Genomic DNA, 70381 nt, shown 5'->3' on the forward strand with positions numbered 1-70381 from the left:
TCCAGCCCATTCCCCTCCTCCCATGAAGAAGTGGATGGCTAATTAGCCAAGAGGACTGCCCACTGGGTCCTGGGGCATTTGTCAGATCCTCTAGAAAGGCTCTGCTCACGGATCCAAATCCCGCCCTCCTGTCACATCTGAATTTTGCAGATGGCTCCTTCTCCACGGGATCCAAACTCTGCAGCTTGAGCCATCTTTGCCTGAGGCAGAGGCTTAATGGCCTGCACACCTAGCTAGCCTGCCCATCTAGCTAGCACGGCTTACAATAGCCATGTAGACACGGTGGCATGGGCTAGCAACCCGTGTATAAGTCTGCCAGGGAGCCTGGCTATGTACTTGGATTGCTCGCCCATGGTGCCAAACGACATTACTTTTTACTACTTGCTCCAATCATGCTTTCCTCTGCAGTGTGGTCTGGGCAATGGGAACAGTAAGGGCTATGCTGCCCTGCCTTGATAGACCTCAAAGCAATTTACAAAGGTTAGTAAGTACCATCATCCCCACTGCAGAGATGGGGGAACTGAGGCACAAAAAAAAGTCCAGCGACTCGCCCAAGTTGACAGCAAGTGAGCAGCAGAACTGGGGATAGGATCCCAGGTCTCCTGAGTCCCTGTCACTTTGCTGTGACCACTAGATCTTGCTGTCTGAGCTCTCCGACATGAAGGACTGGAGTCATCCATAGACAGTCTAGAAGAGGTCGCCGAGAGCCCCAATCACTCCAGGTCATCGAATGAGTCATCGTCCTCCTCCTCCTCCTCTTCTCCAGAGAGAGGAGCATTGCCCCTGGCTGACTGCTCCATGATCTTCATCCAGCGCTGCTTCAGCTCCTCCGTCTCCGCCACAAATGTGTAGGTCTGCTTGGATTGGACCAGCTGGAAGAGGTGACGGGGGTCACTCTGGGGCGGCTCCTTCACCTGGTAGCCCAGCAGGGGGATGGAGGTGTGAGCCTTGACATCCTGGAGGGAGGGAAGGACAGACAGGGGCTCAGGCTTGTTAGTGTCAGCGTTTGCTCCCTCCCTCCAGTGGAGACAGCCAGCACCAGCTTTACGCTGCACAACTCAGACGAATTGCCAGGCTGCTGCGGCTCGAGCAGGGTCTCAATACAAATGCAATAGGAGAACCAAGCCCTCGCCTACCTGGGGTGCCGCATACATGTACAGCACTAGGGGGTCGTCCTGTGGGATCACGAACCAGCCCCGCGTTCCCCCTTTCCCGTTCTTATCCAGCAGCTGCAGGAAACTGCACATCAGGCTCTGCCCCGAGATTTCCGCTGATTCTTTCTGCCAAGAAACCAACAACCCCCCTTTATAATCCTTCCATACGCTCATGGATTCAGGCTTACCCTGAGGCTTCCTAGTGAGCTAATACAAAGGCAGAGGGCAGGTTTGACCTGTGGAACTCACTGCCACATGATATCACAGAGGCAAAAAGCTTAATAGGTTTCCAAAGAGAGCTAGGCATTTGTGTCTACCCACAGTACAGAGGGTAATGTTTTAGAAGGATTATAAACCCTCCTGCTTCAGGGCACAAGCCAGCCATTGCCTCAGGTCAGGAAGAAGCATCCCTCATAGGCACTTTAGTGCATAAGCAAAATTGTCCACTATAAATTTTTTTCCATCTTTCTCTGAAACATCTGGTTCTGGCCATTGTCAGAGATGGGACAGAGGGTCTGATCCAGTCTGGCAAATCCTATGTTCTCACAGTTTGTCTTTATAAAGCACCTTTTATCCTCTAGGGTCCTAAAGCACCTGGCAAACCGATGTACAGACTCCATAGGGACTGTTTAACCCACGGCTGAAATGCACCCATCTCTGGGGTGGAAAGCAGCAGCTGTTTAACATGGCATGGCAACGTTGGAGCTTTGTACAAGTTGTGAAAAATCCCATTTTCGGTTGGAACAGGGAGGGGATCGAAAGGCTGGTGGAATGTAACAGTCCCTGCTGGAATATGGCCTGGATGCTGGGTCTAACATCCCACCTGTTAAACACTGCCTGAGAGTTTTAATGACCATGATCAAGCAGCACCTTGGATTGATGTTTTTCATCCAAATTCTGGAACCTGGACATCTCAGCGCCCCCTAGTGCCACACTGGTGCACTACATTCAGTACTGACTAGGAGAGTAGAGTGCCACCTAGTGAAGCAGCAGCCCATTACTGGACACTCCCATCCAAGCACCCGGCCAGCTTGACGCATTTTAGCTCCTGGGACGCACAGTACACAGGGGGACCGTGGACGATCATGACCCCGGGGTTCCAGGGAGGTTGCTGCACCGGAGAGTGGCTGAAATCACTGCCCTTGCTTCTCAGCCATGCTGTGTCCCCCAAGCTTCAGATCCAAATTCGGCGGGTGGGTGGGTGGGTTTGTATCTGTTACCATGTCAAAGAGGGCTCTGAATGAATCAAGAAGAGCAAACCCAGGCTGTTTTGAGGAACATGGAGAGGGCAAGTGCCCAGATCTGACCACCTCGCTGGGAGCTAGTCTGGAATGGATCCTAAGGTGAAAGGCGCCTTATTCTGTTGGAGCGGGTCTGAGCCTATCCCATTAGCCGTGGGACAACCGCTGCATCCACATTTGTGTGTTCATGTGCGCACACACGTCTATGTATCTGTGTTTGCCTATGCGTGGATATCCACGGATGGGTGCAGTCGTGTGTCTGCAGGTGCACATGTGTGTATATTTCTGTGTTCAAATGCACGCATGCGTACACGTGTCTGTGGGTACATACCTTGAAATACGTGGTCACTACTTATGCTAAACAAGCCGTTCCCTCTTGTCTCGAGCTGTGACACTCTGAGCCAGTTTCCCAGACCAGAAGCAGAGCTCTGTGTGGTTCGAAAGTGTGTCTCCCTCACCAACAGAAGCTGGTCCAATAAGATATCGCCTTCCCCACCTTGTCTCTGCACACATGGGTCCGTCAATGGGTGTGAACAGTCCTTTGTGGCCATGTCAATGCAGGCGCACATGGGGGTGAGGGTCTGCGTGTGAGCAGTGGTGTCTCTGTGTGTGTCAGTGTCTCTGCGTGGGTCTGTTTGCGTGGAGATTTGTGGGGGTAGAGGTGGATTTTTCTGTGCCAGCCTCAGTTCAGCACCATGGACAGAGCACTCTCCTTTCCCCTGGGAAGTCACAGCCAAGGTATGGCAGCCAGGAGAGGCTTGTGGAGTTCGCGACCCACCCCGGGAGCGGAAGCCTTTAACATCCAGGGCTAAGACAGCTCCAAAATGTGAAACACTGGGTCACACCACCCGCCACGCAACCTTAACTCCAGCCCAAGCAGCCGCAGGAGGGAGTGTGCCACACCATGGGCCAGCGAAACCCAGTCTTCCAGGAGGGACAGAACCAGCTGCCCCTTCTCCCCATCAGGAGCTCGCAAGCCTCACAAACCCCGATGTGCAGTAGGTCGATATTCCTGCCCTCCCCTTATAACTGGGGAATCTGGGGCACCCAGAGGTGAATGGCTGAATGTATAGAGATGCGGAAACTGAGGCACGGAGAGGCGCTTGGCCTGATTTCTAGAGGTGCTGAGCACCCCAGACTCCCACTGACTTAAATGTGGCTGGCGATGAGCACCAGCAGCTCACAGGTGATGTGCCCAAGGCCAGTGGCAGAGGCAGGAAGAAAGCCCAGAACTCCCGCCTGCCAGGTCCCTGCTCTAATGATTAACCCATGCTGCACAGTGGGTGGGACAAGCAAGCACGATCCCTGCGTTTGTAATTCAGGGAACACAAAGGCAAAACGCCCGCCCCCCGCAGATTGGTGGGCAGACGGGCCCAATGAAATCCTCTGCTCAGGGCTTCCCAGAGGCAAGGGGCAGCTCACCAAAGCACCCCACTTGGTGACTGCCACAGCAGTGTGGGAGTGCTATGCCTGACATGAACCCAGCTGGGCTGACGTAGCCGCGGATTCCCCTGCAGGAGGGAAGGAGCAGGCCAGAGACCCCGGGGCAGGAAGCGGGCGGGGCTGGAAAGGGGCAGCCGTGGAAGAAACCAGAGACAGACTGCGGAGCAAGAGGCCTCCCCGGCTGCAGCCTCACCTCGAGGATCCCCTTGTGCTTCCCCTCTCGTTCCTCGGGCAGCAGATGCCCCGTCAGGAAGACGTAACACTCCAGGCAGACGCGGTTGGGCCGGTTCCTGTCGTACTGCAGCGGAGCTCTGTAATCGGAGCACCGGGCGCACACCACCTGCCCCCCGAGAGAGACCCTGATCAGGGGCAGGGAGGGGGCTGAGCCGGGCACCGTGGGGCCCTGAGGGACAGCACCCACCTCTTTCCCCACGCCACCAGTAAACAGGCGATCCCCCGGCCCCTGGCGGGGGATCCCTGTCGGGAAGGGTTTTTCCTTCTCCTGGTGACCCTTAGCCGCCCCCACCCCACACCGAGGGGCTTTATTCTCCCTCCTCTGCCCCCTCCAAAGGGAAGTGTGTGACCCCTTCCTGTGCGGGGGGCGGGGAGTCGGACCCCTCGCTGGCCCCTCCAAAGGGCTGGGCCTACAAGGAGGCAGTGGGGTCACTCACGTAGCCACAGGCCCGGCAGTGGTGCCTCCTGCGCGTGATGGCGTTGAAAGGCTCCTTGCAGCGCATGCACATGGTCACCAGCTTGTCCCGCACCCACTGCGGGGCCCGTCGGCCCAGCTCCTCCGACTTGAACTGCGCGGGGGAAAGGAGAGAGCACGGCTCGGTCACCTCGGCGGAGCAGAGCCGGGATGCGCTGCGGGGGCTATGAAGGGGACTCTCTATTCAGGCGGCTGGACACAGGCAGATCCTGTGGGTTTTTCTAGCTCCCAGCCTGTGCTGCCTAGTGTCACCGCACGGGGTCTCCCGAAATCCTGGCCCAGATTCAGCCATCATGAAAGGAACTGATGACCATAATGCAACTTCTCTCCCCACTAGCCCACCCTTCCTCTGCCTCCAGCCGTTCTCTGCTACTACCCCGCGGGGCAGGGGGAAGCTTGCCCGTCCCCACAGGACTCTCCCCAGCTCTTCAGGGCTTCATGAGGGTAAAAGGATGCTTCGAGAGCCTTAGCCCAGAGCAGCTAGTAGCCACAGGACCGGGGTGGGGGGGGAGCTTACAGCAAATTCCTGGACCTCCCCATCAGGCCCGTGAACTGCTGTCTTGAAGCTCTCGCTCTGCTTCTCTTTCTTGGCAATGGCGTCCTGGAAGGCCTGAGGAACAAAGGGGGGTTAGGGCTGTCACAGCCCATCCCAACGGCAGCCCAATTCCGTGAGCAGCTGGTCTCAGGCCAGTTCCCCATGGGAGTGCAAATACCACCTCCACTTTTGGCACCAACTGGCCCCCTTGGAGGCTGCCACAGCAAAGACCACGGATTGCAGGGGCCACGGGCACTACACCTGATTAAGTGGGGCTTGGCCAGGGAACCAACGCAGGAATGGCGGGGGGTGGACTCCTCCCCCAGAGAGCAACACACCAGCGCAGAAAGCCACCACACCCCCCCAAACCCACCCCTTTGCACTGCCACGGAGGAGACCAGCCTGGAGCACGGCCCCACAGCACTCCACAGATGCAGATCCCCGCACAGCCCCTCCGCCGCCTGCCTGCCCATTGCAAGCTGGAGCCTGCGCGCAAGGAACTCTTCCCACCTGCAGAGGCAGAGCACGGATTGGGACCCACAGGAGGCGAGTCTGTATCTCCATATTTAAAATCACATGACTCCCCCCCCACCAGGGACCAGGGGCTGCGGCGCGCAGTCGTACCTTTATCCAGGCGTTCATCTCCTCCTGTGACCTGTGCCAAAGGGGAGACAGTGGTTAGAGCATGGCCCTGGGCTCCTCAGCTGGGGCTGGAGAAGGAGGGCCCCTCGCTCCCTTACCTGGCTTGTAGTTCCAGCGACCGCTGCTTCCCCGAGACCAGGAAGGAGTGAGGGAATTCCACATCCTTCAGTACCCGCACCTGGAATCCCGGGGGGGGACAGGGACATTAGAACTAGAGCCAGAGCCCGCTGGCCCCGTGGAAGGTCCAGTCTGGGTCTCCCTCTCAGCTGTACAGACACCCAGTGGCTGCGAGGGCTCTAAGTGCGTATGGTCTATGCCATGGCTCTAAGTCCATGGATTCAGGGCCCAAGCACAGGTTGAACATGATCCTATGGACACTGCTGACTGTGGCTCCTAAGAACTCTCTTTGCCTGCTCTCTGGACGTAGCTCCAGGAACGCCTACTCCGAGGGCTTGGCTACACTTACGAGTTACAGCGCAATAAAGGAGCCCCGGGCGCACTAGCTCACTCCCAGTCCACACTGGCAAGGCACGTAGAGCGCTCTGACTCCGCGGCTACAGCGCTGCTGGTACTCCACCTCGGCGAGAGGAATAACGTTTGCTGTGCCCCTTCTGGAGCGCCGCGGTGCCAGTGTGAACGAGGTGTTGCATTACTGCGCTCTGATCGGCCTCCGGAAACGTCCCATAATCCCCTTAAGTCAAGTGGCCACTCTTGTCATTGTTTTGAACTCGCTGTAGGAATGCGGATATGCTGTTTGAAAGCTCCGTTTCTGACAGCCGGCTGCTTATCTGCTCTGAGACAAAGCAACCATTAGTGTGGAATGCTGTGTGTGAGAGAGAGAGGCGGGGGGGCAGGGGGGTCTGCTGCTGTCTGAACTTACAAGACAGCATGCTGACATGCTCTCAGCCCGCCAAAACCCACTCTCTCTCCCCCCACATACACACCACACACTCCCTGTCACACTCCACCCCCCTCCCCATTTGCAGTCACTTGCATGCTGGGATAGCTGCCCATAATGCACCGCTCCCAATGCCGCTGCAAGTGCCGCAAATGTGGCCACACCAGTGTGCTTGAAGCTGTCAGTGTGGACAGACTGCAGCGCTTTCCCTACTGCGCTCTACGAAGGCTGGTTTAACTCAAAGTGCTCTACATCTGCAAGTATAGCCATGCCCTGAGTCTGCAGGGAGCTGCTGTATGCCATAACAGCGCAGGCTTTGATCTTAGATACCGGGAGCTAAGCAGGGTCACACCTGGCAGTATTTGCACGAGGGACGTGAAAGGGAGAAGAAAAACACCCCAAGTGCTCTAGAAAGTAGAGTGGACAATGCAGCAGGAGGCGCTCTTCCCTCTGTGTCAGCAGTGCATGTCGTGCTACTGGGGAGGTGCTCGTTCAGGTGAGGTGGAAATTCAAGGCCCTGGTCGTTTGGGAATGTTTTCCCAAGCGTTGGACCAGCTGCCCTGGCCAAATCACATTCTGCTTCCCTCAACCCCTTCCTATAGTTTCCACTGGACACAGAGTTGTTCTTCACTTCCTGTCATACAGTGTTGCTGCGCCCTATTAAACAGCAGCCATGTTCCGCCCCAGAGGTGGCTGCCTTTCAGTGGTGCTCTGGGGGGGGGGGGAAAGCTGCTCCCTGTATAAATGTAACGTGTAAGGGTTGTCTGACCTTCATGCCCTCCACGTCGATCCGCCAGCGCACCTGGAATTCCGCCCCCACCTGGATGACCTTTGGCACGCAGAACAGCAGCATGTTGTTGAACTGAGTGAGGAAGCAGATGTGAGCCGCTGGAGGGGACCACGCAGCAATGGTACACTGAGCACGGGCGGGGCAGGACCGGGCCACCATCCTCTGGCAGCGCCAGTCAGGATCTCCAGGCGCCCAGGGCAAATGTCCAACAAAACAGCGTTTGGCAGCACATGCTCTGGATCTATAGGTACCAATGCTTGGGGTGGGGGGGTTCAAAGGAGCCTATGGAGTTAGGGGCCGAAATCCCAATGGAATTGGAATTGAGTGCTGAACTCACTTAGGGTCCTTCAAAAATAATCAGCTCAAATGGCTCATCTGCCCTCCTGCCCCCAACATCCCCCCACACTCCCCCCAAAGACGAGGGATTTCCAAAGCACTGTCTGAGCAACCGAAGGGTTCACCTGTGTGGGGGATCAGAGTCTTTGGAAGCAAAGGGCCCGGACCTCCATGCTTTGCCCCTTATGGTACCATTTACACCTGGGCACGGTGGGTGTCCAACACTCCCAGATCTGTACAGTCCATGCACCCGGGCTGCCCTGGACGCTGGGACCAAAGCAGCAGGGACATCAGGCTCACAGTCTCCAGCCCAGCCAAGCCTGCGAGCGGTCAGGGTTCTCTGTTCTCTCTCTCCTCTCAACCCTGTCCTCTTCCATCGATCCTCCGCCCAGAAACGGCCTTCCGCTTCATAGCGCTGCTGACCCTCTCCTTTCCTTCCCTGCCCTCCCACCCCGCCTCGGCTGGCCCAGCCGCCCTCCTACCAGGAAGAGATACTTCTCCGACGTGGTGTTGTTGCGGAAGGAGATTTTCTGAATGGGGCCCTCCTTAATGAGCTCGTTGGAAGGGTCGACGATATCATCTTCCAGCCCCAGCCTTTGATACACCTCCCAGAGGTTCTGCAAACGCTCCTGGGGAGCCAAGAAAACAGAGGTGGGTGAGGGAGGAAAAACACCAGGGGGGCTGATGCTGCAAGGTGCTGAGCACCCTCAGCAGCCACTGACCTTGGGCTCCATCCTAGAGGTGCTGAGTGCCACGACTTCCTTTGTTTGTCCTAGGAGTCGGCAGTGCTCAGCCCTGTGCAGGAGGCACTGAGAACTCGGCAGGATTGGGCTAATGGAGAAGAGGAGGAAAAGGATCCGGTGATGGGGAGAGGGAGAAAAAACACCCCAAATCTACCACCTTGGCATTCAACGTCTCCTCCCCTCGCAGGAGGGTCTCTAAGGAAGAGGTCGGACACCCCAGAACCAGGGCAGGTTGGGTTTCTCCTTCACTTCGGCCAGGGAACTACAGCCCACCCCTGATCTGGCAAGGCAGGATGTCTCCCTCCTTTTCTGGCCACATGGAGCTGGCCACTCACTCCAGACGGATGGGATGGGTTGGATCTTTCTGGACCAGCACATCTGTTTCAGACCCCAGCACAAGCAGGTTTCTCTTTCCCTAGGCACAGGCGGCTCGTGCCTACCTCAGAACGCAGGGGTTCCATGTCTTAGCACACGGCCTGCACAGGCTGGGCTGGGACTGATTTCTCCTTAACCCGTTCTGAGAGCAGCTTCCAATACTGTCTACACAGAAATCTGGGGCCAGATCCTCAGCTGGTGTATATCGACCTAGCTCCACTGAATCACACCATCTGAGGGCCTGAGAATACAAGGATGCCCCAGATGCAGGCTAATGAGCCTTGCAATGTGGCTACCCACCCACTCCCTATCACTGCAGCGTAAAGGCTCATCCGCTGCCGGTTTTCTGAGCCACAACCAACCGCTATTCACCTACGGGCAGAGACAAGTGTTTGCAGTGTTGCTGCAGTGGCGCTGGTCCCAGGACATTAGAGAGACAAGGTCTTGCGACCTGAAGAAGAGCTCTAGGTAAGCTTGAAAGCGTGTCCCTCTCAGCAACAGAAGCGGGTCCAATCAAAGACACCATCTCACCCGCCTTGTCTCTCAGAGACCAGTGTGACATTTGCATACCAACTGGGAACAGCACGAGGGCTGCTGGGAAATAATAGACTTCAAGGCCAGACAGAATCGTTCTGGTCTAATCTGATCTCCTGCATAGCACAGGCCAGAGAACATCATCCAGTGATTTCTGCACTGAGCCCGGCACTTCCATCGTAACACTTTGCACTTCCCTGTTGCCTTCCATCCGAGGATCTCAAAGCACTTTAACCACCATTAATGAATCAAACCTCACAACCTCAGGAGACGCAGTTAAGGGATCATCACCTTCTTTGACATATAAAGAAACTGAGGCACACAGAGGTGGAGCGAGGTCACACAGCAGGTCACAAATAGAATCTCTCTCTCCTGACCCCGGTTCTGCTTTAACTGCTACACCATGTATTCCCCGATTGCCTGCCTGGCCTCCTGGGACACTAGCTTGGGACACAGAGGATCAGGACAATTCCATGCTCTGCCACAGACTCACTGTGTGACCTTGGGCAAATCCCTTAGTCTCTGTGTGCCTCGATTACCTATCTGTACAATAGGGATAACAGCCCTGCCCTGCCTCCCAGAGGGGTCGTGAGGAGAATGATCGGGAGGTGCTCAGATATTGCAGTGATGGAGGGCAGCAGCCCTGTACCCGTGAGACCCTCCCTGTTCCAGCACAGGTGCTTGGGAATGGAATATGGTCAGGGCGCTCTCTGTTACATATATATACAGCGTCTAGCACAGTGGGGTCCTGGCCTCTGGCTGGGGGGAAACCAGGAGCTAGCATGATACAAATCATAATTAAGAGCAGCGTGAGGGCTGGTACTCACCATTTCTGCAATGGCCGCGTTTGAGTGTTTGGCTGCAGAGAAAATCATTTCCAGGGCTTCTGCAATGAGACCAGAAGAGAAACAAAGGCTTAGAATCCCCAAAGTACAGTGCAGAGGCGAACAGTGCAGAGGCGAATCATAGAATATCAGGGTTGGAAGAGACCTCAGGAGATCATCTAGTCCAATCCCCTGCTCAAAGTAGGACCAATCCCTAACTAAATCAGCCCAGCCAGGGCTTTGTCAAGCCGGGCCTTAAAAACCTCTAAGGATGGAGATTCCACCATCTCCCCAGGGAACCCATTCCAGTGCTTCACCACCCTCCTAGTGAAATAGTGTTTCCTAATATCCAACCTAGACCTCCCCCACTGCATCTTGAGACTATTACTCCTTGTTCTGTCATCTGCCACCACTGAGAACAGCCGAGCTCCATCCTCTTTGGAACCCCCCTTCAGGTAGTTGAAGTCTGCTATCAAATCCCCCCTCATTCTTCTCTTCTGCAGACTAAATAACCCCAGTTCCCTCAGCCTCTCCTCGTTATTGTCAGTAGCTACCGGTGTGGTGCTCTGCTCTTGTTCGATGATGATAACAGTCGGCTGCGTGCGTGTTCCCTCTGTGTGCTGCCCCAGTTCTGCGCAGATAGCTGACACCGCAGACCCCAAGAGAACCCCCAAAGACCACAGACTCTAGTAAGGTACGAAGGCACCCGGCCAGGTTTATTGTCAAACGAAGCACAGTAATAGTTTCCTATATACTCTACAGAACGTACTACGAATATGTGCTCTCTGGCAATGGACACAGCTCAGTCAGTGGTGGGACACTCCACTGCCCCCTAGGCTGGATGACAATGTGCACTTCCAGACCTATTCTTATAAAGATGCAGAACAGATTACTCATCCCTCCTGACGTATTGAGGTGCAGCCCCTTTACTCATTAGGGTGCTGCTTCTCCCGTTACATGTTGGTTCAAACAAATCTATCCATCATGTTGTCCTTTTGACCCTGTCTTTAAGATGCACCTGCCTGTTCCTAGTTATCTCTGTGGAGTGTTCTGATGCCATCTTGGCACAAGTTCCTCTTATTAGCACTTATGTGTGGATGCACCTTCTTCTAGCAACCCTCTTCTCGCCAACTTCTGTGAGTGGGGCCTGCCTCTGGCTCACAGCCCAGCTTTTGCTTAGCAATGCCTGGAAGTACTTTGGTTCAGGCTTCAGGCCTCAGACTGGTCCTCTAACACAAGAGTTTATGTTTCAGGGCCTCATCTTACTACACTCGTAAGTCATGTGCCCCAGCCCCCTAATCATTTTCGTTGCCCTCCGCTGGACTCTCTCCAATTTGTCCACATACCTCCTGTAGTGCGGGGACCAAAACTGGACACAGTGCTCCAGATGTGGCCTCACCAGTGCCGAATAGAGGGGAATAATCACTTCCCTCAATCTGCTGGCAACGCTCCTACTAATGCAGCCCAATTCTGCTGAGAATGTGGGTGTCTCACCACTGCCCTCTACTGGATGGAATCAGAACTGCTCAACTTTGTGGAGTGGTCTGGGTGTGCTGCACAGCGAAGTCCTGGGAGGCCACAGATTGGTAATATGAATACTTTTGCCTCCAAGGCCATCAGGGATCGCTAAGGGGAACACAGCTTTTCTTATCCTGCTGACGGCCCCTCTGCTCCAGCTGAAGTGGGAACCGCAGAGGCTCAGAACAATCTGACAATCAGATGCAAGGTGTCTCAAACCAGGCACCAAAAATCACAGCATCTTGCACATGCGGGCCTCAGCTCTCTAGCAACAGCCCTTCCACACCCTGAAGAAGACAGGCTCGAGTCAACACGCTCAATCGACGCTACTGAAGACAACGTCGATCACTTGGGTGATTTGACTTTAAGGAGCTAAACGCTGGTCCCTGGCACTAGATGTCAGCTAGGGGGGTCCAGGAAGCAGGTTACACCTGCCCTCTGATTCTCCATGTTCTTGCTACCAAATGGGCCAAGGAGAACATCACAAGACTTTTGGAATTGTGGTTAGCAGTGCCAGTTCTAGGGCATCCTAACTAGTGAACCCCTGGTCTGAGTCACTTCAGATCTTCCAGAGACGTCCGCTGGCGGGACTGTAGTTGTTCTGCCCCTTTATCTGAGGCTCTCAAAGTGCCTCGCAAAGGGGTATAAATGTCACTACCCGCATTGTGGAGAGGGGCACTTGCAGGGCTGCCACTAGACCCCATGTCTCCTGACTCCCAGCCCCACAACTGGCCCATGCCCCCAGGGTGAGCTCTTACTCTCTGCGTCATGCCGGTCTGGTGACTCTGGAGGTAATTTCCGGACGTAATCCTTCAGCAGGAGTTCATAGCGTGGGATCCTCTGTACCGGCTCCAGCATGTGGTGCTGCAGGGTCAAGCTAGCACAGACTTCCCTCTTCTGGAAAGGGACAGCAGAGAACTGACATTAGAGGGAGAGACACACCCACACAGTGGAAGTGCGGGCTCCCCGCACACACCCCGACCCGCCTCAGCCCAGCCTGGAGGAGCCAGTTTGGGTGAAGGGGCTCCACCAGGAAACATGCTGAGCATCAAAGCCAAGGAGGCCAGGTGGTTCTGAGCCTCTTTCCAGATCTAGTGGAGCGTCACCTGAATGTCCACAATGAGCTCCTGGAAGGGGGGGGACTTCTCCCACCAGGTGGTGATCAGCTCAACCGCCTTGTCGAAGTTCTTCACGTACTCGCCGTACATCTTGAGGAACGGGGCTAGCTTCTGGATGACATCCCCGATCCTGGGATTGGAGCTCCTGCCGGCAGAACCCGGGAGATCAGCACCCCTGCCAGGTCAGCGGAACGGGCCGCAGAAACTGCCCAGAGAAACTGAATCGGCTTTTCACCTGCCACTGACTTAGCAAGAGGCCGGGGAAGGGATGGGGGCTGAATGGCTCAGGGGAGGGGTTGCATTAAGAGTCATTACACATTTCAGACAGTGTTTCAATGGATCTTCAGCTCTCATCCCTCTGTGTCAGACCCAACAGGGCTCCTGCAAGCACCCTACGAGGTTCTAGCTCAACCCAAGACTGAGGTAATGTGGCCTAGCGGGTAGAGCACAGGACTGAGACACAGGAGACCAGAGGTCAATTATTGACTCAGCCATTGGCCTGCCAGTGACCTTGGGTAAGCCACATCACCGCTCCGTGCCTCAGTTTCCCCATGTGTAAAAATGGGGGTAATGATACTGACACTCCTTTATAAAGCGCTTTGAGCTCTATAAATGAGCTAGGTGTTTAATAATAACCATGATTATTAATCACTCTATCTAGCTGCTGAGTTATCAGTGTCTGGGGAGCTGGGAATTGGTAGTGGGAATCCACATCTGGATTGCTGGCCTTGGCTGGTAGTGAGTCATCGCTCAGCGTTATCATCTGACGACTATTCAGTGGCATCGGGGAGCTGAATTGGTGGCATCAGTTGGGTTTCTAGAGGGCAGGTGTCCATGGTACTAAAGTCCCATCACAACTGACCCTGGACAGGTCCTGAACTAGGCGTCATGAGATCTCCTAGCTCTGCCGCTGATCACTGTATGGTCTTGGGGAAGTCACTCCCCCGTGCCTCAGTGTCTCCATCATTTTTGGTTGAAAATCTCAGCAGAGAGGCCAAGGGTGAAAGGGTCATGGAGACTGAACACCCTTCTCGTGCCCAGGGTTGTATATACAGCGCAGGGTTGAGAGAGAGACAGTGTGTCTCTGTAAAAACAACAAGGAGTCTGGTGGCACCTTAAAGACTAACAGATTTATTTGGGCATAAGCTTTTGTGGGTAAAAACCTGTGTCTCTGTGTGTCTACATAAAGCTGACACTAATACTGTCCATGTTCGGGGAGATTTTGGCAGCCCTTGGGAAATAATCTGGCACTTCCTACAGCATTACAAAAAAATTAACCCACATCAGATTTGCTAACTGTGTATGGAGGCCAAAATGTCAAGCGGGCTTCAAGCACCTGCAAATTAAAATAATAATGGGCAGGAATCCGGTTCCCTTACTCACACTGAGTAGCACTTGACTCCATGAGTCAATGAAATAAGGTCACACTCAGCATGAAGAAGAGTATCAGCATCTGGCTCAAATTGTCTTGAGAAAGTGCTTTCCAGCACACTGGCTTGCAGAGCAGACCGGGTAAACATTCAGGTTTGATCGTAAGCCCCAATTCACAAGTGCTCCCCTCCCGCCTTCATTCTAGGAATAGAACCCAGGCGTCCTGGCTCCCCCTAACTCACCAATCCTCCATGCGTTTCTGCAGCTCTGGCAGGAAAAACAGGGCGTGGAACTGGTAAATGGAGGAGATGTTGGAGAAGATCATTTTCACCACATCCTCCGGGATGCTCTTCCCGCTTCTGGCTTCCTTCATCAGCTCTGCAAAAAACACCTGGAAAGACACATTCCCAACCATACAGTAATAGGAAGGGGCAGTGAGCGTTTCTGCTGCTCCTCAGCATCCTGAGTGGGGAGGCTTCACTCCACTGAGGAAGGGAACTCAGAGGCTCCTTTAAAGATAAGCAAGCAGCCTGGGGACCATGTGGCTCCAGGTGGAATAGTGTCTAGGGTGGAAGGACACTCACAGCTGGTCCTAGATACAAAAGGGCTGGGAAGGGAGGAACGGACTGAGAGGTAATAGAATGTTCCAGGGAGAAATGCACGGATGCATCAGGGACTAATGGGGACAAAGGCACTTCCTGAAGGGCGATGCTATCAAAGGGGCGTGCGGCTATCAGGGATACACTGCAGGGATGAATATAGGTCAGTGGCGTAGGCATTTCTCTAACGAGCGAAGGAGCTGTGCTCCCTTAGGAGGTAATCAGATGAGCTGGCCTAGGAGCAGAGATGTCCTGGGGGCAAGTTAGCATGTTCCAGGGGTGACAGCGCTGAATGGTTTGGAGCAAAGGGGGCTATGTTTAGTTTTGAGAACAGAACACTGAGGGAGGAGGTCTGGTAACAGTCTTCAAATATGTGAAGGACTGTTGGAAAGAGGATGGGGATCAGTTGTTCTCCATGTCCATTGAAGGTAAGACAAGAAGTAATAGGCTTCATCTGCAGCAAGGAAGATTTAGGTTGGATATTAGGAAAAACTTTCTAACTATATCAGGATAGTTACGCTCTGGAACAGGCTTCCAAGGGAGGTTGTGGAATCCCCATCGTTGGTGGTTTTTAAGAACAGGTTGGACAAACCCGTCAGGGATGCTCTAGGTTTACTTGGTCCTATCTCAGTGCAGGGAGCAGGACTAGATGATCTCTCGAGGTCCCTTCTAGCCCTGCATTTCTGTGATCCTATCCCCATACACACCCATGCATCTGTAAAGTAACTGCTCTGGGCCTGGGGTATAATAGATTCCTTTTGGTTGCCCAGCCTGGGGTGCAGAGACAACTTGAACAGTAACCAAGGCACGTGAGATAGGGGTGCAAAGACTCTTTCTGGGGGTGACGGAATGAGATGAAGAGGCAGCCTCGAGGAATAGGGTCACAGGCCTTAGGTGCGTAACAGATAGTCCCATCAGATCTTTGTGCCTTACTGTTAAGGCAAGTGGCCTCTAGGCCAGTGGTTTTCAAACTGCGGGTCATGACCCAGTACTGGGTTGCGGAATGGAAGGCACTGGGTCGCGGCAGCTCTGGTCAGCTCCGCCAACCGGGCCGTTAAAAGTCCCGTCGGCGGTGCTGCCTGGCTGAGGCAGGTTAGTCTCTACCTGTTCTGACACCGCGCTGTGCCCCGGAAGCGGACAGCAGCAGGTCTGGCTCCTAGGTGGGGGGGGGGGCACCGGGCTCCGTGTGCTGCCCCCGCCCCGAGCACCGGCTCCCCACTCCCATTGGCTGGGAACTGCGGCCATTGGAAGCTGGAGGGAGAGGGGGCAGTGCCTGCGTGCGAGAGCTGCGCAGAGCCACTTGCACGCCTCTGCCTAGGAGCTGCACCTGCTGCTGGCCGCTTCCAGGGCACAGCACGGTCTGCGGTGCCAGGACAGGCAGGAAGCCTGCCTTAGCACCCCCGCTGTGCCGCTGACCGGGAGCTGCCCGAGGTAAGCCTGTACCCCAATCCTGCACCCCGATCCCCTGCCCCAGCCCTGAGCCCCCCCAAACCTGGAGCCCCTTCCTGCACCCCAAACCTCTCATCCCGGCCCCACCCCAGAGCCTGCACCCCCAGCTTAGAGCCCTGACCCCCTCCTGCACCCCGATCCCCTGCCTCAACCCTGAGCCCCCCCAAACCTGGAGCCCCCTCCTGCACCCCAAACTCCTCATCCCCAGCCCCACCCCAGAGCCTGCACCCCCAGCCCAGAGCCCTGACCCCCTCCTGCACCCCAACCCCCTGCCCCAGCCCTGAGCCCCCCCAAACCCAGAGCCCCCTCTTGCATCCCAAGCCCCTCATCTCCGGCTCCACCCCAGAGCCTGCACCCCCAGTCCAGACCCCTGACCCCCTCCTTCAGCCCAACCCCCTGCCCCAGCCCTGAGCCCTCCCCAAACCCAAAGCCCCCTCCTGCACACCAAACCCCTCATCCCCAACCCCACCCCACCCCACCCACCCCCACACCCCAACCCTCTGCCCCAGCCCTGAGCCCCTCCCACACCCCAAACCCCTCATCCCCATCCCCAGCCCGGAGCCTGCACCCCCAGCCCAGAGCCCTGCCCCTCCCACACCCCAACCCCCTGCCCCAGCCCTGAGCCCCCCCCGCACCCAAACCCCTCATCTCCAGCCCCACCACACAGCCCTCACCCCCACACCCCAACCCTCTGCTCCAGCCCTGATCCCCTCCCTCACCCCAAACCCCTCATCCCCAGCCCCGTTGGGTCGCGGGCATCAACAATTTTCTTCAACTAGATAGCCAAAAAAAAAGTTTGAAAACCACTGCCCTAGGCCATTGGGTTCTTACTCTCCAGCCCTGTACGGAACTGTTTGGGTCAGATGGCATTAGAGACTGGCTGCTACTTCCTGACCTGGTCCAGAAGGTGAAGTCGATTGACATAGGCTTGCTCTGTTTCCAACAGCTCCAATGCAATTTTCTTTTCTTCAGGATCCTGCGTGTACGGCAGAGGGAAAAATGGGTTTGGTCAGGCAGGTAGGAACAATGGGCGACCTGACAGAGGGCCAAATCCAGCCTGGGTGTAAGTCAGTGGAGTTTTTCCAGATCAGCTTAGGGATGTATTTGTCCCAATGGGTCTAAGGCAATTCCTCTTGGCATTCCATAGGCCATATATGTGGCATGAAATCAGGGCAGTCCTATTATTCATTAACACATCAGAGAGAGAGAGAGAGAAGAGGAGAGGGACTGGTGTAGCGTGGCTAAAGGGTCTAAGCATCTACCCCTGGGCTCCCTGCAGACAAGTCCAAATGCCAGCTGGGCTGATTCAGCGCTCTCGGGGAGACAAGCTGGGACCCCTTTCCACTTCATTTACAGGGGGGAAAGGTCTTTTGGCTAAAACTTTAAAAAGCAGCATCCTGCCTGCTCTCCATGGATATTAAAGAGTTCATGGTCTTTTTAGTAAGAGCAGCTGGCTGATTTCAATGGGAATTAGACATCTAAATAACTTTGAAATTCAGGGACCAGGTCTCTCCCCAACCTGCCATGCTCAGGGCCACGCTAGCAGGCTTCCATTCTGATTTCTCTCCCGCCCAGGGACAGCTGTTTTACACAAAAAGCAACAGAGGGTCCTGTGGCACCTTTAAGACTAACAGAAGTATGGTTTTCATGCCATTACTCTAGGCACTAGGCTGACCTCATTATTATCAGCTGAGTGGAACATGGAGGGATCTTTACAAACTCATGAAGCAAAAGTGTCTCAGCTCATACAAGATCCATGCGCCTGTAGTAGTTTATTTCTGTTATAACAGTGATACAGAAGCTGCCCCAGGGCAGATGGAGAAAGCACGCTCGGGCTGGGAATCAAGAGATCTGTGCCTCAGTTTCCCCCTTGGGAAAATAGGGATAATGATACCAAGCTGCGGGGGGGAGGTGCTGTAAGGGTTAACTCACTGTGGTCTGGAAAGTGCGTTGAGATATCTAGATGGGAATAACTATAGAAATGCAGGGCCAGATCCTCAGCTGGTGAAAAGCACCGTAGCACCATAGAAGTCAATGGAACTAGGTTGATTTACATCGGGCCCGCAGAGTATTACTGTCTTATACCTAGGGTTAATAAGACTTTGCTTTTTTGCAGCACCAGTCATCCAAGAGCTTCCCGTACTCTACAAGCCCTCACCAAGAATTAAGACTCACAGCTCCCTTCGATGCAGCGGGTAAAGTATTCTCCCCATTTAAGCTGCCGCAGAGCTCCCCAGCGATCGTTTGAAAGTCTGGCCACTTCTCAGAGTAGCCTCTGTCTGGATTTTTGAAAAGGTCAGCCTTCCTGGGGAGGAAACTGGGACACAGAGGGGTGAGGTGACTTGCCCCGGGTCATACAGAGAGTCAGTGGCAGAGCTGGGATTCGAAACCTGCAGTTCTGCCTCTCCGAGGTCTCTGCTCTAACCACACACCCTGGGCTGAGCCTCAGGCTTCAGTGCTTCACAGCAGTTCATTACCAAGCTATGACTTGTAGCTTCAATGCTATTCTGTTTGGGATCGGGGCCATGTGCACCGATGGCCCTCTATGAACAATAACCATCAGTACTGGGGGCTAATAGTGTATCCCCTCAGTTACCCTCCAGCATTTAAATACCCCCCAGGGAAAGAGGCATTGAATGACCTGGTTCCTGCTGCCTCCAGGGCTTAACTCGCTGCCTGGCTGGGAATCCACTGGCTGCTGACTCCGCCAGTTGCTGCTGTTGATTTTGCTCTTGAAGGAACTGAGACACTTGACGGTGAGCCCTCTCCGACCCTGCGGCGGGTTCTCCTCCGGCTCCTGACGCTGGGGCGGCTGGATTGTCCTCAGGGGAGGCTGGTGCCCCTCATGCTGGTTCTCCGGCTCTGCTATGTCCTCTCTGGCCTTGCTCGGAGCTTCCCTGCCTGCTGTGGGTGGGAGCAACGCGGATGCTGGGGAGTTCGGTGCTGCTGGCTTGGTCTTGGTCGGGGGCTGGCTTGATTCCTTGCGAGGACTCCGGCAGGGTTTTTCTGCCCTAGGATCATGGAAACAGCACAGCATTCTTATTCCTCTGGTCATGGTCCAGTGCCAGCCTTGACGCCCTGTGCAGCCCAATGCAAAGTCATACAGGCCAGACCCCATCCCACTCCCCGCAACCTCTGCCTACCTACCTGTGACCCCCTTCCACCTGGCTCAGCAACCCCTCCTTGTCTGTGAACCGCTGCAGCCACCAGTGATCTCACCTACAAGGGGCCAGGGGCAAAGGGGTCGCTGACTGGTGCAGGGCACCTGTCACGTCTGCTCTGCCAGGGGACGCAGAGACGACTAGTGCAGCCCAAAAATGTGGGCAGTACTGGCCAGGGAGGGCATGAGGCCTGGCTGCTGGTTCATCACATGCCCAGAGCATGGGCTGCTTTGGCCTGCATCTAGGGCATCCTGACCCTTCCCCAGCAGAACCCAGAGGGCAGAGCAGCAATGGAAAGGTTTCCCCGGAGTGTGGTTTGCTTATAAAGTTTGCGGCCGATACCAAGCCGGGAGGGGTTGCAAGTGCTTTGGAGGATAGGATGAAAATTTAAAATGATCTGGACAAACTGGAGAAATGGTCTGAAGTAAATAAGTTGAAATTCAATAAGGACAAATGCAAAGTACTCCACTTAGGAAGGAACAATCAGTTTCACGCATACACAATGGGAAATGACTGCCTAGGGAGGAGTACTGCAGAAAGGGATCTGGGGGTCAGAGTGGATCACAAGCTAAGTATTATATGAGTCAACAGAGTGACACTGTAGCAAAAAAAGCAACATCATTCTGGGATGTATTAGCAGGAGTACTGTAAGCAAGACACGAGAAGTAATTCTTCCACTCTACTCCACGCTCATTAGGCCTCCACTGGAGTATTGTGTCCAGTTCTGGGCGCTACATTTCAGGAAGGATGTGGACAAATTGGAGAAAGTTCAGAGAAGAGCAACAAAAATGATTAAAGGTCTAGAAAACATGATCTATGCGGGAAGATTGAAAAAAATGGGGTTTGTTTAGTCTGGCGAAGAGAAGACTGAGAGGGGACATGATAACAGTTTTCAAGTACATAAAAGGTTGTTACAAGGAGGAGGGAGAAAAATTATTTTTGTTAACCTCCGAGGATAGGACAAGAAGCAATGGGCTTAAATTGCAGCAAGGGTGGTTTAGGTTGGACATTGGGAAAAACTTCCTAACTATCAGGGTGGTTAGGCACTGGAACAAATTGCCCAGGGAAGTTGTGGAATCTCCATCATTGGGGATTTTTAAGAGCAGTTTGGACAAACACCTGTCAGGGATGGTATAGATAATACTTAGTCCTGCCATGAGTGCAGGGGACTGGACTAGATGACCTCTCAAGGTCCCTTCCAGTTCTATGATTCTATGATTTTAGGCCCAGAGACACCCTCCAGCAGGCCAGGACCCACTCACATCCCTCCCTGTAGACCATCCTCCCTCCCCCCAGTTATATAAGTTCTTCTAACTCGCTCATTGCCAATGTACCCACTGTGCGTGCACACATCTCCCACAAGCACACACCTTCATCCACACACTCAGGAATGCACACACCCTCCCACGTGCACACATCCCTAATGTGTGTGTGTGGGCATACAGCCCCCTTAGACACACACTCACCCTCATGCATGCACATCCTTGTACACACAGCCTAATGCACAAACTCATATATGCACACACTTTTGCACATGCAAACAAAACCATGTACACAACCCCATACATGCACACGCTTTCATGGCAACCCCTTATGCACACCCTTCACACATGCATACACAATGCCTTCACAAGGGTACATCAGGAGCATGCCTGTCTTTCTCTCTAAAGCTGCTGGGTCTTCTGCGGATCCTTCCTTCAGACCTTTATTCTAGAGAACATGTGTACACCTAGTACTGTGCGCCGGTGGGAAACTTCTCCATTTCTGTGTGCATTCTCAGTTGTGCTGATCCTGGCTAAACTCTTTTCTCTGTTCCACAATTGGCATTTACATTTTGTTTCCAGCTTCCCCATCTCCCAGACAAACCACAAACCCCACTTTTATTTCCTCTTACAAAGTGTAGCTGGAGATCAACAAAAATTTGCCACGGCAGCAAAACTGATGAAAAGATCAAGCGATGAAAGTGATCAAGCCCCAGCTACATCACAGACCAAATCTGGATCTCAGGAATAGCTGCACGCGGCCGAGATCATGCAGATCACAACGCTCAGGACAAAGCATGTGAGAGCTGGAGACAAAGCACTCTCATTTGAGGGGATCTTGCTGTAGAACAAACGTCCTGAGCACACTGGGTGAATCTGGAGTCTAACTTTCTTTAGGAAGCTGGAAAAACTTTCCTCTTTGAAAGAGTCTTTCTGCCATAAGAATGGTACTCACAGCCCTTGACAACCCCTTCTACCTCTAACCCCCAACCCTGATGCCTCCTTCTATTTCTACAGTCCTGCCAAGCAAAGAGAGAAATTTAATCTAAAAAACTCTAACCCCAAGCAGAGTTTTGACCTTGAAATAGGAACTGTGCCAGCCTCCATGAAATCCATTAGGTATTTGGCTGTTGTTACTGTTTTTACCTGGAAGGTTCCCAGATACTATGGTGATGGGCAGCAGGATAAAACTCTAAAATAAATAGAAAAATACAAAGCCAGGCATGAGCTGTGCTAAGTACCAAACGTTCCTCTACACCTACTTATGTCACTGCTGGCATAAAGCCACAGAGATCATAGTAAGTCAACACAGGGAAATGAATCAGTTCAGAAAAGACCTGCAGAAAACTGCAAACCTATCTCAACAAGATAATTGAAAACATTCAACGGCTGTACCTGGGCAAAAGATTCTCCTCTGCCATTATATTCTGACTGACCTGTAGTGAGACCGAGTTCAAGGACACTGAACCGTGATATGTGAGTGAGCTGCAGAACCTTTTTGTTCAGTGTCTGTACAGCATCTAACACAATGGGGTCCTGGTTCATGACTGGGGCTCCTAGGCTTTACAGCAGGGGTAGGCAACCTATGGCATGCGTGCCAAAGGCGGCACGCAAGCTGATTTTCAGTGGCACTCACACTACCCGGGTCCTGGCCACAAGTCCGGGGGGCTCTGCATTTTAATTTAATTTTAAATGAAGCTTCTTAAACATTTTAAAAACCTTATTTACTTTACATAGAACAATAGTTTAGTTCTATATTACAGACTTAGAGAAAGAGACCTTCTAAAAACATTAAAATGTATTACTGGCAAGTGAAACCTTAAATTAAAGTGAATAAATGAAGACTCGGCACACCACTTCTGAAAGGTTGCCGACCCCTGCATTACAGTAATACATATTAATCACCACCATCATCATTAACTCTTATATAGACTTTTTCATCCACAGATCTCAAAGCATTTTATAGAAAAGGGCAAGTATCAATATCCCCATCTAAAAGATGGCAAAACTGAGGCACAAGGAGAGGAGGTGACTTGCCCAAAGACATACAATGAATTGGGGGCAAAGCAAGAGGTCTCCTGACTTCTCGTTCAGTGCACTATCCATTGGACTGCACTACCTTTCTGTCTTCCATATATTCTGAGCTGTCACATTATTTTACCAGGCAATGTTGCAAACTGATAGGGTATCAAAAAATGAACATAATCTCTCCTCTAATTGAATATATTCTGTTCCCGTTCTCGGCATAGGTTTCTTAGGCATATGTGCAAACATACCTGGGAATCAGATCACTGCAAATAACAAACTGGACTATGGTCTTAGTAAAGTTCTGAGTGGCCAAGTGTCCGCATCGAATGACAATTAGCTCCTGCCATGACTATTAGTTCCTATACTGGCTGTCTCAGCGGAGAGCCTGTGGACTACAAGCCACAATTACTGAACTCCCTCTGAGCCACTGGCCTGGTCCCCCCAGGGCATGGTGGAGGCATGTTGGCAGGACTGTTTGGGGAAAACAGGCACTGCATTACCCTGGTCCTTCCATGACTGAATGGAGAACTTTTGCGAAGCTGCAGCATTGTGGGGTTGCAAATCTGGCACCAGCGCTAAAATAGATATTAAATTAGCAATAATAAATCAGGGTAACCCTGAAGGTCCTGTGAAGAGCAGACTATACCCAGAACTCACTGTGGGGAGAGGGAGAGTGGGGACTGAATTGAGTTCTAATGATCAGCAAATTCACAGACTTCCCTTCAGCCCCCGTTCTCCTTGAACCTGTCTCCATCCATCTCCTGCTCGCTGAGTCCTGATTTGCACTTAGCAGTCAGGAAACTTTCTCCTTACCCGGCATCCTCAAACACAGCCACGAGATTAAACACGGTCATTCGACTGCCTCGTTCCCCCTCCATCAGGCTGGCTCTTGTGACTCAGAATTGGTCCCTGTAAGCCAGGTAAGAAAGAGCTGCAGAGAGACCAAGACAGCTCCCAGATACGTCTTCTGAGCCCCTCTCTCTCTTTCTGTCTTTAGATGTTTCCGGGATATGCAAATTTACTTGGCTGGGGAAATTTGTGAGAAGCGAAGACAACCTGCAGTTCTTGTTGTCCGGGGAGTGAGAGCCTCTTGCAAATATTATATGGGTTGGCCTCAAAAGGAAAAGTAAAGAGGAAGTAATGCAGGCTGCAGCAGGGAGAAACTGTGTGAAAACTACTGTGCACTGAAATAGGTCCAGCGCAGACATGACTTCAATGTATGTCTAAATTAAACCAGCTGGATGGGTGACCTTAATGAAGCAGTGCCAAGCCAGTGTGTGCAAATCTGTAAGGGAACATACAGTAATAAACCAGTTTGCCCCTGGTGTGTAAGGCCCTAAAAAACATGCTAGTATGTGCAGGTTATCAGAGACCCAATGATAATATGCCAGTGTGTGCATGGCAGTGGAAGATCCTACAGTAACAAGCTACTGTGTGAATGTTCTGGGAGACCCTGTCATAAAACACTTGAATGTACATGTTATCAAATGCCCTACAATGACTACTTAGTACTGTGTGCATAGCTATAGAGAGACCCTATAATATCCCACTGCGTGCACATTATGAGAGAAGCATGAGTATGTGTTATGAGAAACCCAGCAATAATATGCCAGGGGTGTGCATGCTACAGGAGACTCTCCTATAACATACCGGTGTATGTATAGTTTGTAATGTGTGTGCTGCCATAACATGCAGGTGCACCCTGCAGTCACATGTTATGGGGGATGATATATAATCATAGAATCATAGAAGTCTAGGATTGGAAAGGACCTTGAGAGGTCTTCTAGTCCAGTCCTCTGCATTCATGGCAGGACTAAGTATTACCTAGACCATCCTGACAGGTGTTTGTCTAACCTACTCTTAAAAACCTCCAATGACAGAGATTCCACAACCTCCCTAGGCCAGGGGTTCTCAAACTGGGGGTCGGGACCCCTCAGGGGGTCACGAGCTGTCAGCCTCCACCCTAAACCCCGCTTTGCCTCCAGCATTTATAATGGTGTTAAATATATAAAAAGTGTTTTTAATTTATAAGGGGGGGTTGCACTCAGAGGCTTGCTATGTGAAAGGGGTCACCAGCACAAAAGTTTGAGAACTACTGCCCTAGGCAATTTATTCCAGTGCTCAACTATCCTGAGAGTTCGAAAGTTTTTCCCAGTGTCCAACCTAAATCTCCCTTGGTGCAATTTAAGGTCACTGCTTCTTGTCCTATCCTCAGAGGTTAACAAGAACAAATTTCTCCCTCCTCCTTGTAACAACCTTTTATGTACCTGAAAACTATCATGTCCCCCATGAGTTTTCTCTTCTCCAGACTAAACAAATCCAGTTTTTTCAAACTTTCCTCATAGATCATGTTTTCTAGACCAGTGGTTCACAACCAGGGGTACATGTACCCCTGGGGGTACACAGAGGTCTTCCGGGGGGACATCAACTCATCTAGATAGTTGCCTAGTTTTACAACAGGCTACATAAAAAGCACTAGCAAAGTCAGTACAGACTAAAATTTCATTCAGACAATGACTTGTTTATACTGCTCTATATACTATACACTGAAATGTAAGTACAATATTTATATTCCAATTGATTTATTTTATAATTATATGGTAAAAATTAGAAAGTCAGCAATTTTTCAGTAATAGCGTGCTGTGACATTTTTGTATTTTTGTGTGTGATTTTGTAAGCAAATAGTTTTTAAGTGAGATGAAACTTGGGTGTACGCAAGACAAAATCAGACTCCTGAAAGGGGTACAGTAGTCTGGAAAGGTTGAGAGCCACTGTTTTAGACTTTTAATCATTTTTGTTGCTCACCTCTGGACTTTCTCCAATTTGTCTACATCTTTCCTAAAATGTGGCACTCAGAACTGGACTCAATACTCCAGTTGAGGCCTTATCAGTGCAGAGTAGAGCGGAAGAATTACTTCTTGTGTCTTGCTTACAACACTCCTGCTAATACATCCCAGAATGATGTTCGCTTTTTTTGCAACAGTGTCACACTGTTGACTCACATTTAGCTTGAGATCCACTATGATCCTTAGATCCTTTTCCGCAGTACTCCTCCCTAGGCAGTCATTTCCCATTTTGTATGTGTGCAACTGATTGTTCCTTCCTAAGTGGAGTACTTTGCATTTGTCCTTATTGAATTTCATCTTATTTTCTTCAGACCATTTCTCCAGTTTGTCCAGATCATTTTGAGTTTTAATCCTATCCTCCAAAGCACTTGCAACCCCTCCCAGTTTGGTATCGTCCGCAACTTTATACGTGTACTCTCTATGCCATTACCTAAATCACTGATGAAGATTTTGAACAGAACTGGACCCAGAACTGATCCCTATGGGACCCCATTCGTTATGCCCTTCCAGCATGACTGTGAATCACTGATAACAACTCTCTGGGAACGGTTTTCCAACCAGTTATGCACCCACCTTATAGTAGCTCCATCTAGGTTGTATTTCCCTAGTTTGTTTATGAGGTGGTCATGTGAGACAGTATCAAAAGCCTTACTAAAGTCAAGACAGACCACATCTACTGCTTCCCCCCATCTACAAGGCTTGTTACCCTGTCAAAGAAAGCTATTAGGTTGGTTTGACATGATTTGTTTTTGACAAATCCATGCTGACTGTTATTTATCACCTTATTATCTTCTAAGTGTTTGCAAATTGCTTGCTTGATTATTTGCTCCATTATCTTTCCAGGTACTGAAGTTAAGCTGACTGGTCTGTAATTCCCCGGGTTGTCCTTATTCCCCTTTTTATAGATGGGCACTATATTTGCCATTTTCCATTCTTCTAGAATCTCTCCCGTCTTCCATGAGTTTTTGGCTCAGATATCTCCTCAGTCAGCTCCTTGAGTATTCTAGGATGTATTTCATTAGGCCCTGGTGACTTGAAGACATATCACTTGTCTAAGTAATTTTTAACTTGTTCTTTCCCTATTTTAGCCTCCGATCTGACCCCATTTTCACTGGCATTCACTATGTTAGACGTCCAATCGCTACTAAACTTTTTGGTGAAAACTGAAACAAAGAAGTCATTTAGCACTTCTGCCATTTCTACATTTTCTGCTCTTGTGCCCTTAATAATATCTCTTTGAAAAATTGCCAACACTCTTGAACTGTTTTTCCCCTTAGACTTGCTTCCCATGGGATTTCACCTACCAACTCCCTGAGTTTGCTAAAGTCGCCTTCTTGAAATCCATTATCTTTATTGTGCTATTTTCCCTCCTACCATTCCTTAGAATTATGAACTCTCTCATTTCATGATCACTCTCACGCAAGCTGCCTTCCACTTTCAGATTCTCAGCCAGTTCTTCCCTATTTGTCAAAATCAAATCTAGAACAGCCTCTTCCCCTAGTAGCTTTCTCCACCTTCTGAAATAAAAAAATTTCTCCAATACATCCCAAGAACTTGTTGGATAATCTGTGCCTTGCTGTGATATTTTCCCAACAGATGTCTGGGTAGTTGCAGTCCCCCATCACCACCAAGTCCTGTGCTTTGGATGATTTTGTTAGTTGTTTAAAAAAGCCTCATCCACCTCTTCTTCCTGGACAGATGGTCTGTAGTAGACCCCTACCATGACATCACCCTTGTTTTTTACCCTTTTTATCCTTACGCAGAGACTTTCCACAAGTCTGTCTTCTATTGCCATCTCAACCTCAGTCCAGATATATACATCTTTGATATATAAGGCAACATCTCCTCCCAATAACAAGGCAGTAAAGTAAATAACAAGGGTAAAGGTTATGGAAGGACCTACAATAACACACGGGTGGGGGCATGGTATGGGAGGGTACTACAATAACAAGGCAGTGGATAAAGGTTCTGGGAGGACCTACAATAATACACCGGTGGGGACATGATATGGAAGGGCACTAGAGTTGCCAGGCATCTGGTTTTGGACCAGAACGCCCAGTTGAAAAGGGACCCTGGCAGCTCTGGTCAGTACAGCCGACCGGGCCGTTAAAAGTCCGGTTGGCGGCGCAGTGGGGGCCTGGGGCTAAGGCAGGCTCTCTGCATACCCTAGCTCCGCGCGGCTCCCGGAAGCGGCCACCAGGTCCCTGCAGCCCCTAGACGCATGGGCAGCCAGGGAGGCGCCACGTGCTGCTCCCACCCCGCGGGCCAGCTCCGCAGCTCCCATTGGCCAGGAACCCTTCCATCTGCCAATCCCTTCCCCATCTGCCAAACCGGGGTGTAGCTCATTGGGAAACCGGAGTGGGTCAGGTGGAGAGAGGGCGCTTCCTCCCGCTGGCCACGGGGTGGTGCCCTTATGCCCCACACAGCACGGCTGGAGCAGGGCCCCAGTTTGTTCAAGCCCGGAGGTTCTGGGGGTTGGGTCCGGAGCCAGCCTGTCCCTGCTAGTCTCTGACTCCACAGGGGATGGGGCAGCGTGTGCCATGCAGCAGCCTGGACTCTGTTTGCTTCGGGATCTGTCTGGATGGGGCACAGGGACCACCCACAGCTCTCACGGAGGGGTGGGGGGGTGGCTCATCTGTGCCAGCAGTGAGATGGCCAGGGGGTGAAGCCCGTTTCCTTTCCAAGCCCCTGCCCCAAGCCAAGGCAGGGTCTGCACAAGTCCCTGAGCCCTTAGCACCAACGGGGTGTGACCTGCCCCCGGGGGGCCTGTCTGGGGAGCAGGCTGCCCCGCAGCCTCTGTCTGTGGTTTGCTTTGCTCCGGAGCCCCACTAGCAGGCCCTTGGTAGCCTCGCGGGGCAGGATCTGGCTTCGTCCTGGGTCACCCAGCCAGCGCCCCCCTGCTGATGCCCTTGCTCTCTCTCTTCCATGGAAGGGGCCTCATTAACCCCGTGGGTGGTGCCAGGAGCGCCCGGATGGCCCCGCTGCAGTGCATCTCCATGGCGGAAGGACACTCCAAGCCTGTTCTCTGTGTGGACGCCACCGACGAGCTGCTCTTTTCCGGATCCAAAGGTGCGCGCCTCGGGGGTGGGCCGGCTGCTGAGCTCTGGGTGTGATCACTGGGGAGTGAGCCTGTTACCCAGGGGAGGGGCTGAGCCACCCCGAACTGTGGGGACAGGACACGAGCCTCCTGCTCGGACAGCACCAGCCTGCCTGAGATCCCCAAACGCCACAATGGGCCGGTGCAGTTCTGGGTCCCCCCAGCAGAGGGCAGCAATGCTGCACGAGTCCTTAGGCTGAACAGCTGTGTGGTGACATCCCTGAAGCGAGTTGTTGGGGCCTCTGCCCGGTCCCTAGTGGCCGGATGTTCACCTTGCACCTGGCACTAATAGCCCCTACCCCCATCGGCAGGTCCGGTGGAGGTGCCAGGGGCTGGATGAGCCACGGGGACTGAGCTCCCCTCTCACCCCTGGGGCACTCGTGGGAGCAGGGGGAGGCAGTGGGGGGGGGGGGGGGGGAGAACCGTGGGGTTCCTCTGCTGAGGACGGGAAGGGCCTGCAGCGTCACATGCTCCCGCCTCCTCCCGCAGATCGGAGCTGCAAAATGTGGAACCTGGTGACGGGCCAGAAAATCGCCTCACTGAAGGGCCACCCCAATAATGTGGTATTCATCAAGTACTGCAGCCACTCGGGGCTGGTGTTCACCGTCTCCACCTCCTTCATCAAGGTGTGGGACATCCGGGACTCGGCCAAGTGCGTTCGCACCCTCCCGTAGGTACGTGGCACACTGAGGCTGCCCTGTGGGCCTGGCCAAACTCGACACGCTGCCCTGCCAGTGTCCTGCACCCAGGGCAGCATTGCAAAGGCCAGGCGGCCGGGCCAGTCTGCAGGGCTGAGTCTAGGAATGCTGCAGTGCTGGTCGCTCTAGCCTGGCCTGGCTCGCGGAGGCTCCGTGGCTTGGTGCTCTGCCAGGGCAGTTGCTCCTCTCGTCTGTTTCAGGGGGCACCGTGCACCCTACGATTGCTTTGATCAGGGATGGGTAATGACCCATCTGCAGCTGCCAGCACCGTTTCCAGACCCCAGCAAATCAGCCCCTCTCTCTGGTGCCCAGCCACAGACTGAGATGTCTCTTTGCCGGCAGTCCCTCCCCAGATCTAAAATCTGACTGGCGGGAATGTGCCTGGGCTGCCTGTCAACATCAACTCCAGGCCAGGGGTGGGGTTTGTGTCGCTCCGCCCCGGGCTGCTGGTATGGGTCTGGCTGGCTGCTCGACAAGGCACCTCCCTTGGGGATGCCCCGAAAGCTGCTGCCTGGGTCACCCTTGCTGTGCCATTGCTCCTGGCTTGAGGGGACGTGGGGCTGAGCGGGGGGGTCTCATCCTGGCACCACTGGCACTACATGTGGCCAGGAAGTGGTGTTGCTTCACCCTTTATCTAGATGGCTGGGGACAGACGCTCTCCAGCCTTCTAATCAGTCCACAATGGACTAGATCTTCCATTCCACACAATGTAAATTGCCCCCCCCCCCCTTCCCCGAGGGTCTCTGCCTTGAGGCTCACCTGTTTCTGTCTCTTTGGCTTAGCTCTTCGGGTCAGGTGATCTCCGGGGACACCTGTGCCAAGACCACCACCCGCACCATCGCTAGCATGCAGGGTGAGCACCAGATCAACCAGATCGCGCTCAACCCCGCCGGCACCATGCTCTACGCCGCCGCCGGGAACTCCGTCCGCATCTGGGAGCTCAACAGGTCCAGGCGGGGCTAGCTCGGGCCCCCAGACGAGGGCAGCTCTTGTGGGGAGGGAGATGGGTGCTGTGTAGGCAGAGGGAGCAGCCATTCTGGGCTGGGCTGGGGCCTGCTCCCTCCCGCCTGGAAGCTCTGTTATTGAGGCAGGGGTGGATTTGGCCTGGGACTATTGGCCTCAGCGCCAAGGCTCTTCAAAGGGACCCCAGAGCCAGAATCCCGGTGGAGGGGGAGCAGGAGGGTGGCCCCTAGCATAGACAGGGTGAAGGGCCACAGCCAGGACTGGCACCGGGGGCAGCTGCCCTGGCACAAACCCCGAGCAGCTTAGTCTGTCTGCTCTAGGGCTTCGCACTACAGCAGCTGCTGGGGCAGGTCCCCGGGGTAGATGATCAGGTCCAAGGATGGGTGAAAGCAGGACCCAGTGCTGCAGCCCTTGGGGTGACTGGCTGGTGCACTGAGCCCCTCTGACACTGCTCCTGAGCCCAGCTCTCCGCCCCTAGCTCAAGGCCAGGATCGCAGCCCATGGTGCCCAGGGACGGGGTATCCCCAGGGCGCTCCGTGCTTAGTGTCCCAGAGTTGGAGGTCCCAATTCAAGGGGGTGATGGAGAGGGGCCTGGGGCTGGGAGGGTCCCTGCTGGGAGCCTTGGAGACTGGGCCAGCGAAGAGCGCCTCCTGCTGAGCGCACCCCACACCCTGAGGCCCCGGGCTCCTGCTTGTAGGTTGCAGCCTATCGGGAAGCTGACCGGCCACATCGGGCCTGTGATGTGTCTCACTGTGAACCAGACCGTGAGCAACCCTGACCTGGTCGTCACCGGCTCCAAGGATCACTACGTCAAGGTACCCTGGGACCCTCCCTTCCTCCCTCCCGCTCACGGGCAGCAGCACAATAGGCCTTTGAGTCCTGGGCCCGCTGCTTGTGCCAACCCTCCCCACCCCCATGCATAGCCTGTAGGTGCCAGCTACAGGGGCTCGCTGTCCACCAAAGGCCTGGGGAGGAGGGGACGCGCTGGGTGGGGTTGTCCAGAGCGCCCAGCGTCGGCCTAACTCTGCTCCCATGACGGGCGGGAGGGAGCCGTTCTGTTGACCTCAGCGGGCGCAGAGGGAGGCCAGTGCTGAGCACATCTGCAAATGCCACCCAGGGTCTGAGAAATGCCATGAGCCCCCCAGCGCTCGTGGCCTGTAGCCTTAGTGATGGGCCGCTCGCCAGCTGTGGAGACCGGAATTCCTGGTGCCCAGCCCAGGCCTCCCCTCCGCACCCCCGGCCAATGTGCCTCATGCGAAGGTGGAACCGGCCTCCTCCTGCCCTCTGTGGCCTCTGCTGAACCTGCAGCCCAGGAGGCTATTTTGTCTTTGGCCCCCTGCCAGTCAGGCGCTGAGCTGCGCCCGCACGTCGGCCGCCAAACCACTGGAGGAAGTGGAGATTTCCAGTCCTAGCTGAGATGGGCGAGGTTCGAAACAGCAACCTGTATCTCAGCAATGAGCCATCATGTCCCCACGTGGCCTCCCCAAGGATCCCGGCCTGGTGTAAGCAGGCAGAACCCCGCCGCTGCCAATCCATCCCTGTCTCATTTGCGGGGAGCAAATACTTGATAATGGGCTCTTCAGTCTAACAGACAAACGTCTAACACGATCCAATGGTTGGCAGTTGAAGTTCAGACAATCTGCAGAGATCTCCAGGCCAATCACTAAACCCGCCAGGTAACACAGCCCCAGTGTGTATTTTACTCACCTTTATCTTCTCCACAAGGAGGGCTTTGCTGATAAAAGCATTGAGGTTTCTCTCTGGGCTCTTGGCCCAGATGGCTCTGCTGAGGCTGCTGATGCAATCCAAAAACTTCAGTTTCTGGGCCTCGTCCTACATCCCACAGAGATGAGACACAAACAGGAAGGTTAGCGTGGAAAGGAGCTGCCAGTGGGAGAGATGTCAGAAAGCTTCCCCCCTAGCGCTGCTCAGGCTTTGATATGCCGAATGGCAGAAGGCCATTCCTCTGGCAACAGGAGTGACTATCTGGGGAGGGCAGGGCAGCTCTGTATGAAACCAGACCAGAGAGGGAGCAGATCTCACGGGGTAGGTGTCCAAAGAGGAACTGCAACATGGGGGCTAAGCAGCCAGACAGTGTTACTGGGGTCTTGATAGAGTGGGAAGAACATCTGGGTGGGACACCCTGACACCCCAATATTCACCACTGTCATGTCATTAGGATATGTTTTGTACAAAGTACGTATTGTAAGGTATCATTCTAAATGTCTTTATGTGCTAGACATTAATGTCTCGTTGGATTGTATGTGCTATTGTTGTATGCGAAGTTATGAGTTCAGCTATGTATGTTACTGAAACACGTGAGGTTCAAAACAGCCTTTTCAGGTACAACAATTAAAAAAGCCAATGGCTTATTGAGGAAATGCACACAAGCACTGGGGTTACCCCAGGAACTATATGCAATAGAAACCTCTCCAAGATAACACCACACAATGGAAATGGGGTGAACAGATAGCACAATGGTTTGAGCATTGGCCTGCTAAACCCAGGGTTGTGAGTTCAATCCTTGAGGGGGCCACTTAGGGATCTAGGGCAAAATCAGTACTTGGTCCTGCTAGTGAAGGCAGGGAGCTAGACTCAATGACCTTTCAAGGTCCCTTCCAGTTCTAGGAGAAAGGATATCTCCATTAATTTATTTATTTTTATTAACTGTTGGACCCAGGTCACAGCAAAAGAGTTTTCCAGCAAATGGGAAGAGGAGCTAAAAGGCAGACAATGACATAAGGGGGGGAGGGGGGCTCACTCTCACCTGGAAACACCTGAGGGACAAAGATTGAACTATGAGAAGCGTTAGTCCCAGGCTGGAGAGAGATTCCTAGCCTGTGTAAGAAAACCTGGGAAATCCAGGCTGCAAAACCAAGGCAGCTTGTGCCCTTAATAATCTGCCCACCTGTTTATCACTCAGGGTGAGAATTTGCTCATGTAGATCCTGCCTATCTAGTGTGTAACAGGGCAGCTCTGTATGAAACCGGACCAGAGAGGGAGCACGCTTAGTTTGCGTGTTGTGTTTATTGGTATATCTCAGTGACACTACCAGTGCTGCCAAGCCAAGCAACCGGCTCTGCCCCGGGCCCGGCCGCCCCAGCTGGAGGCAGCCCCGGGCTCGTGCAGCGACCAGAGCGAAGGCAGAGAGCTGCGACCCCGGCGCGCGAGAACCCCAAGGGGGCAGCAGACTCCCTGCGCAGGGGCCCTAGGCCACGCCCTCTCCGGCGGGCCGGACACAGGGCGACGTCACGACGTTATGCTGTTGCCCCCGCCTTTGCCTAGTCACGTGCTTACGTGCCCCGGCCCCCTGACCCGGAAGTGCGCGCCGGTGGCCCCAGCTGGCCTCCCCGCCGTTGTTGCCGTGGGGATGGCAGCTGCCGCCGCTGCCGCTCTGCCTGGGGGCCTCCGGGCCCCCCCCGCCGGCCTTGGGGCGGGAGGCAGGCCGGAGCCGGCGGAAGGATCCGAGTCCCTCTTCGTGGTGCTGGGGGCCGGCTTCACGGCGCTGAGCCACCCGCTGCTCTACGTCAAGCTGCTGATCCAGGTCCGGGGGGTGGGCCCGGGGGGAGGGGACGCCGTGGGGGGAGCCCGGGCAGGGGAGGCCCGGGGGCGGGTGGCAGCACTGGTTGTGTCACTGAGACACTCCCTGTGTATCCAGGGGGAGCGAGGCGTGTTGATGGCGGGGGGCTGAGGGGATTCTGGGGCGGGGGCTGCTGGTAGGTGCGGATGACGGGGGAGGGCTTCAGACGTGAGTGACCTTGGGCTGGGAGACGTGGGCAGCTCTGGAGGTGGTGGTGCAGGGGATCCAGGGCATTGCAGGAGACCTTTGTGCACAGGGGTGGGCCTGGGGCATTTTGTAGGAGTGCTGGGGGTGTGTGGAGGATTCAGGAGCATGGTCTGTCTGTCATGGGGATGTCTAGGGGCTTGGGCTACCGAAGGAGAAACAGGCACTTTGGGGACTACATGATTGTGTGAGATCAGGGGTGTAGGGCTGTTCTGGGGTGTGTGCGAAGAGTGAGAGTTGATAGTGCTTGCGCTGGGGCTGTGCAGGGCCCTATGGGAGTCTTGGAGAACTGGAAGGTATGGGGGGAATAGTCTTAGAGTTCAGAAAAAAGAACAGGAGTACTTGTGGCACCTTAGAGACTAACAAATTTATTTGAGCATAAGCTTTCGTGGGTTACAGCCCATTTCATCGGATGCATAGAATGGAATAGAGTTCAGAGTGACTCCAGAATTTGGTACATGCCATGTACAAATATGAGACGGCTGTAACATGCAAACGTTTCAGAGCCTGCTGCATGCTCGGGTTTCTACATGTATGTTTGTGGGACACTGGTATGTCTGGGAGGGACCATGGCATGTGTTTGAGCTAAGTAAGGGTGAAAGCATTGTTATGTGCTATGTGGAAGGGGTAATAGAAGAGTTGAGTGTTGGGCAGTCTGTGAAACATAAGGAAAAGAGTGGGTCTTTCCCATTGGGTTGCACTGGATATGGGTGGAGTCTAATGCCTGGGCTATATATCAGAAATACTGCTTACTCAGGAATGTTTGTAACACTAATACTGGTGTTTTGGCTTGCCAGGGTGCCTATATTAATGGGGTTCTTTGAGAAAAGGTTTGGTATAGATTGGAGACGTGGAAGAATACAGCTCTGCTATAACACATAATACAGATGCTCACATTCTTGTGATCCAATGGCTTTGCGGGGAGTCCTTGTAAGAAGCGGATAGTAGCTGACTGGTGTTTCTTTTGAAGGTCGGGCATGAACCTCTACCTCCAACCATTGGGAGAAACGTGCTGGGGAAAAAAGTATTGTACCTACCTGGCTTTTTCACATATGGTGAGTATATCTTAGTAATAGCTTGAGACCATATTCTGAAGGGGAAGGTGTGAGAACTGCCCATTTAGGACCTATTTAAATCAGCTAAAGTGTCCTCGTTCTCAGTCCCAGTTACAATACAGTAATGTCCTGATACAGTTCTGTCTTGTCTCTGATGCATACTCCAGGTTTCTGTCTCTCACGCTTTGGCAACACTCATACACAGTTTCTTTTTCTTGCTAATGATACTATTGAGTTCAACTGCAAGCAGAGATGGGACCTGAAATGTTTTGGCTGATTGCTGCCTCAATATTTTAGTCAAAGCTTTTGGCTAGATCTATGTAACAATTGTTGCAAGGAAGAAAAAAATAGTTGTTGGGAAGAGCTAAATCTTAAGCACACCATTGCAGTTTACTAAACTGTCAGATGTTTATAATTTTACTAACGAGGTGGGTTGAGATTATTATGGGGGTGGCTTTACATTAAGGTCTACTCTACACATTTAACCATGTCACCTAACTCTGCTATTCCCTGTCCCACTTACCACACTGTTCTGTTTTGTAGTGTAGGTGGTGAATGTAAATGTGGCTTATAGTTTGCGATGAAGGATTTAGCCTGGTTTAAGGGACAGTTAAGCTCCTCTTTACACTACAAAATATGGATGTGTTGTAACTTGATCCTCTGACTTGCTTGTTTGTAGTGTAGATGGGGCTTTAAAGGGACAGAAATACGCAAAAAAGGAGTAAAGAAGGAGGGGTGGGGAAGATATTTGGAAGAAAAATACATTTTAATTTCTCTTTAGAAGTGTATCCGCATGAGAGAGATGTGGGAGTCATACACTCATGAATCCTGCTCCTGGTGCTGACAGTGAATTTCTCTGGCCTTGGGCACATTGCTTTGCCTCTTTTTTTTTTTTTTTTTTTTGAAATGGTCATAATACTTGAGGGGCAGGGAGTGATGAGAGTCTGTGTAAAGCTCTTTTAAAATGAGAAGGCAGAAATGGATAGGATCCTGAAACCTGGCTTGAAATATCTGTTAACTGATGAGGGAAGGAATACAAAATGCAGTAGCAATCCAAGTCAGTAAATTGAAAACCCGTTCTTATGGCTCTGGAGATGTTAGGCAGGGGGAGTTCTACAGTGTCTCCCCTTGTTGTCAGATGGTCTATTTTCATAATATGTTTGCAGTGATGGGAGGCGGGGGGGGGGTCTTGTGATTTAAGGAATCCATGCCATGTGCCACTAAGGAACAAACAGCCTTGTAGGAAGCAAAGAGTGGGTGGGCAGGAATAATCTGTTTTAGGGCTCAGCAGATATTGGGTCTAATTCACCTCAGCTGTAATTCCACTGAAATCAATGCTGTTACACCAGGGATAAATTTGATGCACTTGTTTTTCTTCTCTTTCTAGCAGTCAGCTGTTCTGTGTAATGACTGAAGTTTTATACAGCACCTTATTCAAAGATCTTAAAGAACTGAATAAATTATCATTCCTGAAATCTATTTTAGGTTACTTATTTGGCTCCCATTATCTGAGTGCTTCACAAGTTTGAATGTATTTATCCTCACAACACGCTTTTGAGAGGGAAGTTCTATTATCCTCATCTTACAGCTGGGAAACGGAGGCACAGACTAAATGATGTGCCCAAGGTCACGTAGGAAGTCTGTGGCAGAGCAGGGAATTGAACCTGGGTCTCCTCTCTTCCATGCTAGCACCCTAGCCATCCGTCCTCTCAAACTAAGCCCTCTGGGCTGGAAGGAGGAAGAAACCCTATGCAACAGATAAGGGATTCTTCTCTCCCTGTCCTAATCCAATTAAAATGCCTTAACTCTTTTAGTTAGGCAGAACATAATCAAGAGGTTTATTAGTCCAAGACATCAGAGGTAATGCTCCATCTCTAGCCAAAGGGGGGCGGGGGGAATGCTAAAGTTTCTTTGGCAGCTAGAAGCTGCCCAGAGCTCTTTCACATCCCATCTGACGCTTCTGTGGGTCTTTATGATAAATCACTTGAGGTGCTATACTACATCATTTCAAGCAGATGCCATAACGTGCTTGAGTCCTAGTGCTGTTTAGATTGGAAATTGGAGACTCTGCAAACTGTTGTGTTCGATTCCCTGCTAACAGGCTGATTCGTGAAATGACACCAGTATAATGTTTTCTTACCTAGCTAGACACATTGTGGAAGTGGATGGGAAAATGGGCCTCTTCCGCGGCCTTGCTCCTCGAATCCTCTCTAGCACTTTATCCACTGTCACCCGAGGGACTGTGAAGAAGGTAAAAGGGCAGGTTTGTTTTTTCATAAGGGGCCTACTGGGTCTAACACTACATGATTTCACAGTGTTGTTGGAACAGAATTAAGTAGCATGTACATGTGGTTATGGCCACATCTGTATGTGGAGCATTAAATTCACCTCTTTGTGTGTGTGCTTTGCTGAGAACCAGTGAGTTCTAGTCAGCTCTAAAAATTGCTCAGAAGCAAGGTGGAAACAGCTTCAGCCTCCAGTGAATTCTCTCTGGACGTGCCCATCATTAAATTGGTGATTCTTCAGCTGTTTATTGTGTGGATGATTTTGTGAGAAGAAAGTTTTGTGCACCGCCTCTGCTCCCTCTTCTTTCCATCCTCCTGATTATCCCTCCAGTGTTCTCTGTCCATGTGACTTTATGGACCACTGCAAATGGTCCATAAAGCCATACGTGTTGGTGATTCTCCTGGACCATATTTTGAGAACAGCTTATTAAGTTAGGAACAAGTTGCTTTAAAAATGTCTGCATGCTCAAATTTTAGCTAGTGGGAGCTTGTCTGCAGTTAAGGATCAGTGGTGTATGAAGGGCTGACCCCAGTAACCTTAAAGTTCCGTATCAGGCCTGTTAGTCTTATCGTTAGGGGAAGTTCTTCTAAATTTGACTGAGACATTGTTGGTTTCACTGTCAGCCCCGAGCACAGACCAGTGATTGTTCACATCTGTCTTCAGCTGCTGTGAATTTCATTTATTTTTAATCCTCCCACCCCAGGTCTTTCCTGTGGAGGACATGGAGCATGTTTCTAACAAGGATGATGTGAAGACTTCTCTCCGAAAAGTGGTGAAAGAGGTTAGGAGCATTTTTTCCTCATTAAACCTTTATCAAATGCAGGCTCTGAGAGCAATCTCAGTGTATGAATATTGCATGTTAATGAATAATCTAGAGAGCTCACAGTGGAGACAAATACCCTAGAGGCTGAAAACACTGGGGCAAAGCATACACGGCTGCTATGGGTGAAATTGCTCGGAAAAATATATATTGAGTACCAAGGTATTGACACTAAACAGGAGTGCACCCTAGGACCTGGCTATTAAACGTTTCATACAAATATTGTTGAGAAGTTTACCATGAGCAGCTTAATGTCGATTAAGTACTGTGAGTCTTTTAAACTTGTTACCTTTAATAAGAGGAAAGGGAAAAGATGTGAGTGCCAGTTTTTCACTCAATATCCAGGCCCTCCGCATTCAGGAAACCAAGGAGTGAAAGAGATGACAGATGGAAAAGTAGATCAGGAATGACAGTGACCTAGACACAGCCTAGGAGATGACCAGGCTTTGAATCTTTTGGGTCAGTGTACTAACACCCTTGTGGTAGGGACATTCTGTGATGTTTATGTTCTTTATAAGCCTCTTTTGGGCCCACTCCTCTGGCTTCAGAACATATTATGTAATTCAGCAATATTAAAATTGGCATAGGAGTCGTGTGTGAGAAACAAATCAATTAATTTAGCCCTCTGAAAACATTTTCTCGTGGCAGTAGCTGATCTCTTATAGCTAGGTGATGATTGTAGAGTCAGTTGCAGTGAATAGGCCTGTTCCTTGTAACACGGTTAGCTTCTTTGCAGCTTTTAATGTGGTATGTTTTTCTCCAGACCTCTCATGAGATGCTGATGCAGTGTATGTCCCGGGTTATCTCACATCCCCTGCATGGTGAGTCCTGTTCTTCTGACCTGTTGCCTGCTCTTGATTTAAAAGCTTAGTCTCCTTGCCTGCCCTGAGATATGCTGGATAGCCAGTTCTCGTCACTGAATTCATTGTGCTTGTTTCTGATAAAAAAAAATTATTCAGATTCGCAGGACTGGAATGGACCTCGAGAGATCTTCTAGTCCAATCCCCTGCTCTCATGGCAGGACTAAGTAGTATCTAGACCACCCCTGACAGGTGTTTGTCTAACCTGCTCTTAAAAATCTCCAGTGATGGAGATTCCACAACCTCCCTAGGCAATTTATTCCAGTGCCTAACCACCCTGACAGGAAGTTTTTCCTAATGTCCAACCTAAACCTCCCTTGCTGCAATTTAAGCCCATTGTGATTCCTAGCATCTGAATCCATTAGAAGAGCATGAGCTACAAACTGACACTTGGAAAGGATAATACTCAGCATCCTAGTGATGGGATATTCAGATCTTGGAGATGAGGCTGTCTCTTACAGCTCATTTGGTAGCTTATACTAGGAGTTTTACAAATATAAAAGTATAATTTAGGCAGGCCAAAAAAGAATTTGAAGAACAACTAGCAAAAGACACAAAAACTAACAACAAAATTTTGTTTTAAGTACATCAAAAGCAGGAAGCCTGCAAGGCACTTGGATGATCAAGGTGCTAAATGAGCACTCAAGAAAGACGAGGCCGATGCAGAGAAGCTAAGTGAATTCTTTGCATCGGTCTTCGCTGAAGAGGATGTGAGGGAGATTCCTACCCGAGCCATTCTTTGTAGGTGACAAATCTGAGGAACTGTCCCAGATGGAGATGTCAGTAGATGAGTTTTTGGAATAAATTAAACAGTAATTAATAGTCACCAGGACCAGATAGTTTTGACCCAAGAGTTCTGAAGAAACTCAGATATGAAATTGCAGAACTACTAATTGTGGTATGTAACCTATTGCTTAAATCAGCCTCTGTACCAGATGACTAGAGGATGCTAATGTAACGCCAATTTTTAAAAAAGGCAGTTACAGGCCAGTAAGCCCAATTTCAAGTTTAGGCAAATTGGTTGAAACTGTAGTAAAAAACAGAATTATCAGATGCATAGATGAACAAGATTTTTGGGGGAAGAGTCAACATGGCTTTTGTAGAGGGAAATCATGCCTCACCAATCTATTAGAGTTCTTTGAGGGGGGTCAACAAACAATTGGATAAGGGTGATCCAGTTCTTATGAGTTCTCCTGCTATTGGACAATGACATGGAATCCATCACTGCTATTGGGGGTGGTTGGGGAGGACTAGTTGTTCACTATTCTCAGGATGATGATGGGACGCTGTGGCTGATGGTGTCATTTCCACCTCCCAGACCAGATGCCTATCCATTTAAAAAGTCGTTGAGCTTAATTTGCTGCCTTGTTTCTTTTCTTACAGTAATCTCAATGCGCTGCATGGTCCAGTTTGTAGGTCGGGAAGTCAAATACAGGTAAGCAGCTCTGGCATTTATGTTGGATGTTTAAAGCACAGGACTTGGAGTCAGGATGTAGGAGCTGAAATAATAATGCACGAGGTCGTACCATGATTGCACAGCCAGGAATATAACTGAAATCTGTGCTTTGTCTAGTGGATGACTGGCCTTGTGGCCAGCAGTGTTGTGCAGAGAGTAGGGAAGGCTGGGTTCTGTTCTGTTCACTGTGTCTATTAAGTCCAGTATCCTGTCTCTGGCTTTCGCCAACTGTTGTAATACGTCTACCTGATTACACAGGTCTGCTCATAGGTGCACTCCAACTACTTTGAATTTTTCCTTGGATCGCTGTCCTGACCAGACTTTGAAAACAGCAAGGAGGTGAATTGGGCTGAAGGGTGTATAGTTCACAACGTGCTGCTCCTGCTGCTTGTCTGGAGACACTTTTCCACAAGCCTGTCGCAGCAGGACCATAGTAGAGCATTGGCTCCATTGTGACGATTGTAACTTTGCAAGAGCCATCTAGGATGGTCTAGTGGTTAGGGCAGTAGCCTAGGAGTTGGGAGACCCTGGTTCAATTCTTGGCTCCACAACAGGCTTCCGTTGTGACCTTGGGCAAGTAGTTTAGTCTCTCTGTACCTCAGTTCCCCAGTTTTACAATGGGATAATAGCACTGCCATGCCTCATAGGGGTGTGTAAGTGTAAATACACCTCTACCCTGATATAACGCTGTCCTCGGGAGCCAAGAAAACTTATCGTGTTATTGGTGAAACCGCATGATATCGAACTTGCTTTGATCTGCCGGAGTGCACAGCCCCGCCCCCCCTGGAGCACTGCTTTACTGCGTTATATCCGAATTCGTGTTATATCGGGTCGCGTTATATCGGGGTAGAGGTGTACATTAAAGATTGTGACACATTTTAAGATCTACTGCTGAAAAGTGCTATATAAGAGCTAGGTGGTGGCGGTATTACATTTTCATCCCAAAAATGTAATGGGCTCTGAGTACTGGTCGCTACATCTGTGTTTAAATAGTGATTTCTAGCATGCCTTCCCGCAGTTCCTCTCCTGAGAATCATGCTAGATGGAGCATGCTAAAGACGTACCATAGCACAGTTGCAATGGGTTTCAGAGGGAAAAAAGTCTTCATGCTTGTGATGGACAGCAGACTAGAGCCCTCCAATCCACAGTGTTTAAACACAGCTGTAATTAGCACAGTTCTGATCCCAGTGTGGACAGAGCTCTGGATTGAACGTGAACCGGTGGACAGTTGCAGAATTGACGGCTTTCTTTTGTACACCCCCGCCCCCAACCCAAGTCAGGATTATCCCAGGAAGGTGGTGGTCCCAGCTGTGCATGCAATAGAATTATTCCCAGGGAATGGGGGCGGTTCTCTCTGGTGCCGGAAGATATCAGTGGCCTTTGCAAGGATGCTATTGCCCAGAGATCATGAGCGGGGTATGCACTCCACTTGGTTATAACTGTTTTCCTCTCTCAACAGTGGTGTGTTTAGCTCCATTGGCAGGATTTTTAAAGAAGAAGGGATCTTGGGATTCTTTGTGTACGTGAGTCTTTGTTTAATTTTTGTATTTTCTTCCTTAATCGCAAAGCGTTAGGGAAAGCAGTCAAACCTCAAAAAGCCTGTCTCAAGTCCCCTCTTATCTGAAACCTCATTGCCCAAGTGACTTCCCTGGCACTGGAGGCATAAGGATTGAGTCTTTCCTTTGTGTGAGCACCAGTTTGGCCTGTAGGTTTAGGGGAGTGTGCATGCGATTCTGACAGTTTATTTAATCAAAATTTCAGTGTGCAAGGGAAAACCCTCTTTTATACGTTTCCTTGATGTTGGGTCCCAGTGATGTGAAGGGGCATTTAAAGCACTTGCTTGTACAACAGATACTAGCGATAGATCAAGTGCAAAAATGAAGAAGGTGCACTATTGAAATAAAATAGTTAAAACATGGTAAGAAGCAGATTTCAAATGCCTGACGCACTCTGGGTTGGAATTAGCAGTGCTTCATACTGTGAGTAGGTTTGACTTCGCTATGGCGATGTAGAATTCTAAAAACAATGCTGTTGAAATCAAACAGCAGTAAAGCTCAAAGGCGCTTCTGACCTTGTTATGAAGCAGGATGAATTGACAATGTAATTAAAGAGGAAGTCTGGCAGATAATTAAGGATTTAAGCCAAAATTTCACATTCCTCCCCTTTTGACGTCTAATAAAACACCTGCTGCTTTTATTAGCAACAGTTGGATAAGTCTTTTTTTTTTTTTTTTAATTACATCAATAATAGTGAAATTGCACGAGGGGATTTTGGTCAGGAGGCTTTTGGTGTGGGAATTGTCTGCCCTGGGAAAGTTAGCCAGCACATTGTGGTTAAGATGTACTATCTGATCGTAAATGAGCACAGGTTGGCATGACTGTGTTTCTCAACCAATCGTTAAATGCTGGTAATAGTCTGAATTCACAAGTGAAAATGGTCTGATGCTGGGAAAGGCCTACTCAGTTGGATGCGGGGTCAGGAAAGCACTGAAGTACATGCTGAACTTCTGGAAGACAATAGGACTTTAATCATGTGCTTAAGACACGTTGAAGCATACACTTAAACACTATCCTGAATAGAGATGCTTTCCTGAATCAAGGATTTGGTCTCAGCTGTGTATTGTGTGGCATCCAGGTTTCGGTTTAAACAGCTTTTGGCCTTGTCACATGGCCACTCGTCTCCTCTAGGAACTTTCCCATGCTTCTGCTGTCTTGTTGCATTCTTGCTCAACAGTTCAGCATCCTGGTGTGTGTGTGAACTTCCCCCTTGCAGTTTTTATGCCTCTTTCCTTGCTCACAAATTGCAGGTTTCTCCTCTGCCTTGAGTCCACAGTCCTCTTGCCTTCGGCGGCTAACATAGAACAACATAAGGAGGAGGAAGCTCATCAGTTCTGCTTGCCATTGGGATGGGTCTTGAGGTCACATGGTGATGCAGCATTGCAGTATCTTATGTTGTAGGACATGATAAGAGGAAGGGGAAGAAATATTTGAAAGGAGCTTCAATCACTTAGCAGGGCCATAGCCATCCATGTGGAAAAAAGTGCGCAGCAGTACCTCCCCTATGCTCTCTGCAACCACGATGGGGAAGCTGTGTCAAAACACAAACAAAAATGTGGGGTTATGGCAGGTGTTTCCTGGCAAATGTTGGACTACCCCATCAAATGTTCTGCACTTGAGACTATTTAAAGACAGTTCAGAAGAGTTCATGCAAAATCTGTGTTCTCTGCTGCCCCCTGGTGAGGGGAAGGGCTCTTGTAGCAGGGTCTCTTACACCTACTCCTCTTGGAAGGGAGGGACAGATGTTTTTGGTAAAGGCGACTGTGAATAGAGGACACCTAGCTGGACTCCTCTGCCTGATTGTGAAGGCTGGAAGTCCCAGAAATTCTTCAACTAAACACCAATTCCTCCCACTGCTCCCTCTTCAGATTATCTGGCTGGTGAATTGGAACCACATTGAGCCAAAAAGGGTGGTGGTATTGGGGACCCAAAGCCCAGAAGAGGGAGCTGTGCTTCCCGTTAGCCTCTGCTCACATTCTCCTTTCGTTAGAACCTGTACAGAGAGATGGAGGCACTAAGAAATGCTGTATGAAGAAGCTGACCGTGCTCCCTTCCCCATATAAAATAAACTCTGTTGGTAACCCATTTAAACTTAATAGCTCACAGGAAGTGCGTCAATGCAAATCCAATAGCACTAAATTCATCAAACTCAACTGGCTATGGGTTGCATTCGATGGTTCCATGGAGGCAGAATTCCATGTCCTCCTTATTCTGCTTCTCTCATGTCAGTAGCACCCTGCCTGCCAGTGTGACAGGGTGATCATTTGATCTCTCTTCTCTGAAATGAAGTCCTTAAGCTGTTAAGTGAAAACTTCTTTCTCAGGCCTTGTTTGGAAAGCTATACCTGATTCTCTCTTAGGGCAGTAGGAATTCCAATGCTAGCCCTTGCATAATAGATATGTCGTTGGATTTTGATACGTCATGCACATTTTTCTTTTCCATCTCTGACTGAGTAAGGATAGTAACGCATTATGGTTCTTACCATAAATGTAACCCTAGAGATCCAGCTCCATACAAAGAAAATGGGGGAAAGGTCTATTTACAAAAGCAGAGACCCAGTAAACACTACTTCCAGACTAGTAACAATGTCAAGAATCCTCCCTCCTTCATTAGCATTAAGCACAGCTGCATTGTATTTGCAACTATTCAGGGCACTGCCTTCCAAATGTTTCTTGTGAATTACTGTAGAGAGAAAATATTTTTACACTATATGAATATTTTAAAATTATAAATTAAAACCAAACTATCTGAAAAATTAGAACCTTCACTTTCTCTGTCGTATCTCTTGCTCGTGCGTGCGTGTGAATTACTTCGCTATATAGCTAATCCTCAGTTATATATCCCTGCTTGTATTGTTCCTCTGGCAACATTAACTGCAGTCTTCAAAGCTGTTCAGCCATTCACAGCACAGGATTCATTAAAAAATATAAAAGCAAACCATTAATGTAATCAAGATGGACCAAACCATGCTGTTCTGTTTAAGTTTGTCTTGCTTCAACAAATGGAACAGGATATGTGTTTGTTTCCTAGCCAAAAAAGGCAATCTGTTTGGGGTGGGTGGGTAGAAGGGGAATGAACTTCTGTGAATGAAATTGTCAGAGGAGGCTCTGAAAGCCCCCACGTTTCATTTACCATAAATGTTCTAATTTTGGGAGGAATATTCTGAATATCTACTTTGGTTACTGAGATAACATCCAAAGCCTTTGTCACTGAGAAATTAAAATACATGAGCAATAGCTGTGTGTAGGACCTAGGCTAAAGCAGTGGGCTTGTGCTCTGTTTCTGCAGAGGAAGCATAAACTAATTAAGTGGCTGTTGTGGCGGAGGCACTAATGTAGTTGAGGCTGGTGCACAAATAAGGAAATCTCCCAAAAGCCTCATTAATTTTTAAGTGTCATTAAAAATGGGGGCAGTGGAGTTCTGCTATTAGGGTCCCATGAGCACTGGCCTGCTCAGTAAAATGAGAGACAAAGGTAAAACCAGTGAGTCTACCTGCATCCCAATTCTTCACCATTGGCTTAAGTGGAATGCTTCCAGCTGCATGGTCCATGCAGGACCAGCTGGCCATGCTCCAGACTGTGTAGGGAACGTTCCATTATGGGGCTTCAAAGCAGCAGAACTTCGATGATGGTGCCCCCACAAAACTGAGCAAAGCTGGCTGTGCCCATTTTCAAAAGAGCCTTTAACGAACCTCTGCAGCTAAAAAGGGCTGCAAACTGCTCATCTTAAAATGGTGCTAGTGGCAGGAAAGTAGTTCCCCCAAATGGTAAAAGGGACAGAGAACTCTGAAGAGGAAATAGTTTTTCCCACCTTCTAAGAGGTCCTTGTGAAAAGGCTGAGGAATTGCAGGCAGAAACAAACTTACCAACAGGAAATTATCAAGCAAAGAATCTTGCTGAGACTTCAAAATAGAGATTAACCAATGAGATGGTGCTTAAGGAAGAACAAGGGGGATGGGCTGATCGTGGGATTTGAAGCCTTTTACTTATAGATCACTTGTTCAGATCCACCTTAGGTTGGTAGTGGCCAAAAGGCATTGCGCAGCAACTGTTTAGTGGGCTGAGATGACTTGGTAGATCTTAGTCCAGTTCATAGCTATGGAAGGGGCCTCCAATTCTAACATCTGTTAGATCATCTCAGTCTGTCTCCCTGCAGTTGGAGTCCGTTCCTAGCGTGAAGGTGTCAAGGGCTTTGTCTTCGCTGCCAAAAGTGTTTGTTTATTATGGGATTACTAACGGGTGTAAGTTATACTGCTGTAAACAAAACAAAACAAAACCTCTTCTGCAATGCAGAGAGCCCATGTTTCAGAACCAACCTCTGCAACTTGTACCTTGTTGTCGCTCTCAGCAGGGAGACCAAGGACCAAATGTGTGGGAAGAATGAATTCTCCACCCCTTGTAGAGATGTCCTTGGCTGGTCAGGGTTGAGGCCCATTTGTGTGGGTTAGTGGGGGAGAGGAAGGGGAAAGCTTTCATTGCCACTATCTGAGCTGGACCTGAATAAGCAGGATTTCTGTTTTCAGGGGTGTCAGTTTGGCATATTTAATCAGCAATACATGACTTAAATATTCCATCAAGAACAAACCCAGTTTCCAAAGCCCTTCTGGGTGTTTTCTCCCATCCCAGTTGTGGGATGCTGACGGTAGCCCAGGAGACTTTCTGCCTTATGTTCATGTTCTTATTCTTTCAGTGGTTTAGTCCCTCACATCCTGGGAGACGTGGTCTTCTTGTGGTGCTGTAACATCTTGGCTCATTTCATCAACACCTATGCAGTGGATGACAATGTAAGTGGTGATTCTGTTGAACTGGAGCAGCAGGGGGTTTTGATGCCTTCGCTCCAGCATCAGGTGGTTTGTAGTCAGACCTTAAAATAGAGGGGTTAATGGAAAGTAGGGTGCGTAGAAATCAGTGGGCTTCGGATCGGGCCCTAAAAGAGGGATGAAGATGTTATGTTCAAATCGGGGTCCAGTTTAGGTTGAGATTTGGAGGGGAAGAGGTCAGGCTCAAGCATGAATTGGGGCTGGAGTTTGGGTTCAGACTCTGCCGTTCCAAGTCTTCAGCCTAAAATGGTGCGAACATCACAAGCTCAGCTGCATCTGAACTAGAAAATGGACCCTTTTCATTTTGGTCTAAAACCATTGGGCTGTGTTAGATCTATTGACTCAAATGCTTGGCCTCCGCTCTTACTCCTCCCTCCCCCAAATATCCTAATGGAAACAGACTTACAAGTGGTTTCGATAGTTTCTTAGGCTACGTTATAACTATGCAAAGCAGCCAGGTTTCAGGGTACAAGACAGGTAGGAAAGTGTAATGAAACTGCCAATCATTAGAAACTGTAAATACATAGAAAGTAGAACCAGTGGGTTGAACTGTTCATTTTTTCCTCCTGTACTCTTTACATTGCTGATGTGGCATATAGAATCTTTCTCCCCTAGGTTACTGGATCAAACGTAAGCCAGGTTGTGAGTAACCAAAAGTTACTCCCATGTAACCAATGACTGGTGGCCTGGATAAAATTAGGAAAGGGGCAGCTTATGTCTTAGTAAAAAGATGTCTTCACACAAGCTACTGCCATGGTTTGCACGAAGGGTGCCCTTGTCCATCTGTTAACTCCACACTCCTTTCTTGGGTGTTCCACGTATATGCCATATTGTGGCTACCTCTGATTTTCTGCCATTTACTTTACTTTCTCTTGTTCAATACACTGAAACCTCATTGTGCTAAGCTTTTGTGTGAGGTGGGTTTAACTTAAGGACAAAATGAGATGCTGACATCAGCTGCCTTTTCCATGACCCCACTGGTTTCTTCCTTTCCTCTCCATTGCAGTTCAGCCAGGCATCTGTGATCCGGAGCTACACGAAGTTTGTGATGGGGGTATGTAGACGGTCGGCACACTACTTCTCCTCCCCATGCCCCGCATTCTCTGGTGTGAGCGCTCATGCATAGATGTTCCCAGGCTACAGGCGTGTGTGTGCGCACTGTGTATGGGTGCTGCTGTGGGTGCGCCTCCCTTCCTGTTTGTAGGTAAACTGATGTAAGCTCATGTCTAGTCTCCATGTACCATGGGACTGAGTATCAGAAACGCATAGGTCCCATTGACTTACAGTTGGAGTTGTGGGTGCGCATCATTTCTGTAAATTGGTTCCAGTGTGTGTCTTTCCCAAAACAATCCAAATCAGAATGGGTGTGTTTAAACCTAAAGATCAGAGTAACTTCACTAACACCCAAAATGTTATAGTTTTGATGTTTTGAGTAACAGGGAGACGCTACCCCTCTTCTTTGACTTACTTAATGTGACATGCAGCACCACTAAGCTTTCCTATCTTGTATAACACATTCAAACCAATAATGTGGCAGCTCTGTGGGTGGAAGGAGCACAGGAGATGGGTCTTTGAGGAAAATCATCTCCCAGCCTGAATAAATACTCGCAGGGAGATACTACAAAACTTTCTTTAACCAATAGCCTTTGTCACAGCAGAGGTTAGAAATTGCCTGATGTTTTGTTGTTAATTTATTTTTTTACAGCACCCAAAGTGTGCTAGACACTTCCAACCTGCCCTATTGTTGCATGAAGCCTTCCTGCTTGACCTTATTGTTTCCTGCTGCTTTTAGAGTTGAGTAGTGCAGAAGGGAGCGGCTCAGTTTGGTGATTCTTGGTTTCAGATTGCTGTGAGCATGCTGACGTATCCCTTCCTTCTAGTGGGAGATCTCATGGCCGTGAACAATTGCGGGTATGTCTATCATTCTCAGGCCTAATGTTTTGTTCTCCATTCTGTGAGACCTTTTTTCTTTTGACAGAGATCGACAGTCAGTAGTTTTCAATAATAGTCTTAACACTTTCAAATGGAATCATAAATTATAAATAAATCTTACACGGTGTAAGATGCATTCCCTGTCCCAAAGACTCTTCAATCAGAAGGCACGGACAAGACATGGGACAATAGTTAAAGAAGGATGCAGACCTTATCAGTGATGTGGTCCGATAGGAACGAGAATAGAGAGGGTACTAGGGAGATAGGATCAGAGACTGCTCTAGCACAGGGGGCAGTGCCCCAAAGGGGGCGAGAGGGCCAGACGATCAAGAGGTGAATCCAAGCAAGGAGGATGGGCATCGGGGAGAAATGAGAACAAGCGAAGCTGTTTTCTCCAGCTCAGCCAGCCTTGCCACCCCCAAACACACACACTTTCTTCACGTTGAGTTCTCAGACGTGGCAGATTGGGAATGGAGGGAAACCTAAAGGGAATGGGAGCTGAACCTTTGCTATAGCATTTTCTGGGTAACAGCTGGTTCCTTAGTGTGCAGATGAAGCTGGGGATGCAGGTTTATAGTGCCACATTTTGAATGTGTCCCGGTAACTCAATATTTGCACACGTCAGTTGTAATTGACTGACGCAGTATGTCATGGTGTGAATTATTTATCAGTAACTTGGCCTTTAGCCTGATGCTGACACTTTCAGTATTTCCACTTACACCTAGTCCTGTGTGCTGTCTGATGTTCTCTCTCCCAGCATAGTGCAGCTTGTGTCCATTCTCCTCCTTGATCCTCTCTCTTTGCCATGCAGGTTACGTGCCGGCCTCCCTCCGTACTCTCCTGTGTTTATATACTGGGTTCAGTGTTGGAGACACCTCAGTGCTCAGGTGAGGGCTGCAGCCGGCAGTTTTACTCAGTTGAAGTTGTAGCCAACAGCAGGATTTCCCTGGCAGTGTGGGATTGGCCATGTTCATACTTAGGCTGTAAAGGTCTCCAAGGCCTGCGTAGGAGAAGCCCAACGCCAGGCGCCAGCAGCCTGTCTTGTCTAATCTGCTTTGTAGCCTGTTGTTCAACACTTTCCATTGCCGTTGTTCTGTCTCTCTAAGGTACTTGTATGGCTCCCATTACTCCCTCACAAACTTTAATGTTATCTTCACAGTACCCGGGTGAGACAGGGCAATGCTACTATCCCTGTCGCACAGATGGGAAAACAAGGCACAGAGGCAGACTTGCCCAAGATCTCACAGGAAGTGGAGCAGGGACTCAAACCTAGGTCTCTTCAATCCTAGGCTGTTGCCCTCTAACCACTGGATTATCCTTCCTCTTCCTCATTCTGACCCTTTATCACCTCAAGGAGGAGGCCACTTGTGCAGGGCAATTTTGGAAACTCTTGTGTTATGTTCCCACCTGATCTTGCAAGCTATGCTGGGGTTTGGCTAACTCAGCCTGGATGGGAGACTTCCATGGAACTTGCATCATTCAAAATAAAAATTCCATGACACTGCTTGGAATGGTAGGGGAGCATCCTGCCAGATCCCAACTTATCTTACGTTCAGCCTAAACAAGCTCATCCTTCCTGTTGTATAGCAAGTTGTGTGTGTTTGTGACCCCTTGGCTTATATATATATATATATATATATAAAATATAATCCTTTACCTAGCTCCTGGGGTGTAACGGGGCTTTGAGATCCTCAGTTGAAAAGTCCTATGGAAGGGCAAATTATTAAGCACAAAGGAATGAAAACTTGCAGGCTTGGAATCCTGAGGTTGAAGGAGTGATCAGGCCAGAAGATGAGCAGGGGTCACTGATGTTATAAATCAGGACTGCGAGGGCTACATTGGTAACTTGCAAGAAGCGTGAGGTTTGTGCCCTGTTTGCATATCTACAGAGTGTAGCAATTGCATGGTACACACCCATGTTTGTTTCTGCTTCTCTTGTCCGTTGGACAGAAGTTGCTTGAGCTCTCTAGCAATTAAAAAGATGAAGTTCAGCTGAATCCTCACCCTTCAGTCACACGGAGGCACTGAGGTACTACAGTGGTGGGTGCTAGGAGTCAATCCCTGCTGTACAGTTCAGGGCTTAATCTTACAGCTCCCTGTTCCTGATTGCCAAGCGCAGCACTGCCACTTCTCAGCAGCCAGTCAGGCAGCTGTGCCGAGGACTCTCCGCCTACCTCCCCTAACCCCTCTGCTCTTCTCTCTCCTAGGGGCAGTTGTTCCGAGGCTCCAGCCTGCTTTTCCGCAGAGTGTCTGCAGCAGCAAGGTTCCCCATTGACTAATTCTGCTTTCACTTTATTAACTCATTACCTCGGCTGGGAGAAAGGGACAAACATGGACTCTTTGTAAGGAACCCGTAAAGCCTCTTTTGATATTTTTCTTTTACATCTGAAGACCAAGGTGCAGGAACAAGCCGCCTCCTGTCCAGCGAGGCCAGAAATGAATCAGCCTGTGGAGAGCTGGCTTCTGAACTGCAGCTGGGTTGAATTCCCTTTCTGGTGGTTGGTTTGACCATGACGTACCAGTCAGAGCAGAAGGGTGTTGGCTCTTTGGCTCAGCTTGCAGTTCTTGAGTCAGAAGGGACAGTCTGTTTGTTTAAAAGTGGATAATACCCAGGTGTTTAAACAGCCCAGCCCAGCGACACTATCAGGGATCCAGGTGCAGAGACAAGAAGCGGCTTTAGGCAGCACATACTTGGGAGATGTTAACTGGAAAGCAGCAACGTCTGAATTTGCCCTGCTGACCGGATCACGCCAAACCCTGGCCATCCCTTTTTGTGCCGCATAGTGATGCAATAAGCGAGCCTAAGCTTCTTAGCACTCTCGTCTCCGCCTTAGTGAACATCCTCTTTGTAAGTTCTCGGTCTACTGAAGCACCTTCCGTCTTGACGTGAATGTGAGTCGTCAGAGCCAGAAAGGGTTAAAGGAGGCAGAGACCAGGCTGGGATGAGGATGTGTTAAGTCCCATTCCTAGTAAAGTACCACCTCCAGATAACCAGTAATATATCCTTCGCTCTGGAGGACATTTCATCAGCCAGACACCTGCCAAGCAGCTCCATCCTGGCTTTGAATACCCCATGTCTCCCACATTCAAGCTCTTGAAGGGTATATGAACACCAAGGAGCAAGATGCTTTCCAAGGGGGTGTTATGGGAAATAACTTAAAAGGAAACTGAGGCTGAGACAAGAACAAGAAGTCACACTGAGATTAATAAGACTAGAAGTGTCTTTCAGAGGAAGTGTTGGGGCTTGAACTAGAATGAGCAGAGCACTTTGGGGAGGATTATGCAGCTAGTGCATGGCTAGGGGCGTAAGAAGAAAGGCCTGACTCTAATTGTGAACCTGCTGCAACAGGGATTTAAGAATATAATCTATGGGACTCCCTGCTAAACTCCCAACTAAACTTGACACGCAAGTGTGCACAAAAAGAATATTCCCTGGCTGCTGTGTGAGATAGGATATGAGATTAGATGGACCACTAGTCTGAGCTGGCATGTGTCTATTCCTGTACTGGCCATAGAGAGTCACAGTGGTGACTTAAAGCCAACCAGGACCAAACTCAGACAACAGCTTCAATTGCTGCCTCTGGCAGATCGAAGCACCGATACTTGATACAGCTAGACCAGAAATGTGCCATCTTACTTCCGAGGTGCCAATGAACAGCATTTTTTTTTATATTAGTTCAATTTGCTAATAGGTAAGGTTGCTACAAAATGAATCGGCTTAACTTTAAATGTGAACATTAAGTCTGTTTATTAGCCGCTGACTAGAGTAATGGAACAAACTTAAAGCAGGAAGAGTGAAGAGAATATCAGACAGTGAATTTCATTGGGTCTCTGTGTACTTCAGAGACACTAAGGTGCATGTGTTGGTGTTTTGGGGCCTCATGTAGCAGAGCTCACCTGGTCGCGGAGTGGGATTTATCTACAGCTTCTGAGACAGAGGTTTTACCTGCATTCTGTGCTGTTACTAAGGCCAGGAAGCTTCCCCTCCATTTTAATCCCTGTCTTGCTCGTACTGCGAAGCAGTCCTTTACATCCATTCCAAACATGCGTGCTTTCATCTTCCTTAAGTAGGCCCCAGAAGAGCTTTCTGGGTCCACGAGCAAATGCATTAGTGATTGTCGCAATTTTCCTAACGCACAATGAAGTGAAAGACAGAGACAGCCGCCCTGTGGTGCTTTCCTTCATAGTCTGCCCCCCGGGTGGCCAGAGAAAGCTCTGTCTGGATTGACTGTGGTTCCTGGAATATGCAGGGATTCATTTGGTGAATGGGACAACCAGCATCTTCCATACCTAGGGCCTCAGGGTCCTGATCTGTCATTACTGGGGTGCTTCACTGGTACAAATGGGCTTGTTCCACACTTCCAAGGCCTGACCGCAGGGTATGTTTTGAGTGAGATGTGTAACTGAAAGGCTTTGCAGCCTTTGGAATCGCAGCTACTTCAAGCAAGAACCTCACTTCCCACCAGTGTTATGGGATCAGGCCTAGCCTCCCTTTACGCCTCCCCCCCCATCATCCCTTTGATATGGTTTGTTAAAGAGGAACAAGAAATGCATGGCCATATTCTGTAACTGTGAGATTAGTTCCAGAGGATTTGACTGTACTTTAAAATAAAACTAAGAACAACCTCTCTTGGGCTTTGGGAGTTTCATCATTGTCTTTAATGTGGTGCATTCATTTATTATTAAACCCCAGGTCTGTCAGCTTTCCAGTCATCTAAAGGTTCCTTATTTAAGGTCAACCAGTGTTATTCCAAAGGGGAGTGACTGCTGGAAATTCAGATTCCTTCTGTTAAGCCTTTCAGCGACTGATGGGAGTGGTCTAGGTATACATGGTCTTGCTTTCAGTGCAGGGAGGTGGACTAGATGACCTCTCCAGGTCCCTTCCAGCCCCTGCATTTCTATGATTCTGGGCCAACTTTGCCCCATAGGAAACTGACTAGGCCGAGTACAGGTTGAGCAAAATGAATCTGATACACCTGAATCAAATTTAGGAGTCTAAAATACCTCTGATGATCTGGGCTTGGGATCCCAAACACTGGAAGAGTTTGTGTCAGTCCATTCTGGAGAGGGCAGAGCCAGCTGCAAAGTAGGGATTGGAGGTGACACTATAGCTACATAAATATGCCCAATTCCCCAGAGACATCAGTACAGAGAATAGGTACCTATGAGAACCTGTGTCAGTTTGTTCTCTCCCACCTAGTGGGCAAATGAGCAGCCAGTGTTTAAATAGTGACTTTCTTCTCTCACCTTTTACCTGGAATCTGAAGGGTGGGGCTCGCCTGCTCTCTGTTGCTGCTCAGCTGTTATCAAAAGCCTTTAGCTGGGAAGAGAGATTGGGTTTATCAGCTCTCAAGTGTCTAGGAAGGAGAGAGGCCAGAAACAGGGCTTCATGACTGAGATCACACACATGGTAAGAAAGCAAAAGGTGGATCAGGGTTGCGCCTAATTTTCCTCTGGCAATGGAATCCTTGTAGCTAACTACCCTTCAAATTTGTTTTGGTTTGCAAATTCAGCATGAAAGGGTTGCTCAAGAATAAAGAATAACACACTGGCTGGTGTCTAGGCACTGCTGGATGGAGTCAGCCCTGCCCAACCATGTGTCATGGGCCTTGAACTGCTAACAGGGATTCTCCTAAGTGGTAAGGGCCTCTGGCTTTTGCAGTGGGAGGCTGAGTTCTCTCCCTGTGACGCTCTGCATGGCTGCCATAAAGTCCTAGGTGATCACGGCTTTGTTGCACTAGTTACAAGGAAGCGCCGATGAGCCTCTCTGAGCTGGGCTTCTGTTAGTGTGGCTTCCACTTCACCGCGGTGATGTCAAACCAGCCCGAGGTTTTCATTTAAGCGCAGGGAAGCTATGAAAGCCCCATGCATAATGGCTGGTGGTTCATTCCAGCCCTACCACAATTGGCCTGGTTTCACTTCCTTTTCCCTTCCCGCAGCCCTGCTCCCTTGTGGCCTGTCACAGCCTCCTTTCTGCTAAGAGAGTCTGAGAAGATTCTCACGCACACAGGGGCTGCGCGAAGGGAAATCGAAGTGGTTCTGGTGGGCCCATTGCGGTGGTGTCGAAGTGCCCGAGGAGAAAGGAAGATGCTGCAACACCCCATGCACGGAGGGTTCTCGTGGGTCCCCGGCTAGCTGCAGAGCCATTCCTACTGCAGCCCCCAGGCGTGTTCCTGCAGAGTATGCCCTTAACGAGGATAGGAATGTTTGCTTTCTCCCCTCCCACACAAGCTGCATGTAGGCAAAGAGCAGCTGATTCCTGCTTTTGAGGAGGTGGAGTCACCAGGCTTTCATCCTTCCTGCTTTGGAACAACAGGGGGGGCTTGGCTGTGTCTGGCGCTGTGACAGCAGCTGGCTGGGCAAGATGGCTTGTTAGGCATGAGGAGCCCTGAGAGCTCCTCTTCTGCTCTAACGGTGACTTAGGACACTGTGCCTTGGGGAGGAGGGTGGAGCTCAGGCAGCAGTGATCCTGGTCAGTTTGTGCTTGACCTGGTGTTAAGGTGAGCTGTTCTAGCTCACTGCGAGCCTGGGACATTGCGAAGCCCCTGATTCGATAGACCAGGCTGGGATGGACAATTTTAGCTGCTCGCCTTGCCTGTTACGCTTCCAGCAGCTCCCAGAGAGCGCACTGTAGGGTGACCAGACGGCAAGTGTGAAAAATTGGGACGGGGGTGGGGGGTAATAGGCGTCTATATAAGAAAAAGTCCCAAATATCGGGACTGTCCCTATAAAAATCGGGACATCTGGTCACCCTGGTGCATTGTAAGGTGCTGTTTATGAAGGGGAAGCAAAGGCAGGTATGAGCCAGCAGCATTTTGGGTGCTCATGTTGTGTTGGAAAGAAAATCCACAGCGGAGGGGCTGGGAAGTGGTGATGGAACTGGATCTCATTGCTACCTTTGTAGTTGGGCAGAATGGCTGGATCCTGGGGCATAACTGGGTATGTATATGGGTATCCGATTCAGTATCTGATGGGGACAGAGGCCTAGATCCTTGATGTTGTTTAGGCACATAACTCCTATTGAAATCAATGGGATTTAGGCATCTAAATACCTTTGAGGATCTGAGCCAGAATCTCATCCTGGCTATGGGGAAGGGCAGCTGGTAGTTGAGAAGGTGCTTGGAACCTAGGAGGAGGGAGTGGGGAAAGTGATGGCAGGGCCTAGACAGGAGTGGCAGACAGCTTGGGTGGATGGGAGAGAAGTAGAGAGGACATTTTTTGAGCATCCAGTCCCAGGGCTTTTTTCAGGCACTGAATCCTATCAAGGCGATCTTGACAAATCACATATAATTCATCTTCCCCTTGGGGCCACCTTGCTCCTGACCCAAAGCGCAACAAAGCGTGAAGTGGGCGCCATCTCAAAGAGCTTGTGGTCCAGCACAGCAAAGGCACTGAGTCGAGAGGAGATGAAGCCCCTCTCGACACGTGAGTGTGCAAAACCCTGGTTCGCTGGGGCTTATGCCATTGGATGTACAGGTATAATCGTAATGCTACCATCAGCAGAGTGAGGAGAGGCCTCCCCAAGAGAGTACCCTCAGGTGGCAGTGGGATGTTGACAAGATGGGGCCACGCCGTAAGCGCTCCTTGTGATCAGAAGGGTATGTGGCTTTCCTTGGATGGCCACAGCTGTTGGAGGAGACTTTGAAGAGGCCTGAAGTGCTAATTTACAGCTTAATTCCTCCATTGTCCCTCCTGTTTGAGGCCAGCAGCCTGGGTTCTGATCCCCTCTATGCCAGGAAGCTTGGTTGACTCATTGCTGAGACCCTTCCGCCTCGTTGGAATTCCCTTGAAAACCCGGGGATGTACTAACCCCCACAATGTTGCAGTCACTGGTTATGAGCTTCCGAGTACCCTGACTTCCCATTGGCTCTGCTGTGAGTTCTAGGTGCTCAGCATCTTGCAAGAGTGGGCTGTGCTTATATAGCACAACGAAGAGAGTAAATAAGACTGGGACTTTTCAGCTTGGGAAAGAGATGACTAAGAGGGAATACGGTAGTGTAAAATCATGAGTAGTGTGGAGAAAATAAATAAGGAGGTGTTATTTACTCCTCAGAACACAAGAACTAGGGGTCACCCAGTTAAATTAATAGGCAGCAGGTTTAAGAGAAACAAAAGGAAGTATTTCTTCACACAACACACAGTCAACCTGTGGAACTCCTTGCCAGAGGACGTTGTGAAGGCTAAGACTATAATACAGTTCAATAAATTAATGGAGGATAGGTCCATCCAGGGCTATTAGCCAGGATGGGCGGGGATGGTGTCCCTAGCCTCTGTTTGCCAGAAGCTGGGAATGGCCAACGGAATGGATCACTTGATTCCCTGTTCTGTTCATTTCCTCTGAAGCACCTGGCATTGACCACTGTCGGAAGACAGGATACTGGGCTAGATGGACTCAGTATGGCCGTTCTTATGTTCTTAACAAGTTCTGTCTTAAGCAACCGCCCAAGGGGTCAGTCATCTAGAAGAGACTGATCTTCTAAATGACACATCCACAACTTGGTCAACGTAAGCTTCCTTGTGTTGACTTAACGGTGTAGTGTAGAGCGGGCCTAAAGCTCATACGAAATAGTACTGGAAACCTGGGATTCTGTCACTTAAGCCTGGTGTTGTCTGTTGGAGCTGGGGAACAGCTCAGGTGTCCTGGAGGGAGGGTGGCTGGTTTCTCTGTCAGGGTTGGTAAGTCCAGCTTAGGAATCGGGGCAAAATACGTCCCCATGCTAGCGTTGGAAGGAAACTACTCAAAACAAGTAACACCAAGCCAGGTGGTTCCTGTTAGACTTACCCAGTCCCATTGTTCCTCCTAAAAAAGACCAGCTTTGAAATGGCAAAGAGTTTAGGATTTTGAGAAGGTTTTATAAGGAGCCAGCCCTTTTAATCGTCACTTTTGTCGTCTGTGAAAGTGGCGACGAATCCGCTCTGTGGTGCGGGAAGGGGGAGCCGGGATGTGGAGGAGAAGCAAAGGCAGCCGCATCTTCCCAGATGTGAAGCTCACTGAGGTTTGTACATGTGTTGGGCAGTGTGTTTGTCCCTGCCGCTCTGGAGATGTCCCATGAGAGTTTTGTGACAGGTTGCAGGATTTCACAAGAGATGGTAAAGACCTTGCAAATGTGATGCTCGCTCCGCGGCCTCTCTTCACAGCAGCCTAAAGGAGGGGGGCAGGAGGAGGGAAAAATGACGAGCTTGGAACTGTTAAATACGTCTTTCCCGATTCTGCTTCAAAGCCCCCCCCCCCCCCCCCCCACCACCACCTCAAACACTCCTGCCACAGCCTTTTGTGAAGGCCGCTCATGTTGATCCAGATGCAATGAGCAGTTTTCCCTTCCCAACCTCTCTCTCTCCCTTGATTAAAACATCATAATTCTTTAATCTTTCTGAATCGAGTTTCTTCCTTAAAAGCTCCCTGTTCTCTTTGATACACCAAAGCGGTTCTTGTCACGCTGCCAAAGGAGGCTGGGTGGAGTGTCACATGGCTCAAACTTTTACAAGCTGAGAGAGCTGTCTCAGAGCAGGAAAACAAGCGAGCGAGACAGACGCAGAGAAATCTTCTCCCGGTTTGGCTTTTGCAAGAACGAAGGGAGACGGGTTTTTTTGTTCATTTTTTGAGGGGGGGAGGAGGGAGAATAATTTTTAATGCAACAAAGTAATTTCCCCAGCTGAGTTGAGGATCCACCTCTGGGAAACTTGGAGGAGGAAAAAGGGGGGGAAAATGACGTCACTGCAGCCGGGGGTGCCTGCCGCGCTGCCTGTCAGATCCGAATGAAAAGAACAGGGCAATAAAACAACGGCTGCCTCTGTCTCCCTCGTTAAACACGGCGCTAATTGGATGTTAATTTCTCCTTGCTCTTCTCGCTGTTCGATTGTGAGAACTCCCTCTCTTTCCTGCTGGCAGCCTCAAGAGAGAGCCTGTACTGTAAACTCCTTCCCGCTTGTGGACTGGAATAATGCAGGCGCTGGGAATATTAAAAAAGACGAAGGGGGGGTGTGAATGGATGGGGGGGAAGCTGGGAGGGAGGGTTGTGATCTGGGAGTTGCACTAATCTCCACCTTCCCTTCTGATTGTCTTGGACAGAGTCGGGGCTGTAAATTTTTTTTTTCTCCCTTCCTCTCGTGTTTGGACCAGTCTGCCAAGCACAAAAAAACCCAAAACAACCCCCCCCAAAACTCCCCATCCCGACCCACCCAACCCAACCCTCGTGTCAAAACAGGCGTTTAGGGGAGCCAGCTGCTTTCTCTGTGCTGCCTGGGTCACCCTTAAGGGGTGTGTGCGTGTGCGTGTTTCTTGGCTGGTGCTCTGAAGGGCATTGAACGTGTCTGGTCGCTAGCATGCCCCGCGCCGGTGCAGCCGAGGGGGGGGGGGGGAGTAAGTTAAGAATGGGGGGGGGGGGATTTGCCAAGGAATAGGGTAGGTGGAGGAGGGGTGGGGAGAGAAAGACGCGGGAGGCGGGGGGGGGGGATGTGGGAGTAAAGTCCTACCTGGGATCGGTGCCAACTTCCTGCACAGGGTTGCAGACCCGAGGCTGAGAGAGCCCACCAGAGGCGACGCTTCTCTCTTGTCACGGTTCCAAGGCGAGATGAAGGCAGCGGGAACAGGTACAGCAGATGCCGAGCGGCCTTGTTTGCCAGGGTGCTGCTGGCTCGGGTGGTGGTTTGTATTTAAATCCTGTGCTTGTTTGTTTGCTTGACTTGCCGGCGCGGCCAGCTCTGTTTCTCCAGGGCTCCTGCCTTCCGAACTGTGCGCAGGGCCCACCGGGGCTTGGGCTGGAAAGGAGTGGCCGGTGCCGGGGTGGCAGGGGAGCCGGTGGATTTTGCTCTCTCCTCCTCACCCCTTGGATTAACATGCAGAAGATGCGCCTGTCACTTAGCCTGCCGTCAGCGCCTGTTCAGGGATGGGTGACGGCTTTGTTCCGCGCTGCCTGGGAAGCCGTGCCAACTCTCCGACTTGGCAGTCGAGCCAGAGTGGGCAGGGTGAAGGCAAGGAAGGGAGAGAATTATTGCCGAGGCTTCCAAAGTGGCTGTAGGCCCGTTTCCGAGCACAGCAGCTTTTTCACTGTGCATCTCTCGCTCGCTCTCTGTCGCAGGCTGGTGCAGACAAAACGAAAACGTGTTTTGTTCTGCTTTTTTTGGCATCTGCCCAGCTGCGTTACCAGCCCCATCTGCCCCTCCGCCCCCTACCCCCACTACTTAACCCCCTTTTATTATCGGCACAGCCCCAGGTACTTAAAGGCAGCAAAAAACGATTCTTCCTCTGCGGTAAGGTTTTTCGCTATCGATCTCTCTTTTTGGGTGTGTCTCGCTCTCTCCTGCTAAAGGACCCCGCCACCTCCTGAAAACCAGGAAGGATTTATTTTCACGCGGACGTGGGGCTGGCATGCTGGGGAGGTCGGGGCGGGGGGGGGAGGGAGGTAAAAACTGGCCTTTTGTTTAACCTGTGTTGATCTAAAGGAAGTTTTTGTCCTTTGGGTTGTTTTCGATTGGGCTTGGGTAACTTTTCTGAGCATGGCTCTCGGAAGAGCAGCCAGAACGGTTTTTTTTTTTATTATTATTATTTTTGTTTTTGTTTTTTTAAATCCAAGCTATGTAATAAAGAGGGATTGTCCCACGGGCACAAGGAAAGGCAGCTCCTGAGTGCTGGAATTCCTGCCAGCGTCCCTTTGTGCCAGCCTCTGCTCGGCCTTTGGCGTCTCGTTTGGATGAAGCCTGGCATGCAGGCACCGCCCATTTCTTAGCGCCGAGCTGTTAGGAGAAGGAAAGGGGAGAGAGAGAGGAGGGGGGGAAAAAAAGCTGCCTCCCTCAAACTGGCCTTTCTCGAAAAAGGATCCTTCCCCGATGATTGTCCGGAAAAGCGGAGCTAAATCCAGTGGCTACTTCAACAACCAAACTATTCTCCTCCACGGTGCGTCTCTCTCGCTGGCTTGGTACGAAATCAAACCTAGCTCTTACATTTATTGTATTTTTTTTTTATTTTAAATAACGTTTCATTTGTCCAAATGCTCAGTTGCTTTATTGTTGCTGCAACCCTCACCCCTCCTCTTCCTTTTGCTCCTTCGGTCCTTGGGGCTAAAACATCTGCCTTTAAAAAAACATATATTTGAAACAGGATTCGATGATCGTTTTTCTTTGGCCTCTCCTTCCCCTCCACCTGCAGATTGGGCCATTTGCAGCTCTTAAGAGGTGCTTGGGGCTGGGTGTGTGTTTCTTTTCGCCACCTTATGCAACGCAGAGGGAAAATGTTGAATCATGTCGGATTTGCCATTCAACATGGCAGCCGCAGCTAACGTGGTAGAAGCTTACAATGCGGAGCCGACCCTTGGGCGCGTGCTCCTTTTCCATCGTGTGGGGACGGGGTGGGGTGGGAGGGAATCCAGCACAGGCTGGGGCAGAGGGGGAGAATATTTTGGGGGGAATTTAATCTGGAGTGAGGGAGAAGGAGGGAAATAAGATGGCTGGATCCTCTCTCTTCATTTTGTGATGCGTTAACTGTTTAGAAGCTGGCTCGTTTTTCATCCCTTTGGCTTGCTTGGCGAAGATTCGGGGGGGCCTACCGGGGCGCGAGGTCTCAGCGGGGTGGGATGTGCCTGGGGATCTTTCTCTGGTTTGCCCAGTTGTGTCGCCCGGAGGTGGCTCAGGGATTGTTAAGGTGCCAAGAGAAGGCGCGAGGGAGAGCGAGGCATGCGGGAGGGATGGTTTCTGGAGCGCGGTGGTGGCCTTCGGAGAAGGACCTGGATGGGGCTTTATTGAGCGGAATCTGCCCAGATTACAGAGGCATCTGGGAATGCTGGGCAGGATTACAGAGGGCACTTTGCAGAGCACACACTTTGTCTCCCGCTGGAGAGCTCCTCCCTTTGTAGGGCTAGACCCTGACCTCCCTGGCAATCGGTGTAAATCCAGAGCGATTCCACTCCAGACTCTGGCATAACGCAGCTCAGGATTTTGGCCCGGCCTCTAAAAATCTGGCCTCTTTATGTCAAACTTAATTTAGGCCTGTTTCGTACACAACAAAAGCAGATTGTTTCAGTGAGAGCAACAGATTTCCCCACACACACACCCACTGCGCCTCCCTCCCTCCTGAACTCTTTCTGGAAATGTTTGTAAGCAGTAAGGACATCCCTCTTCCCCCCCCCCCCCCCAAATACATCCCCCAGAAAGCCCCTGCCGTGTGTGACGCACGGATATACAGTGAGATCTTAAAATTGGCCTCTGTTTTTTCTTTTAAGGAGCATGCATGCTGAATACTAAGCACCTGGGCCTGGGTTCCCCAGCACTGCTGCTCTCTTAACCAGTGCTGCGTGCAGGTGCTCAGATACTACGATGTTGAGGTGATATAAGAACCTGAACAGAACAGAGTGAAATGCACTGAGGGTCCCTTTTAAGCACTGGCAAACTAGGCCTTTCGTTGAACATAAATAGAGGCTCCCCTAGGTTTTGTCTCCCCTTCTGCATTCCTACAGAGACATAAACTGGGCTCTGAAAATCCCCTTTTTCACTTCCGGATTGTCATCCGCTCCCAGCAGAACGCTCACCACCTGCTCCCGCATGGGAAGTGAGTGTGAAATGATCCCCCTCTCCACCTTCGGCCCGCCCTGGCAAAATGTGTAAGACAGTCAAACCCCTTCTTTAAGGTAGCATTAAAATATCCAACTGAGGAAGGAAAGAGAAATGCTTTTCTGGTCTCCTTGGATGTGAACCAGTTAGGAAGCCATTGGGGACTAGTAGAATAAGGTGACTGGGTGCCAGGACTCCTGGGTTCCTCGCCCGGTAATGTGTTATTTTTATTACAGTAGCAAAGTTGGGACTCCATTGTGCCAAGTACTGCATGACTGTAGATAAGTCACGTAAGGCCAAATTTTTAAAGATATTTAGGCCCCTGAAGATGCAGAGAGCTGCCTAATTAGATTTTCAAAAACATCAAGGTGGCTAAGTCCCATTAAGTCAATCTGGCCCATAAGCCATATTCTGTACAGTGCTGAGCATACAACAGACAATTAATACATCATAAGTTTTCAAAGCCTCAGTTTCCCCATTTGTTCAATGATCTGAAGGGACACAGGATGGACCATTTTGCTTTTTGAGATGCCCGCCGATGAGAGTCCTTTTAGAAGTGCTGTGGGTGGTGACTTGAGTGCTGATGATGTCCATGTAAACGGGACCCTAGAAATAATGCATTCGACTCAAAGGACGATAGTCCAATCCCAAGGCCTGATTTGCATAAGCATTGAGTGCCCATAAGTCCAGCTGAAGGCAATGAAAGCTGCAGATGCCCAGCACCTCTGAAAAACAGGCCATTGGGTTTCACCTCAGATACATTTGGCAGTCAAGGCTTGATGCTAACTTGAGCAGGAACTAGGGCTGCTCAAGAGTTCTCAGGATCGGGCCCCAAACTGGACTTCTGGTGCCAGCTGAAGACCTGGTCTAAATCAGCCTAGTTCAGGGCTTGTCTACACTTGAAATGCTACAGTAGCACGTCACTGTAGACACAACCTACACCAACGGGAGGGGTTCTCCTGTCGGCATAGTTAATCCACCTCCCAGAGAGGCAGGAGCTAGGTTGACGGAAGAATTCTTCCATTGACGGAGCACTGTCTGCACCGGCAGTTAAGTCAGCTTAATTACGTCACTTGGGGTGTGGACTTTTCACATCCTGGAGCGACGTGGCTGGGTTGACCTAACTTTTTAGTGTAGACCAGGCCTCAGTTGAAGTCAATGGAGCTAGGCCAGTTTACACCATCAGAAGATCTGACCCTTTAATGATAATGAGAAGGGGACTCTTTAGCGTCTCCATTCTCCCCAGCAGATTATTGTTACAAATACAGCCTGGGGGCAGGGACATGAATTTCCCAAGCTGCATGAAATGCTACTCCTCCCTTTTTCTTCTTAATAAGAAGTCATGAGACCTCATCCAAAGCCCACTGAAGTCAACGGGAAGACGCCCATTGACTCCAGTGGGCTTTGGATCAGGCCCTTAGGGCGAGGCGCGAGATCTGAGCTGGAGCAAGAAATTTCTGACGTGTCCTAAGCAAAACATCTGGCACCCCTGCAAGCGCCCTTCAGGGCTCTGCCAAGGGACGCAGCTGTTGTGTTCTGTACGGCGAGCAGCAAAATAAGACTTGAGCTCCCAGACCATGGCTAAACGATAATAATAAATTCTTTAAATTAAGAGGGAATTTGCAATTGGATCATTGTGTCTTTTACTGGCCTTAAGTTGGAACTTGCTCAAAAAGACCTTTGTGGCGGTGGTGATAGTGTTGCATTGTAACATGAGTAGGGAGTGGGGCCCAGATGGCTGAAGGTCTTTAGGCACCTAACTCAGTGGGAGGACCAGCACCTTTGGAGGTCCCCACGCAATTACCGCTTCATGACATGGCTCTGCTCTGCTTTTCACCATCAGGTTCCCCTTCTCCTCACCGCTCTAGGTTTGGGCAGTGAAAAATGCATTGATCCTTAAGGAGGGGCTCCCAGGATTCTCTGCACAGCAGCACAGTCCTGTCCCTTCGGCTTGTCTGAGTGAACGGTTCTTGCCTGGTAGATTGCTCCACGGGGACCTTCAGCCTCCCCCACAATCCTAGGGTTTGTGCACTAGAGCATGGGGGCACCTCATTTCTTCTCTCTGCCTGATGGGCAGTGGCCAGGCTCAGCTCAGCCAAAGCTGCCCTGGAGGCATGAGGCTTTCCAGGTCATGGGGTCCTAACGGAACTTATGGGAGGTTCTAAGGGCCAGGTGGTGAAGAGTGTGAGTGACTTCCGCTGGCCTGAGAACTCATGGGAATAACATGATCGCCACCGAGGATTCCCCGGGAGGGGGGAAGGGGAAGTGTCTTTCCTTTATCCCTGCCCTGGCTTGGGCTGGACCCCTATATCCCCATTGCATACAAGCTCTGGATACAATCCGTGCCAACTGGGGGCTGGAGGGGAGATAGGAGAGTTTGGGGCAGTGCATGGAATCTCAAGCTTTCAGCTACAGGGACCCAAGGAATGACTTTGGGGGAGTGTGTTTATGGGGGCAGGGAGGGGCAATTAGCTTGTCCCAACCCTGCAGCAGGCATCTACGGGGCATTTTAAAGGGACTCTCTGGAGGAGGAGGAAGGAGAACCCTGTGTGTGCAGTGGGAGGAGAGTCCCAGCAGCCCCATTGGAATGCAGGCTGGCTCCCATTCAAGCAGCTGGTCTCGAGCAGGCAGAGTTAATCATTGAGGGACAAATGCAAAAGAGGACTGTAGCTGCTGATTTAATGGCAGCTATTTACACAGCGGAGTTCCCTGGAATCCACCTCAGCTTCCCCTTTGCGCCAGAGGTGCCCAGCTGGCCCACTAGCGAGGGAACAAACAAGCTAAACGGCAAAAATACATGCAGACAGAATCTTTGTTGCTCTTTGCAGCCAGCATTGCAGGCATGCTGGGCTCGTCTGTCTCATGAGCTAAGCCAGGTGGGGGCCGAGATGGTAGGTGGCTGCCAGAGGTGTGCAAAGGAAACCCAGAGCGCTGCAAGGCTCGTGATTCAGCAGCTGGGTCTCTTCCCTCTGAGGCAGAACTGTACCAATGCACCAGTGCTGAGTGAGTTGTAAAACCCTTGCAAGCAGTAATGTTCCCCTTGTATAGAGTAAGACTATTGCTTAGAGTACTGATGTTGGGTCTGGTCCATTATATTCCACCTACCCTTAGATTCCCTCTGAAGTTTCAATACATTGAGGGGTTCTTGACTCCTTTACTGTGCAGGGTTGCTGTGCACTGTTCAACGCTTGCTATATTTCACCCCAGAGGTGGCTGCATTTCAGTGGAGGACGCAGCGCTTCCTGTATCTTGCCCAAGGTACCTGTCTTACTCTGTACATTTGCAGAGCTATGTTGAACATATTAATTAACAGCACAGTCTATAGCATTTTGGCATTCTTCAGGGGTGACGGCCGGGGCAATGGAAACATCAGACTTGTTGTGGGAGCAGTTTTACGCTCCTGAGTCCCGCGGGATGCAGGAATCCTGCAGGTTTCTTTGCTGAAGGAGTTGCTCCTGTGAATCCAGCCTGCTCCCCAGGCTTTAGGAGCTGCAGGGAGGAAGGAAGAGCCATAACATGAGGCTGCAAAGTAAGGGAAGAACAGAGCATGGAGCATTTGAAACTGATGTTTGAGATAGGCCCCAAACCTTAGCCTGGATCCAAACGCCCCAGAACTCTGTGGGAGTTCCCATCTGGATCTCAGCTCTGCAGCACAGGGCCCGTCTTTGGGAATTATCTGAGATGGGGTTTCCAGGTGAAGGGGCCTAATGCCCAGAGACATGGAGGTGGACTTAGGAGGAAATCTTTCAGCTGGTGAGTCTGGAGTTCACAATCTCCCTGTGAAATTGCCCGTCTGTTTGTCCTTACACATCAGCAGTGCTTCCCCAATCACAGGTAGAAGCCTTCTTTATACTCTGGGACATTTGACCAGCACAGCTTGACATCAATAGCCAGGACACCCTACCACACCTTGACCACCACCGCTGTCCAATCCTCCCCTCCCAGCCGGCGATGCTGCTCAGCGATTCAGCAGGTCAGAAACGGCTTAATGAGAACTACGGCTAACTGAACGGCAGTGTCAGTCATAGTATGGCCGTTGTGAATTGCAGTAGTGACCCAGGTAAAATGCCCTCTCTACCCATGGAAGAGCAGATATCCCATTCGGGGGGGATCAGAATCTGCTTTATGATCCCTGAGTTGTCTTTGGCGTGCTCTTTCTAAGACAATTGTAGGCTCTGAGCTTTCCAGCTAGTAGCTCCTCGACTTCTCCTCTCTGAGAAGTTCAAGGTGGATGTCATCATGTTCATCCCCCCAGGCCAGTGCAAACTTGCTGACCATCACCAAGATTTTTTAAAAGGGAGCCTAAAGTTAGGTTCCAAAGTCCTTATACTGTACAGGGGTCTAAATAAGGGGCCTGCTTTTCAAAAGCAGTGAGTATCCAGCAGCTCCCATCAGGCCTAAATAATGGATTTTGGAGCATATCTTTATTTAGGACTCCAGGTTTTTTAAAAACTTGTCCTACCCTGATAATAAAAACTTGGCATTTATGTAGCACCTTGTCAAAAGTGCTTTACAACTGCTGGGCCAGTGTCTCAGCTGGTGTGAATTAAGTTAATGGAGGATCTGTCCCATTAATGCCATGAGGTACAGTAGGACAGTAACATGATGACTTCTGAAAGGTCACCCAGCAACTCAGCGGCAGAGCAGTACCCAGTCCTTCTGTTTCCTACCCCTGTGCCCCATCCCCTTGATTATAGAATCATAGAATATCAGGGTTGGAAGGGACCTCAGGAGGTCATCTAGTCCAACCCCCTGCTCAAAGCAGGACCAGTCCCCAGACAGATTTTTGCCCTGATCCCTAAATGGCCCCCCTCAAGGATTGAGCTCACAACCCTGGGTTGAGCAGGCCAATGCTCAAACCACTGAGCTATGCCTCCCCCCCATGCTATGCTTCAGTGTGTGATTATTTATTATTTGCAGTGCAGTACATCCTAGCAGCCCCAAGTCCTGGACCAGGTCCCCGTTGTGCCAGGGGCTGTACAAACCCAGAACAAAAAGACCGTTCCTCCCCAAAGAGCCGACACTCTAGGCTCAGTGTCATTTTAAACGTCCCAAGTTGTCGAGCTTCTGACATTTCCTCACTGTTCCACAATTCTTACTGAAGAGCAACAACATCATTTTCAACTGGAAACAATCTGAGGGACTTGTTATGAATTAAACATTTCACTCGATGTTCGAGGGACGCTAGTAGCTTAGGCCCAAAATTTAACCTGTTCTAAATCCTCTCAAAATTGGATGGGAGTGTCCTCTGGATTCTAAATTTTATCATTCTATGATTCTGATATGCACTCGTTTGTCATCAAGGGATGAATACAAGCAAACAAAAGCTGCAGTCCTTGTTTTGCATAGGCCCTGCCCTGTTCTGTGCTCTGCCACTGCTGAACTCCAAGTGATCCACCCTATGCTCCGGGCCATGCTGACATCCTGGAGGATGGCAGGACACACAGAAGGGCATGGAAGATCAACAACATACGAAGCACCGGGTTAAAAGCAGTCGGTGTTGTCCAAACAGCTGATGGGACAAAACTGAACAGGATTCCGTGAGTTGGCAAAGAAATATGAACGACAAGCCTCTATGAGATTGTTAGACACAATGGCGAGGAAAGAGAAATGCAGCTGTTTTGGGGCTATGTTGTATATATGTGTGTTGCAAAGTGGGAGCTAAAGGTAGTCCCCCTAGATACTTATTTTAGCACTACTGGCTAAATTTTTAAGAACTTTGCATGCACAATTATGGAGCTAGATTTTTGAAGAGCCCAGCACTTTGGGTGCAGGGCTCTTCTGAAAACCTGGCCATAGTGTCACGCTGGGAACAGCTAAGTATGTTTGAAAATCTGGCTTCTAGTTAGTTCCCATTTAGGCATCTGAGCTCTTTCAAAAATTCAGCTGTAAGGGCTGATCCATTGAAAGATTTCCATTGAGTTCAAAGGGTTTTGGATCAGGCTGTGGGTGCCTAGTTGTCCAACTGTGGAGTTAGGTGTTTAACTCTAGGAAGTTTGAAAATTTGACCTATAAAATTGAGTTAATTGTTGTCCCTGTACATTTCTTTCAAATCAGGAGAAACTCAGTTGAAATCCATGGAATTACATACCTGCTGTGAGAGGAGAATCAGGCTCTATTTCTTTTATAGGGCCACAGACATGTGCCTGATCTCAAGTCCCCAACAAGGCAAATTGTCACGACTTCATGTTCCATCCATCCCTCCCACTATGGCCAGTACATTTAGGCCCAGCTCCAGGATCGGCCAAAAGAGACAAGGGCCACCTACGTGTGCTGAAAACTAATGAGTTAAACACCTGTGCAGCAAATGCCTGAAAGCTCTTTAACTGGAAATGCAGTTCGATGGCTTACGGTTAAGCCCGTTTCAATCACTGGATGGCCATTTCTTGCAGTGGAAGGATCGAGGCTGCTGTATCTGTTTTCTTCATTAACATATTAGATGCATCTGTTAGACCCCTTAAGCTAGCTCTGCAAGCCAGGCATATGAAGGCAGATTTCCCTTTGAGGCACAAATACCTTTTTTTTTGCATCTCCAGGCAAAACGTTCTTTGTGATAGAAAACTAGCTTTTTCCCCCCTCTCCACCCGACGCCCACCTGTGTACAAGAACTCTGCTCTAGGGAGGCGATTTTCTCTGCAATGTTGAAGTGCAGAATTCAGATGGAATTATTGGGAAATTATCAATGCAAGAGTGTCACAACCAACAACACTTCTGCCCCTGCTATGACTCCCAGTCATGGTGGTCGGGTGTTTGATTTAGATACGTCAGAGCTAGGTTATGACCCCAGCCTGCGCCTGAGAGTTGACTCTGGACTTTAGCAGTCATCCGTAAATCTAATTGCTAGGTGGCCCCTATTAGCAATCATGGGCAGACATCTAGACAGGTCTGAGGCTGCATAAAATGCCTGATTGCACTTTTGATGTGTGCAACACAGGCCTACAACTAAAGAAGTTCGACCTACAGCATCCACATCTACTATGCATCCAAATCCAATTTGGAATGTGTCCCAGTTATTTGATCCAGGTGAAAGCATCACTCTTTCTAGCTGGTGGAGGTCTTCTCTCAGTCGGTGAGCTTTCTGGAAGGAAGAGAAGGAGTTGGGATTGGGAAATCATCCAGAATGAACTCTGGGCACAGTTCAGAGGCGAAGTCACATGTACAAGTTGAATGGGCTCTGGCTGTAGGCCATAGGAGAAGACCCTGAACTGGATTTCTGTGCCCAGCTGGGATGGACCCTCAATGCCACCACCATGAGGAGAAGAACCTCAACTGCATTTCTAGGCTCCTGTGTGATGGATCCTGAGAGGAGAGGGCTCTGAACTAGGTCAGTGGATCAGTAACTTAGAATGGGCTCTGGGCGCAGCTCTTACTTAGTAGCTTCAAGAGTTGTGGAAATAGATCTTGAAAAATGAAAACAAGATTGATTTTTCCCCCCCAGGACTGGGTGCACTCTGCAGATTTATACTAGTTGGAAGCCCACCCTTGTTTGAAGCCAGTCTTGGGTTTAGAGCTTCATAGTATTTAGCACCTTAAGTGCTTTACTTGTTCAAAGCACTGTAGGGCATTAGCTAATCAATATTCCCAGCACCACAGGGAGCAGGTGTTAATCTCCCAGATGAAGAAACTGAGGCACCAGTAGGCAAGGTGACTCACCCAGTGAGTCGGTGGCAGATAGGACATGGGGTGAATGCAATCCAGTGCCATGCTCAGACTGATAGACCACGTTGCCTCTCTGCCTTCTCTTCACAAATGATCTATGTGAAGACCCCCTGCTATAAACTGCTGCCATTCTAGGATTTCCTAAACACTCTTGGGGTGGGGGGGTGCTCAAATATTACAATGAAAGGTGCTGCCATAAGAACCTGGACAGATAAAACTCCATCCGTTTAACAAGACTTATTTCTGCATCCACCCACTCATACCGTGTGGGGAGAAAA

General features: G+C 50.2%; 2 protein-coding genes across 2 annotated transcripts; one reads left to right on the forward strand and one right to left on the reverse strand.

Annotated features, from left to right (window-relative positions):
* Window positions 1-713: 713 nt before the first annotated feature.
* On the reverse strand, window positions 714-23608 carry FGD2 (FYVE, RhoGEF and PH domain containing 2). Its single transcript, XM_065402731.1, has 16 exons — window positions 23544-23608; window positions 18921-19290; window positions 17175-17255; window positions 14474-14622; window positions 12849-13005; window positions 12501-12639; window positions 10228-10286; window positions 8231-8377; window positions 7392-7484; window positions 5823-5902; window positions 5707-5737; window positions 5065-5157; window positions 4510-4641; window positions 4032-4178; window positions 1137-1280; window positions 714-956 (listed from the first exon to the last, which is right to left on the reverse strand). Exons 1-16 carry the CDS (start codon window positions 23606-23608, stop codon window positions 714-716), a joined length of 2130 nt encoding a protein of 709 aa, XP_065258803.1.
* A 9985-nt stretch (window positions 23609-33593) lies between these two features.
* MTCH1 (mitochondrial carrier 1) lies at window positions 33594-53530 on the forward strand. The gene is made up of 12 exons (XM_065403009.1): window positions 33594-33878; window positions 35089-35173; window positions 37318-37424; window positions 38163-38240; window positions 39043-39100; window positions 40523-40574; window positions 42055-42114; window positions 46841-46934; window positions 47977-48024; window positions 48814-48881; window positions 49714-49789; window positions 51110-53530. The coding sequence occupies exons 1-12, from the start codon at window positions 33594-33596 to the stop codon at window positions 51179-51181; spliced, it is 1083 nt and encodes a 360-aa protein (XP_065259081.1). The 3' UTR covers window positions 51182-53530.
* The last annotated feature ends 16851 nt before the right edge of the window (window positions 53531-70381 follow it).

The sequence above is a fragment of the Emys orbicularis genome, chromosome 4 (assembly GCF_028017835.1).
Source record: "Emys orbicularis isolate rEmyOrb1 chromosome 4, rEmyOrb1.hap1, whole genome shotgun sequence".
Classification (NCBI taxonomy): domain Eukaryota; kingdom Metazoa; phylum Chordata; order Testudines; family Emydidae; genus Emys; species Emys orbicularis.

Bases quoted from the DNA above. Each gene is read 5' to 3' on its own strand.
- FGD2 (XM_065402731.1), bottom strand. From the start codon at position 23,608: ATGGAGGGGGAACGAGGCAGTCGAATGACCGTGTTTAATCTCGTGGCT. The intron at 8,378-10,227 runs GTGAGTACCAGC...TTGGCTCCCCAG, and splicing joins ACGCGGCCATTGCAGAAATG to GAGCGTTTGCAGAACCTCTG. The intron at 957-1,136 runs GTAGGCGAGGGC...CCCTCCCTCCAG, and splicing joins ACATGTATGCGGCACCCCAG to GATGTCAAGGCTCACACCTC.
- MTCH1 (XM_065403009.1), top strand. From the start codon at position 33,594: ATGCTGTTGCCCCCGCCTTTGCCTAGTCACGTGCTTACGTGCCCCGGC. The intron at 37,425-38,162 runs GTAAAAGGGCAG...CTCCCACCCCAG, and splicing joins CCCGAGGGACTGTGAAGAAG to GTCTTTCCTGTGGAGGACAT. The intron at 48,882-49,713 runs GTATGTCTATCA...TTTGCCATGCAG, and splicing joins ATGGCCGTGAACAATTGCGG to GTTACGTGCCGGCCTCCCTC.